General features: G+C 40.2%; 2 protein-coding genes and 1 long non-coding RNA gene across 7 annotated transcripts; 1 reads left to right on the plus strand and 2 right to left on the minus strand.

Moving 5' to 3' along the window:
• The first annotated feature begins 4,376 nt into the window (after positions 1–4,376).
• Positions 4,377–33,905, plus strand: LOC150041264 (uncharacterized). Of its 3 annotated transcripts, none has more exons than XR_016533784.1 (7): positions 4,377–4,393; positions 5,578–5,704; positions 18,009–18,135; positions 23,601–23,811; positions 28,488–28,545; positions 30,638–30,760; positions 32,979–33,905. It is a non-coding gene; the product is annotated as an uncharacterized LOC150041264 (long non-coding RNA). The 3 variants fall into 3 exon arrangements; XR_016533783.1 differs by lacking the exon at positions 4,377–4,393 and adding an exon at positions 4,594–4,730; XR_016533785.1 differs by lacking the exons at positions 4,377–4,393; positions 18,009–18,135 and adding an exon at positions 4,594–4,730.
• Positions 33,906–42,288: 8,383 nt separating this feature from the next.
• On the minus strand, positions 42,289–43,880 carry LOC150041265 (protein BEX1-like). 3 transcript variants are annotated; one of them, XM_090326969.1, is made up of 3 exons: positions 43,738–43,880; positions 43,295–43,362; positions 42,289–42,931 (listed from the first exon to the last, which is right to left on the minus strand). In XM_090326969.1, the coding sequence occupies exon 3, from the start codon at positions 42,924–42,926 to the stop codon at positions 42,549–42,551; it is 378 nt and encodes a 125-aa protein (XP_090183095.1). In that variant the 5' UTR covers positions 42,927–42,931; positions 43,295–43,362; positions 43,738–43,880; the 3' UTR covers positions 42,289–42,548. The 3 variants fall into 3 exon arrangements, with proteins under 3 accessions (XP_090183095.1, XP_090183097.1, XP_090183096.1); XM_090326971.1 differs by having other exon boundaries at positions 43,295–43,372; positions 43,738–43,846; XM_090326970.1 differs by lacking the exon at positions 43,738–43,880 and adding an exon at positions 43,581–43,667 and having other exon boundaries at positions 43,295–43,372.
• A 4,683-nt stretch (positions 43,881–48,563) lies between these two features.
• Positions 48,564–61,494, minus strand: Nxf3 (nuclear RNA export factor 3). Its single transcript, XM_090326262.1, has 20 exons — positions 61,328–61,494; positions 57,034–57,208; positions 56,653–56,806; positions 55,781–55,864; positions 55,579–55,683; positions 55,375–55,455; positions 55,194–55,263; positions 54,952–55,043; positions 54,543–54,652; positions 52,865–52,901; positions 52,449–52,517; positions 52,315–52,370; positions 52,072–52,179; positions 51,891–51,949; positions 51,664–51,779; positions 51,539–51,581; positions 50,972–51,044; positions 50,024–50,200; positions 49,623–49,683; positions 48,564–49,514 (listed from the first exon to the last, which is right to left on the minus strand). The coding sequence occupies exons 1-20, from the start codon at positions 61,329–61,331 to the stop codon at positions 49,497–49,499; spliced, it is 1,692 nt and encodes a 563-aa protein (XP_090182388.1). The 5' UTR covers positions 61,332–61,494; the 3' UTR covers positions 48,564–49,496.
• Between the last annotated feature and the right edge of the window lie 10,595 nt (positions 61,495–72,089).

The raw sequence follows: 72,089 nt of genomic DNA on the forward strand, positions 1-72,089 counted from the left end.
AGAGAGAGAGAGACAGACAAAGAGACAGAGAGGGAGAAAGAGAGAGCACATACACACACACTCACACAAGTAGACACACCACTCCTTGGGCTGTTGGGGGTATATATGTGGTAAAGGCAGAAAGTCTGGCATTCTCTAACCACACCTGGTGTTATTCTCTGAGTTTCCATGTAAGAATGCATCATGCCATAAAACAGACCCTTGAGACAAGGAGGCACCCGGCTATCAGCATTTGGAGGCATCCTGTCAGACAATTGTTAATCTAGGGTGAGAAATGAAGTTGTTAGTCCTTGGGTGAGAAATGCATCTGTAGGAAGAGATACATCCTGTTGTCCCTCTTTGAAGCAAAGATGGCAATTCTGTGTTTCTAAATACTCTATTTCTTAGTTGTCTGTAGTAGCTCTTAGTTTCTAAGTTATCCTGCTTCACTGAGATTACAGACCTGTACCACTATACCAGGCCCAATGATATTTTTATGCCTTCTGTATATTTTTTTTGTTAGTATGCATTAACTAGTATGCAAGAACAATGGGGTTTTATTGTGACGTTTATATATACACATGTACAACATTTTGGTAATCAATCCCATTATCTGTTTGTCTGTCTCCTACTTTCTTCATCTTTCCTAAGAGGACAACTTGTACTTTCAGATCTTTAGCTTCCACATATGAGAGAAAATATGTGATACTTGTCACTGTCACTTTCAAAGTAAAAACACAATTGCTGACAATAAAATAAAAGCCTTGTTTCATCAATCTGGGGCAGATCCATTGCCTGAGTTCCAGTCCAAACCCCCTTCCCCCAATAAGTATGCTACTTAAGAGGATAGCTCAAGTGGCTTTTAGGGAAAAGCAAGGACACAGAGAGCTGTGTGGTATGATTTCCGGCCTCTGCTTGTTCAAGGTTTCACGGTTGCCATAGAAACGTGACGTCAATATGGCGACTGTGGCTACCTTGACGAGTTTCTAATGGAAACCGGCTTGACCAGGTTGCAAAAAACGAGGGTCTTGCTTCCAGGTGTTTGGAAGCTTTAAGTATCTGCAGCGGTTTCGGGGGAGGTGAAACTCCCAAGGGGCCAAGGAGACAAGGGATTACAAACCCTACTCTGCTATTTTCTCAGCTTTAAGTACTCGTTCAGAGATGGGGGTAGCACTTTTTGCACATTGGAGTGTGATTTCCTTTTCTGTAGTGTTCTGGGAATGAGCAGGAATAGAAAATGCTGTGCGGAAGTGAGTCTAGGGGCCCCATCTGTGAGATGGGAGGAAGAATTCCTACCTACACGATTGCTGGTACTTGAGAAATGACCCACAAGTTCGCAAAGGCATTGCTCTAGGGTCATTGTTTAATCACAGGGGTCTGTGTATACAGAAATACATAATCGGAGAAAAAGAAGGCTGAGGCAAAATGGGAGGATTTGAGTTCAAGTCGGTACAGGAGTGGAAAAATCAGACACAATACATTTAAACAAACACACAGACACACGAAGTACTCTTGTAACATTGCTTTTAAAAAATGTATTTTACATTTCCTGGACTGTTGTGTGTAGTGTGGTTCTTGGACTCGGTCATGTCTATCTGAACCGCAAACCCACCGGAGCTGATGCACCTGGACTCAGAAGGGAAAATTTGTTGTTTAAAATTAAATTTTTTACAAGTTTCTCGTTAGGTGAAAAGACAACAGTAGTAATTTATACAGCAGCCCAAAGAACTGAGCTGAGGGACACGAGAATATATCATGATTCCTGGCAGCTGCTCAGCAGGCTGAGCTATGAAGACCACAGTGTATAGTCAACCCGGAGAGACGACCCTGAGAGCCTGACTGCCAATAAACCATGAAAGGACGATAGGAAAGCTGAATTTATTTGTATTTGGCTATTTGAAATTTGATAGGGAAGGGGGGAAAACCAAGACGGGTGGGGGGTGTGGGGGGGGAGGGAAACGGGTACCAAGACATGTGAAAGGGTATCAATGTATGTGAATTAATGCACCTTCTATCTGGCAAATATCATGTAACCCTTTTACTAATTACAATTTAAAAAAAAGAAAAAAAAAGCAATGTTACAAAGGGAGGAAAGTTAGAAAGTTTTACATAGACCCCATGCCAAAAAAAAAAAACAAAAAAACAAAAAAAAAAACTCTGAGCCTGGTGTTACCATGGAAACCTGACGTCACTAGAGCGACTGAGGAAACGACTTTTAATGGAGACGGAAGCGATATGCTAAGAAGGGCGGTGTTCCTTCTATCTCCTAGCGTTTGCATTCTTGTGAATGTTTCGGTCCCCAAAAGAGGCTGAACCTTCCTGGGAGGCAAAGAGAGGCGCCAGGATCCCAAATTCAAATCGACCTTTTCGGCTTGGGGACTCGCTGCTGGAAAGTCTTGTGACTGATGAGTGGGGAAGGGGGGAGGAGAGGGAGAGGGAAAGGGAGAAGGAGAGGGAGGAGAAGAGACAGGTGAGACCCTCCCCCGGTCCCTTGAGCGTATGGTGCCCTGCCCTGAAGTGTCCTGAAGCTACTTTTTTTGTGATTAGTTGCAGATAGAGGGAGGAGAATACTGAGAAGGATTACTGACTTCTGTGTAACCATCTAAAGTGGGAATGATTACCATGTATCTCTCTGATGTGTATGGAGATATGCAGTTGATTAGACAAAGTTGCGAGGCATGTGTGTCATATTCAGTGACAACAAAATGTGTTTGAAGACTACTGTTCCCCGAAGTAGAGGCTGTAGTTCTAGGCCGGCTAATTAAATTAATAGCCTAATTGAAAAAAAAAAGATCAATATTGTCTTACCACCATTTTTTTTGCCAGTCCTGGACTTGAGCTCAGGGCCTGAGCACTGTCCTTGGACTTTCTCAAGGCTAGAGCTCTACCACTTGAGCCTCTGCACCACTTCTGGCTTTTTTCTATGTATGTGGTACTGAGGAATCGAACCTGGGTCTTCATGCATGCTAGGCAAGCACCCTACCACTAGGTCCAACCCACGGTCTTCCCACCATTTTTTTAAGCAGCTATCTGCTTATATGTGTGAAGGGGTCGTTTTTGATTTTGTTTTAAATCTGTTCCTTCTTTCTTCTTTCCTTCTTTGTCTTTCTTTTTCCTTCCTTCCTCTTTCTTTTTTCTTTCTTCCTTTCTTTTCTTTCCCTCCCTCTCTTCCTCCCTCCCTCCCTCCCTCTCTCCCTCCCTCCCTCCCTCCCTCCCTCCCTCCCTCCCTCCCTCCCTTCCTTCCTTCCTTCCTTCCTTCCTTCCTTCCTTCCTTCCTTCCTTCCTTCCTTCCTTCCTTCCTTCCTTCCTTCCATGCTTTCTGCATACATGCATGCATACTGGTACTGAGCCTTGAACTCAAGGCCTGTGGTGCTGTACATTAACTTTTTCTCCCCCAAAGTCTAAGTCTCTACCACTTCACCCTCCGCTCCACATTCTACTTTTTTATGATTAATTGGCGATAAGACTCTTCTGTACTTTACTGCCCTGAGAGGCTTTGAACCACAATCCTCTGATCTCAGTCTTCTGAGTAGCTAGGATTACAGGGTAGCTCCAGGCTTTGGGCTATTCTGCTCCTTTTATATGCATTTCTACGTTGTTGCCATTTTCACACTCTCTTAATGTTTATCCTCTGACTTTGTTATTTTTCAAAGTTGTGTTTATAGTATTAACTTCTTTCTGGAAAATCTGTTATAAAGTTTGTTGACATTGCACTAAATCTTTCAATAAATTTGAAGAAAATAGACGTTACAATAATACTGAGACATCCATTTCACAGTGTTATATTTAGATGTTTAATTTCTTTTTAAACAATAAAACAAATTTATTAATCAGCAAATAATATAGACACTCAAATATTAAAAATTAGAGCATGTAGGTTTTTAATTTCTATCACCAGTGTTTCCTAGTGTTCAATGTACCAGTATTGCATGTTGATAGACAGACTATCCATAATTATTTTATAGTTTCTATTCTATTATAAATGACAGAATTTTAAATTACATTGCACGTATTCAACTATTCAACTGTTAGCAGGCAAATGTTTAAATTAGCCATTGAAACATTTCTACATTGAAATCTCAGATTACTCTATGATGAAAAGTACTTGCTGCTTAACATATATTTGCCCATGCTTCAATGCCAACTTTTAAAATTATTGGTCATATACTGAAAATGTCCTAGAATCAATTTGGAGAATCATTAGGCTTGCCTAGGAAAAGATCCCCTTTTCTCCTGCCACTCAGCATGTGAGCTCCCAACTTTGTTTTCCATGCAGGAAGTCTCCACCCAGCACCTTCATTACCTAGGCAACCGACACTCCTGTGGGGTAGTTACCTCCCCCTTCTCTGAGTTCACATCCTGGTCCGCCCCAGTCACGCCTCCTTGCGACCGTGAGAGGTTCCCAGACTCTGAGGTCAGTGGCCACACCTCCCCACCCTCTCCCTCTTAACCCTTACCCTGCCCCGTGTTGACTTTTTGCTGTGCACATTGCACATTCTAACCATATGCAGGGCCAGCCAGAAGTTCAGGAATAAGCTTTCTTCTTCCTCCTAAAAACTGAGTGGTGGCTTCCCTACCTAATTAAAACCTAACAGCAATGAACCCTCAAGTACCTCAGTACTAAAATATGGGGTCAACATTGAATCTGTAACATTATGAATGTTTTTCTTCTTTATCTTTCAATACAGCAACAAATTTTTGGGATTTTTCACATCATTGCTGAAGAGAATGTGAGGGAGAATGGAGAGAAGGTACAGAAAGTGAGAGAGAAAGATAAGATAGTTCGTTTCTCTTTTCCCAGTGTTCCTAAGCCAGCATGGTTACCATGGTGGTTTAGTGACTACTGTGGGATCTGGTATAGACTGTGTCCATTTACGATTCATGACTGAATCACTTATTACCATCATAGCTGTCAAGGGTTGATTTTTCAATGCTATTATTCCTCCTAAAACTATTTCTTGACTTTGACAATAGAGCTTTCACTTCTCCCTTACTTTTTTGTTAATGTATTTATTCTTGTATTTATATTAATCACTATGAGTGAGATTTAAATTTTTTCTTAAAACTTACTCTTGTTACTATCATTATACATTTTACTGTTCAAAATTTCTCACAATTCGCTAGTGAAAAATAATTTGAAACTGCCTCCCTAGAATTCCTTGAGAATGTACTTTGATTTTGAAGCAAATTAGAAAGGAAGTAATGATGCCCACTTCACAGTATCCCTCTGAGAATTTGAAGAGAAAATGTCTGAAAGTAAAATCCTCCAGAAAGTCCTCAGCTCTCCAATACAATTTCTTCTTTCTTCTGTCAGTGGCATGCGTCTTGTATTAATATAACATGGAGAAAATACTTAGAAATGTAACTGAAAGTAGGGATAAGCCCCACATTTCTATCATGTAAGTCTCAATGTCCTTGGTATATGGGGAAAGTTTGTGGGATGGAAAAGGTTAAGAAGAAATGGGATCACTGCACAGTTTTCCCCTTACAGAGTGATGATAAGCAACAATATCAACCCATTCTTTTCATTTAATGTGCTTTTCCATCATTTCCTCTGTAGTCCATGTTTTTTTTTTATTCCCCTTCTCTGCCTTCTAGTGGAACATCAGTGAAAGTTGTGGAATCCATGCCATTGAACCAGAAGCTGTTAAAGGAAAAATGCAGTGCGCTATCAATTCTTCTCGACTGGTTACAAGAGCAAGCATGAAGAGATCACAGGGACATTGTAAGTAACTCACTTCCCTTCCACCATCTTTGTCTATACAGCATGCCAATCCCTCTGATGACTGTGAATAGCATGTGGTTAACTGCGATACCTTGAAGGAAATCATGTGTCGTCTCAGTACAGGGAAGGAACATGTCATTTTGCATAAATTTCCATGATCAGAGATCTTACAAATATCCCAGAACTCTGCATGGGTGTCATTAAATTAGTCATTCTTAAATGTGTGCTGCTGAAGTCAGGATATTTTCAAGTGTGTTACATTTATTGCTTCATCAAATCACTCAGTAGTGCTTTATTAAAATAACAGGTATTTGGGTCTACATTAGGTCAACTGAATTAAACCTTGATAACAGCGCTAGCAGGTATCTACATTTTGAGAACTGTTTCTAGTTAGTTTAGATGTATGAAAAATATTGCTGTGGATTTGTGACAAGGTTTTTTTTATAATTTTGAATTACTTTAATTCCACTAGAGATTACTCTTGGTACTCAGATTTACATATCTTCTGTGGTATATTAAAGACATAATAATTCCTTCAATTAAGTAATATTTGTACAGCGATTGGTTACAAGGCACTAACAGAATAAAGAAAACAAGAAAGGGAGATGTCCTAGAGCTATCATTTGAATTTTTGAAAGCTGGAACTAAGCAGAGGAAGAAATTACTTATCTGGGAAATTTCATATTTTATATGTGTTTTGAAGAAAATGGGCAGATTAAACAAAAGGAAATAGGCACCTAAATAGAATAGAGAATAGTAAATAAATTGTTATGAATGAGTTGTTAGTGAAGATATTCATCAGTAAGTGGTATTTGAGCTATGTCCTGAATGAGAGAAGTCAGGCATGGATAGGCCGTTTTGTCAATGTCCCTGTATTGTGTGGATACCAGGTGGTTCAGGATCAAAGGAAAAAGCCAGTGGAGGGACAAGGGTGGATGGGAGCATTCTGAAGAAGAATACAAAGGTTAAGAGTGGGCCTGATAGGGCTGTCTGGAGATAGGGCAGGTAGGACTGTTAAGTCCTCTGCTTGGAGGTACAGATGAAACAGCTCAAGAACCAGTGGGAGGGGCCAGGAGCATGGACTGGTGCTAGAGTGCTTGCCTAGCATCCATGAAGCCCTGGGTTTGATTCATCCGTATCACATATAGAGAAGAAGTCAGAAGTGGTTCTGTGACTCAAGTTGCAGAGCACTTTCCTTGAGCAAAGTGTTCACGGTCAGTGCCCGGGCCCTGAGTTCAAGCCCCAGGACTGGCAAAAAAACAAAAAACAAAAAAAAAACAGCAACAAAAAACAGTGGGCTTGTTTGGCCTCAAAGAGATCTGACATCAGTTTTTCCAGATATTTCTGACATTTCTCAAGATAGCTGGTTGCACATTCAACTGTAGTTGTTGTAATGAGATTTAGTGATTCAATAAAAATATGTTATTGATGAAAACTCAGTAAAAAAAACATTAAGCTAGTTCTCTACCACTGGAGCCATAACTCTATTCTGGCTTTTTGGTGGCTAATTAGAGATAAATGTATCATGGATTTTCCTTCTCTGGGTCGCTTCAAACTGTGATCCTCAGATTTCAGCCTCCAGAGTAGTTAGGATTACAGGTCTGAGCCACCAGTGCCAAGTTTATTTTCCAGTGTTTGACTCATGAATAGTGGTCTTATATAGGTCCTGTATATAACTTTGTATGGCAATTTTCATTTTTCTTGAGCATATATATACTTAAACCTAAGAAAAGTAGAATATGTATATTCAGCTCAGTAAACATTGACAGTTTTGCAAAGTATAAGAATTTCCCTGTATCATATCTTTGCCAGCACTTGGGATTTTGGTACCTTTTGTTCTAGTAAGGATGTGATAACATAAAATTATCATTTTCATTGCATTGTTAGTGTTTTCAAATCTGTTCAAATTATGTAACAATGTGTGTGTGTGTGTGTGTGTGTGTGTGTGTGTGTGTGTGTGTGTGTGTGTGTGATGTGTTTTAGGGCTTGAACTTTGGGGGCCTGGACGTTGTCCCTAAACTCTTCAGCTCAAGCCTACTGCTCTACCACATTGAGCCACAATGTTACTCCCAGTTTTTTCTGGTGGTTAACTGGAAATAAGAGTCTCATGGACTTACCTGCCCAGGCTGGCTCGATCCTCAGATCTCAGCCTCTTGAGTAGCTAGGACTACAGGTGTGAGGCTCCAGCAAACTGAAGTTTTGTCTCTTAATCTAAGCTATATGCTTTCCTTTTTGCATTCTAATTTATTTACTTAAGGTATTAAAGTTTAATTCTTGAGTTTGCTTATTTGTATCCATTGTGTTTCTCTTTATTCCAGCCCCTCTTATTTCCTGCAATTGAGACTTGGAGTTAGAAGCTTGCCCCTGTTCAGATGCTTTGGCACAAGTAGCTCTACGTGGAATTATATACTTTCTATACCATGTTTTAGTCAGTTTGAACTAACTATTGTAAAAAAAAGATTACTGTAGAATGAGTGGCTTTAACAACAAGTATTTATCTTTTCTTAGTCTGAAGGCTAGAACTGTGAGATCAAGATGCATCGTATTTGGGTTCTTGGTGAGAATCCTTTGCCTGATTGTGTCCTCAATCCCCTTACCTTGATATGTGCATGCAGCAAGGTCTCTCATGGATCTTCTTATAAGAGCACTAATTCCATCATAAGCGTACCATCTTTACCATCACATTCTTTCCAAAAGCCCAATCTCTAAATATTAGCATCACATTGGATTAAGCTTTTAACATATTAATTTAGAAACAGAATAAATATGCAAATAACATACCAGGAGCTTTGTTATGTCTGATTATCTTTCTTATTGTGTTATTAAGATTTAGGTTGGGGTTCAGAGGTTATCAGCTTGACCATCCATGATGCAAATTCTCAAATGCTTTAAACCTCAAGTGTTTTCAAGCCTCTGAAGGTTGTTGCTGAGCTTATGAAATATTTTAAATGATATTTTATTTCTATAATGCATTATACATTTTATTAGTTGGATGTTCACTTTAACAGAAATTACTCCCTTAAATATTAGGATTCAATTAATTATGTTACTCACTAGAAATGAAGGGTGAAGTAAGGATGTTTAACTCCTTTTGTAGTGTTACCATTTTTCAGGACAGGTATTTTCATAAAAGTTTCCAGATGTGGACAATGAGTTGATTTTTTTTGCTTTTTTATAGCATATAATGATGACTCAGAGATCTTTATGTATTTAATTGCTTACATTTTTATTGGGGGAAGCAGTACTAAGATCTGAACACTGGACCTTGTACTTCTTTTTTTTGCCAATCCTGGGGCTTGAACTCAGGACCTGGATACTAAACTTCTTTTATTCAAAACTAGCACTCTACAACTTGTGCCATAGCACTACTTCCAGCTTTTTCTGTTTATGTTGTACTAAGGAATCGAATCCAGAGTTTCATGCATGCTAAGCAAGAACTCTACAACTAAGACACATTCCCAGTCCCCCAGACCTTGTACTTTCTCAGCAGACCCTCTGCACTTGAACCATACTCCAAGCCCTGTGTTGTTTCTACTCTGAGGTAATCTGGACTGTGATTCTTCTATTTAAGCCTCCTGTGTAGTTGTGATGAGAGGGATGTAACACAACATGCTTTTTGCTGGTCTAGCCTTGAACTGTGAACCTCCTGACCTCCTGCCTCCCAAGTAGCTGGGATTACCTGTGTGAGCCACTATACCTGGTTTATTATTTGATGTATTTTAAATCATTACTCATAAGTCTCTTTGATGTGTAATCTGTTTTTGCCTTTGTCTGGTGAGAGCCCCTTCAGCTTGGCTTCTGAATCTCTTCATATTGTAGTTGATTAACTGTACCAAAACGTGAGTTTCATTATTGTATTTTCATTCATAAATATATGTTAATTTGATCAGTAGATATGATATTGTCTACTCTTATTCCTTGTCTCACCATTCCTTTTTATATTCCCTCGTAGTTCCCCTTCCTACTTTTATGAGTGTTTTTCAGAATTCACATTTGAGAGAATACATGTTATTTGTCTTTCTGAGTATGGTTTATTTTGCTTAACATGACAATTTCCAGTTCTATCAATTTCCTGCAAATGACATTAAATGATATTCCTTTTTTCCTTTTGGTGCTGGTCCCGAGACTTGAACTCAGGGCCTGAGATCTGTCCTTGGGATTTCTCAAGGCTAGAGCTCTACCACTTGAGCCACAGCACCAGTTCTGGCTTTTTTCTATGTATATGGTACAGAGAAATCAAACCCAGGTCTTGGTGCATGCTAGGCAAGCACTCCAAGCGTGCTAGGCCAAACTCCTAGCCCCCTCCCTGAGCTTTTGTGCTCAAGGCTTGCACTATAGTACTTGAGCTACAGCTCCAATTTCACCATTTTGGTGGTCAACTAGAAATCATACTTTTCATGGGCTTTCCTGCCTAGGTTTCTTTAAACTAAGATCCTCAGAACTCAGTTTTCTGAGCAGCTAAGATTATAGGCAAGAGCCACTAGCATCTGTCTTCCTTCCTTTTGATACAGGGTTTAATATAGTACAGAGTAACCTATACCCCAGGCTAGCCAATATCTCAAAATCTTCCTGTATCCAGAGTGCTAAATACTTACCTTATTTGCATTAATTTTTATCTTAATGTTTCAGTTTATAAAAAGTAGACAAATATACCTATTATATTAGTTTTATGCTATTTTACTGGTAAAAATTGGCATATTCTCTGTAATGGAATCCAGTATAATGTATGTACAGATGAAAGTATTCTATATCTGTATTGTTCAACACCATGGGCACTATCTTTAGAAATTAACTCAATTGTTAATTTTGTGTGAATTTAATCAGCTTAAATTTAAATAGCCATTTGTAGCCAGTATCTACCATATTGGAGAGGAGCTGTTCTATCTTGGTTTCTTAACAATTTATTCTGTGGATCACTATAGCATAGTAAAAAAAAGGCCAGGTGTGTTGCCTAGTGGTAGAGTGCTTGCCTAGCAGGCACAAAACCCTGGATTCAATTTCTCGCTACCACATATACAGAAAAACACAGAAGTGGTGCTGTTGCTCAAGTGGTATAGTACTAGCCTTGATAAAGCCCAAGCACAGTACCCAGGCTCTGAGTTCAAGCTGCAAGACATGTAAAACCAAAACAAAACCACACAAAAAGAACATACCTATATCCCATAAAAGAGATGATTTTGAAATGTAATATCTGGAATATATCAACAACTCTTATTCCTTTGATTCCTTCCATGTTCTTTCTTTTATTTTCTAGTGTAGCATGGCTGAGAATAAAATTCTTATTGATCCCTGGAAACAATACAGAGGTGCAAAAATAGTATTGAGTTATCTAGACTGACATGGGATGAGGGTACCGGGCAAGGTATCATGCCTGTCTACAGAGACATGACCTTGTATGACTCCTTTCCTTTTCTTGGCCTCTGTTCTAATATAGAATATCACTGGTACAGAATGTATTAGAAAAAGGAATTAGCTTTTGAAGTGAGAAGACCTAGAGTGAGAGGAATCATTAATGGCTGGTTGTATGATCTATGGCAACTTATGTGTCATGTCCTGATGATTAAAAGTGTCATTTTCTTCTTCTTCCTCCTCCTCTTCCTCCTTTTTCCTATTATTCTAACACACATCTTTTTTTTTTGCCAGTCCTGGGCTTGAGCTCAGGGCCTGAGCACTGTCCTTGGACTTTCTCAAGGCTAGAGCTCTACCACTTGAGCCTCAGCACCACTTCTGGCTTTTTTCTATGTATATGGTACAGAGAAATCAAACCCGGGTCTTTGTGCATGCTAGGCAAGCACTTTAACCACTAGGCCAAACTCCTGGCCTCTAACACACATCTTAAATTTGAAAAATAGAAAAGTGGGCATTATATTGCCCACTTTTATTTTTACTGGATGTTTCACAAACCGTTGCTTTGAGAACTTTGACATTGAGTGACAAACATGAAAAGTGTCAGACATATAGCATTACTTTTTATATCACAGATACAACATCTCTAATCAGATATATTATTCAAATACTGGGTTTCATTAGGTATAAAATGTTCATTAAAAGGTAAAATTAAGCTGGGCACAGTGGCTCATGTCTGTAATCCTACTACTCAGGAGGCTGAGCTATGAGAATGGAGATTCAAAGCCAGCCACCCCAAGGACAAAAGGACCTGAAATTTTTATCTCCAATTAACCTCTAGAAAAAGAGAAGTGGGTCTTGGCTGGAGGGTAGGGAGGTAGCGTTGAGCTGAAAAGCTCAGGAACAACACCCAGGCCCAGGGATAGGGCAGTAGCCTTGAGATAAAGAGCTCAGGAACAGCGTCCAGGCCAAGTTGAAGCCCCATGACCCAAACACACACAAAAAAGGTAAAATTAAATCATTTTATACTTTGTGATTAATCAGACTGTTTGATCTACATATTAATAATCAGAAGAAATTCAAAACACAAATAACAAAATTAAAATCTAACCTAAATGTAATGGTTATATGAAATATAATATGTATTATATTTGCATCTATGTATGCAAAGGAAAAATCAGTGGGATGAAATACCATAATGTGAATTTCAGTGATGACAGAAATGCTGAGCATTAATATTTGAAATTACTGTACATTACTGAGTATTAAACATTTTCAGTGAGATATTCCAATATACATGTAGTTTCTTTTTGTCAGTCTTAAGGCTTGAACTCAGGACCTGGGCATTGTTGCTGATCTTTTTTGCTCAAGGCTAATACTCTATACCACTTTACCCACAGTGCCACTTCTGGTTTTCTGGTGCTTAGTTGGAGATGTGTCTTATGGAGACTTTTCTGCCAAGGTTGGTTTCAAACTGTGATCTTCATATCTCAGCCTTCTGAGTAGCTAGGATTGCAGGCATGAGCCACCGGTGCCCAGCTTACCATGTTTCTAGAATAACTACTTATTAAATTGCATCTCAGAAATAATAATACAAAATTATTCCATGTGGAGAAATACATTATTCCTTCAGGATTTTATCCTTTTATTCTCTCTTACAGTTAATCACTATCTGTTATAAGATGATTTTTCATTCTTATGCATAGTATTATCCTTTTATTCCACATGTGAGCTGTTTAAACAAAAAAATCATATGCTTAATTTCACTGTACTCTTCTTATTTTTTTAACTTGCTAGTATATATAATGGACTTATATATTTTATATTAATAAAATAGTGGTATACAAGAGAGTTCTATTTTTAGTCTTTAGAGTAACCTCCATACAGATTTTCTCTTTTTTTCTAGTCCTGGGCTTCAGCTCAGGACCTGAGCACTATCCTTGGATTTCCTCAAGGCTAGAACCCTACCACTTGAGCTACAGCATCACTTCCAGCTTTTTCTATGTATGTGGTACCGAGGAATTGAATCCAGGACTTCATGAATGCTAGGCAAGCACTCTACCACCAGGCTAAACTCCCAGCCCCTCCATACTGATTTTCATAGTGAATGCATTAATTATATTCCCGTAGAAGCATTTCTTTTTCCCATATCCTCTTCAGCATTTGTTGTTTGTTCAAGAAAACCTTCTGAATGATGTAAGAAAGAATCTTACTGTTGTTGATTTTCATTTTCTTTATTGTAAGGATGTTGTATCTGTGCATTTATCCTTTGTATTTCTTTTGAGAACTGTGTTCATTTGTGCATTTATTGATTGTGTTATTTGTTTTTGGTGTTTAATTTTTGAACTCCTTATATACTCTATTAGTTCTTTGTCCATTGACTGACTAGCTTTAAAGATTTTCTTCACTTAGTGACTTGTCTCTCCATTCTGGTAATTGTTTCCTTTTCTATGCCGAATTTTTTAAAATTTGATGCAATCCCATTTGTTCTGTCTTGCTATTATTTCCTGAGTCCTTGGAGTGCTATTCAGAAAGTAGTTACCTATGCCTAATCTTCAAGTATTACTTTTTTTTTTGCCAGTTCTGGGCCTTGAACTCAGGGCTTGGGCATTGTCCTTGGGCTTTCTCAAGGCTAGAGCCCTACCATTTGAGCTATAGCACCATTTCTGGCTTTTTTTTCCCTATGTATATGGTATCGAGAAATCAAACCTGAGTCTTCGTGCAAGCAGGGCAAACGCTCTACCAATAGGCTAAACTCCTGGACCCTCGAGTATTCTTTTTCTATGTTTTCCTGTAGCATTTCCAAGTTTCTAGTCTTACATACAGACATTCGATCCACTTTTATCTTTTGCTTTGTACTGGAGGTTAAACTCAGGGCTTTATATGTTCACTTGTCTCTTCCACAATTAGTATACTACAATTTGAGCCACATCTCTAATTTTGGATTTTTGCTGGTTAGTCAGAGATAAAAGTCTCTTGGGGGCTAGGAGTTTGGCCTAGTGGTTGAGTGCTTGCCTAGCATGCACGAAGACCCAGGTTCAATTCCGGAAGTGGTGCTGAGGCTCAAGTGGTAGAGCTCTAGCCTTGAGAAAGTCCAAGGACAATGCTCAGGCCCTGAGCTCAAGCCCAGGACTGGCAAACCTCAGGTATTAGCCTCCTGAGTAAGCTAGGATTAAAAGTATGAGCCACCTGTACTGGTGTGAATTTATTTTTGTACAAATTGAGACATAGGGGTCTCATTTTCATCTTTTACGCATGAGTATCTGGCTTTCCCAATACCCGTGGTGGAAAAGACTCTAATTTATGCTTTTAGCTCCTTAAAAAATTCAGATGGCTCTAACTGGTTTTATTTCTGGATTCTTCTGTTCTATTCCATTTCTCTGTTTCTATGGCTCTATATTATGGCTTAAAGACACGTATTGCTGGGTACCCATGTCTCACAAATATAATCCTAGCTACTCAAGATACTGAGATCTGAGGATTGCAGTTCAAACCAGCTCCGTCACTAAAGTCCATGAGACTCATCTCCAATTAACCCCAAGAAAATCGGAAGTGGTGCTGTGGTAGAGCACTAGCCTTGAGCTGTAGAGCTCAGAGACTGCACCCAGGCCCAGAGTTCAAGCCCCATGACCATGAACAACAATAACAAAAGACTGGTATTATGAGACTTCCAACACTGCCCATTTTGCATAGGGTTGCTTTTTCTATTTAAGATCTTTTATGGTTGCATATGAATTTTTGAATTGATTTTTTTGTGTGTATGTGCTGATCCTGGGGCTTAAATTCAGGGCCTGGGCACTGTCTCTAAGTTTCTTTTGCTCAAGGTTCATGCCATACCACTTCAGCCATACCTCCACCTCTGTTTTTTGGGGGGGTAGTTTATTGGAGATCAGACTTTCATGGACTTTCCTGCCTGGACTGGTTTGAACCATGTTACTTAGATCTCAGTCTCCTGGGTAGGTGGAATTACAGATGTGAGCAACTGGCACCGGGCTTTAAATTAATTATTATATTTCTTTGAAGAATGACATTAGTATTTGATAGACATTATATATTTTTATTTGAAAAATTGCTTTATTATTAGTGAGATAATGCATAGAGGGGTTACATTTACATGAGTCAGAGACAATGAGTACATTTCCTTTCGTACAATGTCATCTGTTCCCTCATTCTCTCCCAGTCTCTGTCTCTCATCTCTTTATCTTTACTTTTATTGTTTTTCTTTTCTGTTAGTAGACAGTGATGTCTCTTAGCACTTAAACTGCAATAATTTGGATATTTATTATAACAACAAACCTAAACATTCAAAAGTTATTAAGATTGTGTTTATAGTATTTAGTGAATTAGTAGTATTTTTGCCTATCAATTTGTAGGACATTTTCTACCATTTAATCTAGACAATATTTTATACTTTACCTCCATCTCACTAGGACATTCTTACCTGATTCCCTCCATTTCTTACAATGTCAATTTTCTGAATGTCAGCTGCTTCTTTGTGACTCTCAGCTTTGTGAAGGCTTGAAGTAGACCTCACCTGGTCTATCAAAACTGTGCATTGCCTCATTCCTTTTTCTTTGTACTTTTCACCTTTAGTCAGTTAAAGTGGTGTTTTCTGAACTATAGGATGTGATCCATAATTGGGTCATGAAATCAATTTAGCAGGTCATGACTAGCATTTTTTAATATATTACAACTGCCTTGAAAAGACATGAGAAAACTGAAAATATAAGGGTGTGCATAGCAGTGAGGGTAGCAACTGCATTGCAAAACTTCTTTTTCCAGGTTTTTTTTTGGGGGGGAAGGGTCTTAGTATAGAGTCCTAAGGTGTTTAGCTAATGGTCATAATTTTCAGGAAGACAATTGAGTTGAAAATATTTGAACAAAGCTTTGATGGACATTATATTAAAACTCTATATTGCTTTCAGCAATATAGCCATTTTTACAATATCAGTTTAGCCAAGTCATAATCGTGGAAGATCTTCCTTCCATTTTCTAGTGTCTTCTTCAATTTCTATTGTCAGTGCTTTATAGTTTTCATTGTAGAGGTCTTTTGAGTCTTAAGTGTATTCCTAGAAGGTGTGTGTGTGTGTGTGTGTGTGTGTGTGTGTGATACTGGGATTTGAACTCAGGGACTGGGTCTTGTCCCTCACTTTTTTGCTCAAGGTTGGTACCCTATCTCTCGAGTAACAGCTCCATTTCTAGCTTTATTGAAAATAAGAATATCACAGACTTTACTGCCCAGAATGGTTTTGAACTTCAAACCTCAGATATTCTGAGTAGCTAGGATTACAGACATGAGCCACCAGTATCCCACTCATTCCTGGATATTTTTTTGTATTTACTATTGTAAATATGATTTTTACTTTTGACTATGAAGTTTGAGTTTGGCCTATTTTTGTTTTTCTTAGAGATTGAGGTATGCTATTATACCCTTCTCTTCTTCCTGTACTCTAAACTGCTGCTGGCTTCATGGAGCTTTATAAATCCATGGACAGGAAGGCTCCTTCTTGCTGTTAAAGACCCTACAGGGAACATACATGCAACCCCCTAATGCATCTAATGGGGGATAGGGGCAAGGATACATTCTGCACTTGTGTTAGCAAACTCAAAGACTCAGATCCTCTGCTTGCCTTTGACATACAGTGTTTTTAATTCACATGCTGTGATTGAAATAGGAAAAAAATACAACACTTAAGACATGCACAAAGACTTTGGGGATCATTCTAGCAGAATAGATGAAGATTTATGTAGAATACTTATGGTTTTGACATACAATATTTTGAAAGAGGTGTGGATACAATTTGAACAGATTTAAAATAAAACCATTTAATAGCAATAAATGTTATATGCTGATAATAATCATATGCCACAGTAAATTAAGTGATGCAAATGTATTATTTATTTAGAAATCCTGAGCATATGAACTGGAAAAGCTAAGGTACAAATATGGATGCTTGTGTTTTTGAAAACATCTGTGTATAAAGTACATGGTCACATAGAGCTCTCTTCAGCATCACATCTATAGAATGTGCATCTATCTTCGTGACAACGCCCTATGGGTCAGACTAAGGCCAGTGAGAAATACAAACGCATTTCAAATCATAAATTCCCTTCTTGGAATTATTTGAGTTTTTGTTTTATTATTTTATATTTTAAAATTAATTTTATTGTCAAGGTGATGTACGGAGGGGTTAAAGTTATATATGTAAGATAGTAAGTATATTTCTCGTTGAACATTGACTTTTTGTGTCTAGCAAAGAAAGTATATTTTTAAAATATATAACAAAATACTTGTGTACAAACTGATTTTTAAAAAGGTACACATATGTTCCATTGTTTGTAGTCATTGCACTCAGTTTAATGAGGAAATGAAATAAGTGGACAAGTAGAATTTAATGTGTTTGTGTGTGTGTGTGTTTCTAGTTTCTCTAGCTGTACCACTTATAATATGACTTATGACAGTTGCCCTATCATTGTTCCAACTTCTTCCCAGTCTCAGGTTTAAATGTATTTTGTACATTCCAAGAAAATGGCAGATACAGAAATGAGAAAAACTCCTAAATACTAAAGGTATGTTCCTACTGGGTCAGGTTCACAACCTAAATTCCTTTTATCCTCACAACTGACTCTCACTTCTATAGTTCTCAATTTGGTCATATCCATATATGGTTTTTAATTGAAAAGGATTACATTTTACACTGAACAAATAACCTAAAGTGGGTTAATGTGGTAAAAGTTACATTTAGAAGTTTCATATATACGTTTAAGCCATTCCATTTGCCTGTTGATGTCAATTCTCCCTAGCAGTCAATGATTAATCTTGTCCGTCTGCAGTATAGGTTGAGATGGGCACACAGTAAAAGGTTCTCTCACATTCATTATTTGTCATATCAGTTACCCTGTACATGTATAGGTTCCCCAGATTTTCTCAAACCTCTCTCCATAACTCCCTTCCCAGGTCTTTGAAGACAACTGCCCAGAGTCTGTCCTTGTTCCCACATCCTCTGTTAACCTTCTGCAGTACAGTGATTCCTTATGTCTGCTACTGACTGCCAAGGTGCATTAGAGATACCTCATGTTCTATGGTATGTTTTTACAATATTATTTTGTCAGTATTATACACTTAGAGAGAATTAGCATCATTCTATCTAAGCTTCTTTTAAGAGAAATAGATTTTTCTAATTGTACAAGCTTCTTTGTGGAAATATTTGAAAATGATGGTACTATACTGCCACCTGCTGACAAAAGTCAAGAATTGCAGCTTATACATAAGAGGCTTCAAGCCCACACTTCAGAGCTCTCCCGAAGTCTGGGTAGAAAGGGGGGGCAATTCCAGTGTTCATGGATTCTGAAGATCACCAGACATAAAGTGCAGATTATCATTTTCATATAGAGAAGTCTCATGTGAGATGATAAGAAAACACTTTTTTTTTCCCCCGGGGCAAAGTGTGAACCCGGGGCAAAGTGTGAACCCGGGGCAAAGTGTGAACGCAGTCCCCCACTACCACAAATTATGCAGTGGAGTTTCCTGCATTTGGGGAGTTCACAGGGCTCAGCACATCTGGAGTGTAATGGATAAACCTCGCCCTAGGAAAACCACCTTCTTCATGGTCGTGATATTACAGTTAATTATTTAAAAAACCATTTTTTTTAAGATCTAATTTTTGTAGTTTGAAATCTCTGGATAGAGCAAAAACTAGATCCATGCTGGGCACCAGTGGCTCATGCCTGTAAGTCTAGCTGTACAGGAAGCTGAGATCTAATGATTGTGGTTCAAGGCCAGCCCAGCCACCATAGTCTGTGAGACTCTTATCTTCAATTAACCACCAGAAAACCGCAAGTGGCACTGTGGCTCAAGTGGTAGAGTGCTAGCTTTGAACTTTAGAGCTTAGGGACAGTGCCCAGGCACAGAGTTCAAGCCTTAGAACAGACAAAAAAAACCCCATAGATCCATAATAGTTAATTTCTGTATTGCTATCTTGTCAACAATCAGTCCACCTATAAGTTTATTAAGTATGTAATAAATAAGTTTATAAATAAGCTTGTACTACATTAAAATCTGTGATTGATTGCAAGGTTTCACTGTAGCTCACTTTAACAGTCTTTCTGTGGCAATCATATTCCCAACACTCTGGCTTTATAGATGAACGTATCTGGACACATAATTACATACATATATTCAAATATGTGTACAAGTGTCTGTTAATATGTTGAATTCAAAATACTCATACTATTTTATTTCCCTAACATCACAGTATGAAAGCACTTGTTTCTCACACATTGGAAATAATGTAAATCAGATAGTTGAAGAAATATAGGCATTTTTTATGACTCATTTGTTGCCTGTAGAATTCATTCCTATAAGAAAATTTTCTTGGGTGTGCTCTGATATTCCCTATTAACAGGACTTGCATGGATGACTATTTTAGAGGGTGTACATGGCTAAAGAGCACAGTTTGGAACAGAGCTTATGTGACTGTTTGCAAGGTGAGGCTTTTATGTCTTTAGTTTAGAAAATTGTCTTGGAGACTGATTGTATTACAATAGCCTGCTATTGTAGGAGCATAGATGTACATGGGGGGGTAGGTGTGGATCAGAGTGTGCATGTGCTAACAACCATACATCCCTGTGGTAGGCTCCTCCTGCTACTGGGCATTTGAATCACTCCTTTTGGGTTCCTCAGCATTGATGTCTTCCCCAGCAGATAGAATAGAGTTCTCAGAAGTCAGCTCAGCCATCTTGTGGTCAGATGTTATATATGTAGAGGGTAGAAAATAGCTGCTAGTATTGAGGGTGTATTCTCAGGCTCATGGGCCCCAAGGTCTTCATAAACAGCTCAGAATCTGTCTCAGAACTCACCTCCAAACTTTACTCAGTCGTGGTAGTCAATGTACATCTCAGAAGTTGGTTCTACCATCTAGTTACTAATAACTATAATGGATAGAAATGGCTGCTGTTCAGGATGATGCTATGGTTAGTAATGAGATTTATATTACCCCACATCATGGGGCAACTCATCATCTCATTAATTTCATGCTCTGCATGATGCCCATTTCTCAACCTGATGTAGGTGTTCAGTGTGATTGGATGGTTACTCGATGTGATTGGACAGTACTCCTGGGTGACATCTCATCCACAAATTACAGAGGATGCTTAATGTGATGGGAGAGTTCAGCTTGGCATCACAGTCATCAGTCACCTTTGGCATCTAGCCCACCAGAAGCTTTCTGTTGCCTCTTCCATAGGAAGGTAAGACGATTCTCCAGAGAGCAAAAGGTCACTGTACTACATCAGCTGACTGATGTTACACTGTGCATTTTAAAAAGATGTCACTGGAATATCTTAAATTATAAAGTTTCAGCTCTAGGTCCTTGGTCACGCAAGTGCATGATCCTAGAAATATGATTTTAGGCATGAGTTGGCCCTTTCTTGGTCAAGCCAAATTTCTTTGTTTTCTTCAGAAGGGCCATCTTGGCCTGAGTAAAAGTCTCTGACCTTTCCAGCAAGTGCTTCTTGGACACTTCAGACCAGAATGTATTTCTGTTTCTACCTCCCTTCAAACCTTCTGTTTATTAGAGAAAAAGTGAAATCCCAAACTCTTAGTCTCTAATCAGAGAACACAAACACAAAGGGCCTATTTCAATATGAGAACACTCAATACTTTAGGTTAAAACTACTTTCTAGGGCCAGAGATGGAAATACATTTCTATAATCATAGCATTTTAATGCTGATGCATCATTATACATTATTATACAACTTGGCCTGCATAAATATCCTGTCTCAAAAAACTCCCTGTATTCTTTACAATATGCTAAAAATGCCATAAATTTAGAATTTTTGACTAGACTATTGAATAGTTTCATTAAAACATTCTGAAATTATTACAAAATAGTTTCAAATCAAAAGTAATTAAGAGGGGCTGGATGTTTGGCCTAGTGGTAGAGTGCTTGCCTAGCATGCACGAAGACCCAGTTCAATTTCTGGGTACCACATACATAGAAAAAGCCAGAAATGGTGCTGTGGCTCAAATGATAGCGCTCTAGCCCTGAGAAAGCCCGAGGACAGTGCTCTGGCCCTGAGTTCAAGCCCCAGGACTGGCAAAAAATGTAATTAAAGAGAAAAGAAATCAACATTACAGAAAATTTCAACTTTAAAGAATTTATTATAGCAGTGTGTTACACAAGTAAATTACAGAAGTACAATAGCAGGGCTTCCAAAATTTGACATTAGGTATAGTTCAAGTAATGAATGACCTATTGGAAATGTTCAGGATTCTAACTAACATGCTTTCATAAAACAGTAAGTAAAACTTTATTCTGCTAATAATAAAATAAAAATTATGAATGCTGCCTGAATGTAATTGGGAACTGAATCTATTAGTTTATGAAACTATAATATGATGAGAAAGGAAATTAAGAAAGAATGAAACATGGGCCGGGAGTTTTGCCTAGTGATTAAAGTGCTTGCCTAGCATGTATGAAGACCCAGGTTCAGTTCTTCGGTATCATATACATAGAAAAAGCCGGAAGTGGTGCTGAGGCTCAAGTGGTAGAGCTCTAGCCTTGAGAAAGTCCAAGGACAGTGCTCAGGCCCTGAGCTCAGGCCCAGGACTGGCAAAAAAAGAAAGAATGAAACATAGAATTGTGGAAAGTCCTATTTACAGTCAAAGATACCCAAATCCTACTTGAAATATTAGCAAGCAAATCCCTCTCTTACCTTTAATGCATGAAGTAAGGAGCTTGCCCCTACATCATATCACTAAATAACCATACCATGCTCAAACAAGCAAGCAAGAAAACAGCACATAACGAACACACCAATTTTCTTTACCATATCACAAATTGAACACCCTGAAAGACCTCTGAATCATCCTTAGTAACCAATTCATTCTTTTGGCAAGTTATCTTGACTTGAATCTAACTCATAAAGACCTCGGCCTTAATTAATCGTGATGTTACCAAAAGTAAAATAGAGAGCAAACCTATTGAATTTGTGTGTGTGTGTGTGTGTGTGCACACGTGCAGTCCTGGGCTTAAACTCAGGGCCTGTCCCTCAGGGTTTTTTGCTCAAGGCTAGTGCTCTACCAATTGAGCCTGAGCCTCATCTCACTTCTGGCATTTTTTTTGAGTAAATTGTTGTAGATAGCAGTCGTATAGTCTTTTCTGCCTTGGCTGGCTTTGAACCACAATCCTCACATCTCAGTCTCCTGAATAGCTAGGATTACAGGTGTGAGTCATTGACACCTGGCTTGAAACATACTGAATTCTTACTTGAAGTTAATATAAGCCAAAACATCCCAGCCTACCTTGAATAAATACTGAGAACCAATTATCAGGGTTGATCCGGCTTATGGAGCCATAATCTCTAAAATGAAGGAGAGGACATGTGCCCTGGAGGAAGGATCCTGGTATACTCTCAGAATGTGTTACTGTTACTCTTATCCCAAACTTACCCAAAGAATGCTATGATATTTTACCAGGCAGGATAGCAATACACTAGGGAAAAGTAGGTAACCAAAATTTTCAGTTCCTACTGGACAGTATCTCTGAAGTAATGCTAATTGCAATAGACTCAAAACAGTATTGTGTGCCTTTAGTTAAAGTAGGGTCTTATGGAGCTTGAATGATTGAATCAGTTTTAGACAAGGTCCACCTTACCATGGGGCTAGGGGAAACCTGAACAGAGCCTGTGATTTTTCTGGTCTTAGAATGCATAATTGTTATAGATTTTTTTGTGCTAGTACCGGGGCTTGAACTCAGGACCTGAGCACTGTCCTTGGGCTTAATCAAGGCTAGTGCTCTACCACTTGAGCCACAGCACCACTTCAAGCTTTTTTCTATGTATGTGGTACTGAGGAATCGAACCCAGGGCTTCTCTGCCAGGCACGGAGCCTCTGTTTCAGGGAACCAACGTAAATGTAGCTTGCTTGTTGTCCGAGCATAATCCGTGCCATTTTACTTCATCCCTGGGTGTTTCTCAGAAATTCAGAGGAAAGGCGTGTCTGGTGCTCATGGTGGACCGATTGTAGAGCTTCACTCTGCAACACAAGTGGAGGACCAACCTGGCATGGGTTTTGAACACAACCTGTCTGTGGCCCTCCCCTGGACACTTATCCTCCCCCCTCATCACTCCCCACCACTGGAGCTCTCCACGATCAGCTCTGAAACTTGACGTGGGTGAGCTGGGCCTTTCTCCTCAATACACACACCTGAGGTCTGGGTTCACACCTCACCCGCAACCCTCCTCCAGGTCCCACCTGCGTCTCTGACTCCCTCCCACTTCCCTGGTGCATCTCCCTGGTGATCCAGAACCCCCAAATGCCCCTACTTGGAAGGAGTTTAGGAATCACAGCAAAGAACTGGGCCTAGGTGGCCGGGAAAGGGAAGTGTGAGTTACTTTGAAAATCATACGTTAGTGGGCAGAGGAGACAATGTGGAAGTTGGGGAGGATGTTAAACTCTTACTTCTGCTCTGTATTACATCTTAGGTAATATTGCTGAAGGGAGGTCCACAAACATCTGAAGCAGCTCCTATGTTTTATTTTTTCCAGAGATTTTATCAGATTTAGAGACACCTGGTGTTGTTCAGTGGATGTCAGCCACAGCATATTTGGAAACTTGTTTCTCAAGTAATGGGAAGTTGAGAGCAATAGGATGGAGGTTCCAGGCCAGCCTGGGGAAGAAAATTGCAAGACACTTCATGCTGACTGAAGAAGCTTTGATATGGTGGACTGTACCGTCAGCTACTATGTGATGCCCAAGGTAGGAGGATCACAGCCCTGTTACAGCCTGGGCCAAAAGTGAGACCTATCTCCAAAATAACCAGCACACGAAAGAGCTGCAGGCTTGGCCCAGAGCTTCATCACCGGCTGGCAAGTGAGTCCCCAGTTTAAAAAGCCAGTACTGCCAAAGAAAAATGTTAACATCATAGCCCTTTCAGTGTGCAAATCCATTAGAAATGTGTAAGGCACTTAGGGAAGTTAGACTCCTGTCTTCTCACAGAGGATTGGAGGTGGAGATCTGTCTTGTTGGGGGGTTACATTTCAAAGGAATGGCTTTCAGTCTTTGAGGAAGACACTCCTAAGGTAGTGTAGATTCATACAGTTGAGAGAAACTGGGGCATGGCTAGAGTATAGAAGACCTGCCCAGCAACCTTAACACCCTGAGTTCAAATCCGAATAGGTAAAGAATGGAATAAAGAAATGGAAAAAGACAGTTGCAAGCTACTTTTAGTGCACTAAGACAGAGAGTCAGGTGTCCATGTGAAATACTGGACATAACAAACCGAATGTACCACGAGGCACTGAACTTATTCAGGTAGGCTTTTTGATAGGAAACCTTGGTCATCCCAGGATGTGCAGGTAGGAGCTTCACTGGAGGTTTGTCTTAGTGGAGAGATTTGGTAGAGTACAGGTTTCTGTATTTCTCATGGGCACGAGAAAAACTTTGTATTTTTGAAAGCAGTCTTAGTCTTCTCTGGAGTCTCACCCCAGCAGTGTAGAATACATGTTGGTTAATCTGCATGTGACAGAGAGCCATTTTCCAGAATCACAATTACAACATTGTTGTCTTTTTAAATTTTAAAAATACTCATTCAGGGGCTGAGGCCATATCCTAGTGGTAGAGTACTCACCTAGCATGTGCAAAGCCCTGGGTTTGATTCCTCCATACCACATACTCAGAAAAAGCTGGAGGTCTTCCTGTGGCTCAAGTGGCAGGATGCTAGTCTTGAGCAACAAAGTGTCCAAGCCCTGAGTTCAATCCCCAGGACTGGCAAAAAAAAAATACTCATTCAGAAGGGTAGAAAAAAATTTTAAAAAGACATTGCTTTTAGGATCTTTCCTTAGATACAGCTAGGAAATAGTTGAAAACTCAATGAATTTTTTTAAGGATATACTGGAAATTTGAACTTGGACTAACACTTGTTGTGCAAGGGCTCTACTATTTAGCCCTTTGCACTTTTTCTTTGCTTGATTGTTTTTGTGCATCTACTGGGGCGTGAACTCAGGGCCTGGGCACTGTGCCTAAGTTCTTTTGCTCAAGGCTCACACTTTAACATTTGAGCCATATCTCCATTTCCGGCTTTCCATTAGTTTATTGGAGATAAGTCTTTCCTGCCCAGGCTGACTTAGAAATGCAATTCTCATATCTCAGCCTCCTAAGTACCTAGGATTATAGGCCCGACATTTTAATTTTGTTAATATTGAGATAGGATCTCAAGTTTATCTAGACTGGCCTATGCCATTATCTGCCTATTTAGACTTTTTTGTAGGTGTGGTTGAAAAACGTGCATCACCATACCCAGCTTTTTAGGCTAGCCACAAACCCTAATTGTCCCAATCTCAATTTTCAAAGTAGCTAAGATTATAAACATGAACCACTGACTGCCAATCAATGATGCTTTTACATAAATTTCAATTTAAATTTAACTTCTTATGTTTCCAACTTATCTGTTAAAAAAAAGCAGATCTTGGTTTGTAATAACAACATATAGCAAGATATATTCAGTGAGCACTGACTTTTGTTTTGCTCTTCCTAGATAATTATTTTCTATAAGCAATAGTTTGTATGTTTTGCTTTGTCATTTATTTTTTAATATGAGTAGGGTATACACATTCTTATTTCTCTTAGAAGCATTGTTGTAAATATTATTATGTACATTTTCAGATTACAGGGGATCAGGGACATGTGTTTTTTGAGTCATTCCTTGTCAATACCTATATGCCTTGGAATTTTGATTTAGCTCTGGCAGTTTAAGACAAAGGTTACTTCAAGGTTTATTATTTTGTCTCCCACTTTTGAGTTTTATTATTTTAATAATAAAACTTCCTACTTTTTTTCCTACTTTTCAATCACATCTCATTTTGTGTGTCTTCAAATATTTATATATTGAAAATCCAGGTTTCTTCTGGGTTATTATAAAAGAAGTCATCACTTTTTATCTCATAAAGTCAACAATCAAGAATTAAATAGTTCCATGAATGACTTCTTTAACAGCATTTTGTAAAGACAAAAAGAAATAAAATCATTTATCTTCAAATGATACAGGTATGTATCTGAATATTTATTAATAACGGTGTCATGAGAGATTGTAATGGGTTTCCCTTCAGCTGTCCAACAGACAGATGTGAAGCCTTTAGGTGTGCATATCATTGATTTATTCACTTTTGTGCTAGTACCAGGACCTGAGATCAAGGTCTATTATTCTAACTCACATTTTTGTTCACAGCTGGTTCTCTAGTAATTGAACCACAATTTCAGTCTGTCATTTAGATTGTCAGTTAGAGACAGAATATTTTAGACCTCTTCTTCCCAGGCTGACTTCATTCCTGATTCTCAGGTCTCGGCCTCCTGAGTAGCTAGGTTTACAGTTGTGAGCCACTGATGCCCACTCAACTCCTTTAAAATAGCAGACACAATGGGCACTGCTGCCAAGGCGGAAGCGAATCAATGGTAAATATTAAACATTCTGAGGATATAATTTATTTTCAGTTTCAAACATTGTACAATTTGGCCAGGTACTAATGGCTCAAAACTACTACTGTCATTAGGCACTCAAGAGAGCCTCTCTGTTGACTTAGGGCTGGGGCAAGGGCTTGGTACCAGTTATGTGGATTGATTGAAAAGACCATCTTCCCTGTACTGTACAAGGTCACCCTGAATCCCTTACCTGGGAAAGCTGTCTTCTGGAAGACAGAGAACCACTGAGTTCTCTTGGCTGCCAGAAGATGTTTTGGCAGGAAACATATATCTGTCCCCAAATTGACATCAGTTTGTTTTTCTGCATACCCTAAAGCAAGAGTGCTATTTGCATTTGTGTGTGTGTGTGTGTGTGTGTGTGTGTGTGTGTGTGTGTGTGTGTGTGTGATCTTGGGTATTTCTAATGGCATAACAGTATCTTACCCAATAAAGCAATCATATGAAGGAAGGACACACTAGCTTGTGCCTATAATTCCAGCTATTTGGGAAGCATAGATTGGGTAGATAACCTGGGGGAAAGTTAGCAAGAGTCCATCTTAACTAATGAACCAGCCATGGTGGTGTGGGCCTGTAATCCCATGTACACAAGAGATAAGTGGAACAATTGTGGACTAAGCTAAGTCCTATCCAAACTTGTAAGACTAGGCCAGCTGATGCATATTGAAAGACTCTAAAACATACCGAGTTCAAGCAAGCTACCTGTGGCTTGTGATTATAGACCTACATACTTAGGATTGTAGTTGATGATAGTAGAAGCAGACAAATCTGTGCCATTCATATCTTCATTAACTACCAAAAAGCCAGAGCAGGAGGTGTAGTTCAAATGGAAGAATATCAACACTATGCCAAAAAGCCTAGTGAAGTGGTTGCGGTCCAGAGTGCAAACTCTGGTACTGCCACAAACAAGACAAATATCCAATATAAAAGGTGGCTAGAGGCCTGGATCAAGTGGTATAGCCCTGGCCAAACAAGTGTCAGTCTTGGAGTTCAAATTACATTATAAAAATAGAAATGAGGGCTTGGAATGTGGCCTAGTGGTAGAATGCTTTCCTAATATGAACAAAGCTCTGGGTTTGATTCCTCAGGACCACATACATAGAAAAAGCCAGAAGTGGTGCTGTGGCTCAAGTGGCAGAGTATTGGCCTTGAGCAAAAGTTCTCACGGACAGTGCCCAGGCCCTGAGTTTAAACCCCAGGACTAGCAAAACAAATAGAAACAAGCTGAGTACTGGTGGCTTGTGTCTGCAATCCTGGCTACTCAGGAGGCTGAGACCTGAGGATCTCAGTTATAAGGCCGCCAAAGCAGGAAAGTCTGTAAGACTCATCTCCATTTAACCACTAGAAATCATGAAGTGGTACTGTTGTTCAAAGTGCTGGAACTCTAACCTGAGCTTAGAGACAGAGCTCAGGCCCCAATGACTGGGAATATATATATATATATATATATATATATGTATGTATGTATGTATAATATATATAAATATGTATGTATACAATTTTATGCATATAAGTGTATTTTATGTATACATGTATGGCATAAGTATGTATATATATATATGCAAATAGATATAGATATAGATATATGCAAGGAGAGATCCTTTGAGTGTGGTCAGTCCAGAAAGAGATGTTCTTTCATAAAAAAAAACACAAAAATTGAATATGGTTTGGATATGGGGTACCCCCAAAGGCTCTTGTATGGAAGTTTTGGTTGTCAGTGTAGGAATGTTCATTATGCTTTGAATCCTGAGTCCTCTGGCCTAATCACCTGATGAATTCAGGATTTGGTGGTTTTATTGACAGGAGACAAAAATTAAGAGGTAAGGCATGGTTAGAAAAAGCAGGTTTGTGGGAGAACATGCTGAAGGGCCCATCTTTTCCAGACGTCTTCTATTTTTCTGCTTTCTGTCCACCATGATACGATCAGCCACCTCATTCACCTTTCTGATTTTCTGCCTCAGCATAGGCTAACGCAATGGAGCCAATGAACCAAACTGGAAAATCAAACCATGGCCCAAAGTAAGTCTGTCTTTCTTCTGAATTGTTTCTCTGAGAAATTTGTCCCAGCTGTGACAAACTGGCGTATAAATTCATTTTCTATATTGATTTTTTGTTGAAATGGTAATTTTTAAGGTTAAAGTATTAAAATATTAAAATGAAATTCCCCTTTCTATGTACTTTTATTTATGCAATTGTATACTGGTCCTAGGGCTTGAACTGAGGGTCTGGACACTATTCCTGAGATTTTTGCTTAAGGCTAGTACTATACCTCTTGAACCAAAGCTCTACTTCCATCTTTTTGGAGATTAATTGGAGATTAGAATCTCATGGATTTTCCTGTCTTGGCTAGTTTCAAACTATACTCCTCAGATCTTAGCCCCCTGAGTAGGTAGGATTAGAAGTGTGAGCCACCAGTATTCAACCTCTAAGTACTTTTTAAAATAGGCCTACAGGAAAATTGGAGGTGATTGGGTTTTGTGTTGTATTACTTTGAATATTAGCAATTCTGCCTTCAACTGAGCTACAAGGCCTGTTTGCCTCAAACAGAGTGGACAGACAAAGCCTGTGCTGAGCATTCCTGACACCTCTCCCCCCAGCCTTCTCCTGTCTTCTCTGTCTTTTTGATGAGATTTGGCATGTGGTGAGAAGCTTCAGGCAAGGGCTTGCCTAGGTCTGGCAGAGGCCTTTCATCTGTTCTCTCTCTTCAGCCAAGAAGACCCTACAGTTATTCAGGATGCAAAGAGCTCATATAAAAGACACTCACATCTAGATGCTGCTGACTCAACAAGTTATAACTTGAAGCTTTTTGTAGAAATTTCCTTAAACAGGGCCAGAGGTTTGGCCTAGTGGTAGAGTGCTTGCCTAGCATGCCCTGGGTTCAATTCCTGGGTGCCACATACACAGAAAAAGCCAGAAGTGGTGCTGTGGCTCAAAGAGCAGAGCCCTGGGCCTCGAGTAAAAGAACAAAATAACAATGCTCAGTCCCTGAGTTTAGGCTTCAGGACTGTCAAATAATAATAATAATAATAATAATAATAATAATAATAATAATAATATAATTTCCTTAAAATTACTACATGCTGTCCTCTCCCTTTTTAACCTTCCTGATGCTGGAATATAGGCATGAGGCTGGAGTTTTGGTAGCCTTTCTGACAGTTTCCCTGTGTCATATGGGCAATTTGGTCTTCACTCAATAAAAATTACAAAATGTTTAAAGAAATTAACATGGGAAGGAAGGTATATCATATTCATGGATTAGAAGACAATATTGCTAAATTATCTCTGCTCTTTATTTATCTGATTCAAGGCAATTCCTTCCAGAATTCCAACGACTTTTTTTACATAAAGGAAAATCTATTTTCTATATACATCGATATTTTATTCCTGCTATATGTAAAAGATAATTTCTTTAGCTTTAGTGAAGCTTGACCATAAAAGTAATACTAACATGATGCAAATTTTCTAATTAGTTATATCCTTGATGAGGTGGTTGTAACTTCACTATCACCCATGTAAAACTATATTAAAATGTCCTTTAGTAAGTTTCTTTTAAAATCATAACTATGATTATACATTGTAGCATTTTGTTGAATTTGCTAAACATGCATGTGATAAAAACTTGAAAGCTCTTATATTTTGAACTCTTTTCTTATATTTGGGTAACACCTTGTTTTTTTTGTTGGTTGTGGGGCTTGAACTCTGGACCTGGGCACTGTACCTGAGCTCTTCGGCTTAAGGCTAGTGGTCTACCACTTGAGCAATAGCACCACTTTGGTTTTCTGGTGGTTAACTGGAGATAAGAGTCTCATGGACTTTTGTGTTCTGGCTGGTTTTGAGCCACGATCTTCTGATCTCAGCCTCCTGAGTGGCTAGATTACAGGCATGAGTCACCAGCACTGGGCTACACCTTAAAATTTTAACCAAAATCAAATTACACACCTTCAGGCTGAAAAAAATGTAATTGTTTTGCAAGGTGAATGAAATAGTAAAAGTAGCTAGAATAATAAACCTAACCTTTATTTACATTGAGGAACAATGATAACAATATAGAAGTATTTCATGTGCTTGTCTTTTATTTTATCTTAGGAGTTCTTTCTTTTTTTTTTGACAGTCCTGGGGCTTGAACTCAAGTTCTGGGCACTGTCCTTGAGCAGCCAGGCTAGCACTTTGCCAATTGAACCATGGCTTTTCCTGTGGTACTGAGGAATCAAATCCAAGAGTTTATGCATGCTAGGTAAGTACTCTACAACTAAGTCATATTCCCAGCCATAGCTTTGAAATTCTTGCCCGTATTGTTAGATCATCTGGCATCAGCCACCAGGTACTAGAATAGTCATATTATCCATAGACTTGGTCACACAGTTATGGGCAACTCAACTATGATGTCAATTTATATATATATATATATATATATATATATATATATAATTTATTTTTCTCAGGGCCTGAGCACTATCCTTGGACTTTCTCAAGGCTAGAGGTCTACCACTTGAGCCTTAGCAGCATTTCTGGCTTTTTTCTATGTATGTAGTACCAAGGAATTGAACCTGGGTCTTTGTGCATGCTAGGTAAACACTCTACCACTAGGCCAAACTCCTGGCCCTGATATTAGTTTATTAGCCACACAGACCATAACATTCTCCTAACTTCTACTTTGAGCCTCACAGATGAGAAGCCAGCTACAGCAATCCAGAGCCATCTCATGTGTGCCAAATATATCAATATCTAGATTTTTTTCACTTATACCATCCAACAGAGAAACACCAACATACCTTGGTTGTTAGTGTTTCTCTATCACACTTTAGAAAGAAGACTGTTCTTTTATGGGCACACAAGCTCAGCAGCCTACTCTTACCTAGGAGGCACTTGGACAGGCCTTGCTGTTCTTACATTTTCTGCCTTGCCTCAGAAGCCTAATGCCAGATTTCAACTCCTGCAAAGTGTCCAGTTAGGATCATTCAGGAGCCTTCATGGCCACCTAGGTTTAAGAAACAAGAGCTAGGCATCCTTGCCCCCTCTCTCCACTACACACAGTGGCTGAAGGCCTAGAAGAAAATTGTTCAGCAGCTGACTGGCTCTTGGCCACAAGGTTGCCCAGGTAGGTAGGACAACCTTGTTCACAGAGGACCACCCTCAAAAACTTGAAGTACTACACACACACACAAACACACACACACACACACACACACACACACACACACACACATACACATACACACTGCCCTCGTGGAGACCAAGACTTTGTTTGAGAAAGTAAGTACCAAGTACTGAGTCAGAGTAGTACTAAGACTTGAACTCTACACATTTGCTTGTTAGGCAGGTTCTCTACCACTTGGGCAACACACCATAGCTCTGTATTGATTTACTTATTTTTCAAGAAGGGTCGACATTTTGCCCATGCAGTCCTCAGACCCTGATCTTACCACTTGTGACCTCCCTCCCATGTACCTGGAATCACAAGTATTGACTCAATTCCTGGCTAAAACACTATATAAAGCAGAAGTTAAAGCAGGGGTGATCACACTTTATTTGTAAGGAATCCATTGTTAAAAAAATGGGAAGCATTGGGGCCGAGAGCATGGCCTAGTGGTAGAGTGCTTGCCTAGCACACTCGAAAACCTGGCTTTGATTCCTTGGTACCACAGAAAAAGCCAGAAGTGGTGCTGTGGCTCAAGTGGTGACTACTAGCGTTGAGGAATGCCCAAGGACAATGCTCAGGCCCTGAGTCCAAGCCCCAGGACACAAAAATATGGAAAGCACACCCCAGATGATTATTCACTGCCAGTGCCTCAGGACTTTTAGTACAAACGTAGTAGCTCTGAAAAGACCCTTTTGGTTTTGATACTGAGAGCATGTCAGATGGTTAACTTATTCTCAGTGAACTTGAGCAGGTCTCTGGTAGCCTAGTTCACAGCAAGCTTGCTGAGGTTCCCAGATAGCAGAAGGCACATGGCTGTCTGGATATCTGTAGCGGATATGGTTGAATGGTTGTTGCAAGGCAGATGGCCAGTCTCACTAGCGATGTGTTCAAACATGCCATTTACAAAGGAATCCATGGTGCGCATCATATCCTTGGAAAGTTTGAGTCCATGGTAAACCTTGTTCATTAACAGTGGGAAATACTTGGCAAAGCTTTCATGGCAGTAGTACTGGTAGTTGTAGTGGAGGAGGTGGTGATGATACTTTGATTTCTTCCACTGGGCAGTCATGTCAATAGTCTCCTCAAAAGACATCTGAAAGTTTCCAGTTGCTCTGAATTGGCATGCTGTGAGAACTTCTGAGCATCCCTGATGCTTAAGTTAGGCCACCTCAAGGCCTGACTGGACGACATGCATAGCAAGGAGCCTATAAAAAAAAGCCCCACAAGGTGTGTGGTATTAGTGTGATAAGACAGTCATTTTACTTGTTATCTAGAACAACAGCTTAACCAGTCCATTCGTTGTTGCCATCAGATGCACCAGAATCCAGTTGCCTCCACTAGTGAAACTTGGGAAGAAATTCCAGAGAGTCAGAGGTCTGCTTACTACATTAACTGATATCACACAGAAAATATTTTTAAAATATGTCAAGTATTTGTAAGTGTACAGAGTTCTACATGGCTCCTACACATACAAGGTTTTGAGTAATATAAGTGCCTGATTCTTCAGGCATGGGTTGTCTGTTGTTAATTCAAATGACAATATATTGTTGTAGAATGGGCACCCTAGTCTGAGGTGGAAAGTCTCTGATATAGCCAGCACAGTGCTCCTGGGAATCAGAAGAGCTGGTGGTCTAGATTCTCTTTTAGGTTCCCATCAAACCCTCTTTTATCAGGAAAAGGAGAAATTCTAAAAGTAGAATCTCCAAACAGAAACAATAATGAAATGTCAACACTGATATCAATTAAAGATGTATTTTAGGGGTAGTGCCTTGCCTGATGCATTACTATATAATAATATGGGAAGACCTGACAATTTAAAGAATTCACTGTGATACATGTGAAAGTTTTTTTTAAAAGTATAATCATGCAAGTAAGTCAGAAATGTATCCAAAGCAGAACACTGGAAATAGGATATTAATTAAAACATTGTCATTCCTGTTTTAGCCAGTTTTCTTCCCAGGGGTGGGGTTACTGTCTGTGACTCCAGGAACACAGGAGACACTAGATGGTAGCATCAGGCCCTAACACCAGCCTGAGAAAAGTCTTGAGACACTTGCTAAAAAATAATAAAGCAAAACAAGGCTGGCAGAATGGCTGAAGTGATAGAGAACCTTCGTAGCAATTAAGGACAACATGGAGCTACTTTTGCAAACTGTCATGGGTTGTCTTGTTTTACCTGTTAGTTGAAGAAAAGTTTATCCTACCTGTAAAATTTAAAAAGAAAATAAAGTGATAAATAGTTGAGATCATTATGAGGTTTGTTTTTTCCTTTGTATTTATGAAACTGTAATGAGGATGGCTGTGAATTGAGAATGTTGAATGGATTTATGGAAAGTTCCTTTATGAATAAGGATTTAAAATCCTACTTGAAATGTTAGCAATAATTCCTTCTACACAGAGAAGATAATCAAACTCCCATGAGAAAATAGTGTCCTCCACGTTTCTCCAAGAGCCGCCTTGTGGACACAGAATGCAAATACAGGAGCGAAAAGGGGTGGAGGGGGAGTGGAATCAATCAGGGCAAGTTTTGGTGCCAGAGGCCAAAACTGGTTTGCTAACTGGGGTGGAACCTCCTCCCCCAGCGGTCCATTTCTCAGCAGACCAACAGTTTCTACCCAGGTGCTGGTGGCCATGACAGTTATTAGTCAGGAGGGTAGATCCGATGAACGTGGTTTGAAGCCAGCCCAAGTAGTAAAGGCCACGAGTCCCCCCCTAACCCTTCGCTAGTTTGGGGGCTTGAATTCAGGGTCTGGTCATTGAGGTTTTTCCCCTCCAGATTAGTTCTCTATCACTTTGAACTATAGCACCATTTCTGGTTTTCTAGTGGCTCATAGGAGATAAGTCCCACAAACTTTTCTGCCCGGATTGACTTTGAACTGTGAACCTTAGATCTCAGCCACCTAAATAGTTTAGGATTACAGGCGTGAGCCACCTGTGTCCGGCTACATGAGACTCATCAGCAATTAATTACCTAATTAATTAGCCTCATGTGGCTCAAGTGGCAGAGTGCTAGTGTTGAGCACAAAGAGACTCAAGGAATAGCTACAGTGTTGGCAGAGAAAAATTCTGTCTGGGTCTCCAGGTGATGACGTCTTGTTTCCATGGTAACCCGATTTGTTTTCTTACTCTTAGTCCCCATTTCCCAGGCACAATATTCCTGCTTTTCCAGGGTCCTTGCACGCAGGGCTCATCTGTGTGTGGAGTGCTGATGAGCACGCGGCTGCACTGCCGAACCCCGTGTGGGAGGCGCAGACATGTTGACACGTGTAGCTTCTCTTTGGGGTCTGTGACCCCGCGTGGCACTCAGGAAAGCCCAAGAACCTCGCCCTGTCTGTGCTCGGGAGGAGGGGATGCCATGTCTCTCTGTGTCAGGAACTCGCGCACACGCGCTCAGACACCCGTGTGTCTCCGTCCATGGCCATTTTGCCCTTGCCGCTGTGGGCGCCCTGCACCTCACTAGAGTGCGAACACCAGGGGTGGGAATTTGCTGCCCCACTTTGTTCTCCATTACACATAAGCCCTCCAGAGCATTGCTGCTCGCTCCTGAGCGCACAGCGTCCTGGGAAGCGCGGTCGCCAAGTGGTGACGTCACGTTCCCATAGTAACCGGTTCCAGCCCCGCCCCGACTCTGCTCTCTCTTTCGTCACTTCCTGTGCGCCTCCGTTCCTTCTGCGTTCACCAGGCCATGTCAGCCACACAGAACGTTCATGAGCACACGACTGCCCTGTGCGGCAACCACAGGGGATCCAGTGTCTTCCTGGAGGGCGCCATTCCCGAAGGGCCACCGCCTCCCGTGGACAGCTTTGTCCGCCTGACCTGACGTGAGCGGAGGGGGCGTTTAGAGATTTCTTCCGGGTCTTGTTCTGCAGACACCGCCCGTGCACACGACGTGGCTTCAGGAGCCACAGCATGTCCTCCACTCTAGGTGTCATCACACATTCCTGCACTGAGCCCCCCCACCCCTCTCCAGGTTGTCCCCAGCCTCCGCTGAGGACACCCTCTGTGCTCCTCTGTCTGGTCACGTTAGGCCCCACGCACAGTGCCCGCTGGCCACTCTGATGTCAAGTTTCTACGGCAACTTCTGCAGACTGCAAATGCTCTCTGCGTAGCGGTCTTCTGTGCTTAGCCTGTCCTGAAAGCAAAATGGCTTCACTGTTCAAGCTACCCGAGAAAGCGGATATACTGGAGAAACTCGGCAATGGTGAAACTCGGCAATGGTGCCAGCAATTGGCTGAAGTCTGCCTAGGCTGTCAATCCAAAGCATGCATCTGTAGTCAGGAATAGGGATGTCTATAAAAATAACCTCTATCATGTTATATCAATATAGAGACTCAGGGATATTTCTTAAAGCTCTTGAAGGTGATTTAATAAACTGGCAGGTAACACCAGAGACATATACCACTCTATGCATTCATCCACATGTGGTAGATAAGAGACTATCCATAATCAATTGACTTAGTGATCTAGAGTAATAAAAAATGTCATTTCTACATGCTCACTTCAAGAAGTGAAGTCTAAAACAGAATGCTCATTTACTAGGTAAAAATCTGCTTAATGCATTCACTTGCTTGTTTTATTTATTTTTTGTGAGTTGTGGGGCTTGAACTCTGGGCCTAAGTGCTGTCCCTGTGCTCTTTAGCTCACAGCCACCACATTACAACTTGAGCCACAGCATCACTTCCAGTCTTCTGGGGGGTTAATTAGATCGAAGAGTCTCAGACTTTCATGGCCAGGCTGGCTTTGAACTGTGATTACAGGAGTGAGCCACCAGTGCCCCCTTGCTCATCTTGAGGAATTCTTGTCCTCTGTTTCAGATATATTTTTTCCACATATAAACATATCTTGACAAAAGTACATATACCTTTCTCCACAAGCACACCTTCTCTATGTCAAAAATGATGTAATCATCTATACATTACCCCAACAATAAAATAAAATTAAAAAAAAAAGATGTAACTGGTTTAGGTGGAGAAAGAGAAACTGCACATTCCAGTCCTTCACCATTCAAAGATTTTATACCTAAGCTCCTTTGTAGGTATATGTACAGTATGCTTCATTTTGGGAATGAAACATGTATCTCAGTAGTGTGTCCAGAGTGTATCAATGCTGTTTGAATGCATTTTTGAACACAGAAAACTGTATTCTGTTGTATGTGAAAAGTACTTGCCTAGTGATTTTGATGAATACCTGTGAAACATAGGACAGCATTGAAACCCAGAAAATAAATATTTCTAAGTTATATAGGCTCATATACCCTTGCTTGAGTGCTGTATTAATTGCTTATGCTTTGTTATTTTAAAATACCTCCCCTAATAAAATCATGTCCTGATTTTAGTAAAGTGTTCTACCTATAACCTCAAATTTATTATCCTGTGAAATCAATAATGAATATACTAACATAAAAGGTATGAAAGGAATTAAATAAAGACATAAATTACCTGACATTTAAGTAGAACCCCTCTGTACATCACCTACACAATAACAATTTAAATATAAAAAAAAAAACTACTGGAGTCAAGACATCAGCGTATACTCAGTGAGGAGTCTTCTGGAGACTTTACATAAAAATCTAATTATGACACCATATTCCCATAGAAATCATTTCCCAGTGACTCATAAGACTGATGTCTCCATGCCTTTGATGGCTATCACCAAGGGGTGCTCTCAGCACTCTGCCCTGTGGCCCCCTCCCATCCAGCAATGCTGCATTACATTTTTCATGTAATTTAAATCTCAGGCTTCCTCCTCTCCTGAATAGCCAGTGAAAATTCACTTCTCTCAAAGTGTTACACTAATTTGTTCAGATCCACCCAATGAGTCTCCCTTTTGCTGGGCAAGAAAACATATAGAAATGATATCTCATCCCATTCCCAGATTATGCCCACACTCAATGAGAAGGAAATTATTCAAGGGTGAGTATCACTGGACATCATCTGATATTGTATCTACATAAACATTCACACATTTAACATCAGTGATTCTTACCTATAATCCTAGCTGCTCATGAGGCTGACATCTGGATCCTGGCCAGGAAAATACATGAAACTCTTTATCCGAAATAATCATCAAAAACTAGTGCAGGATTCTAGACACTCTAACATAGGGAAATCATAAGGGGATATTCTTAGGAGAGAAATGTAAAGATGCAATGTCTCCATGCCTATTAATATTTACATAAAACTATATATATGAGCTTCAAGATATAAAAAGCAAGAGATCTCCCTCATTGTTTCTCATTATTTTGTTGATGATTCTGTCTTATTTATGTATGGTTTATTTGTGAGTATATCTTTGGGATGGTTGGGGAGCGTACAGTACTCAAGGGGAAAAGGATGAAAAAGTGGAGCTCACTTGATACTGTCATGAAAGTGAGTTGTACAGCTCATAGGTGGCCACAGAAGAGAGGGATGGGGAGAGAGTGAGGGATGGGAAGACACTGTATGAATGGATATGTACTCATTAACTAACTTATGTCATTGTTATCCACAATAAAAGTAAATAAACCAAAATTTAAAAAATCAAGAGATACAAGAGAGGGGAGAGGAGAGAGAGAGAGAGAGAGAGAGAGAGAGAGAGAGAGAGAGAGAGAGAGCAGCATTGGAGACATGGATCTAATGGTAGGTATCAGCCCTGAACAAAAATCTAAGCAAGCACAAGGCTCACTTCTTCACTCAGTTCCCACAATTCCATTCAGATTTAACTGGGTTTTCTGAGTTAAAGCATATTAATTTGAAAAGAATATGAATCAGAAAGATACTTTTCATCCTAGTATATACTGATTTCTTTCATATTAGTGATATTGTTAATTTTTATGTGTGGAAGCCCTCAATGTCTTGGTACATCTGTACTGCCCCCTTTTCCATCCAGACTTGCAGAAAGCTTTGTGGGATGGAGGCTTGGCCATAGCCCCTCCTCCCTCCACCTTCCTGCTGGTGTTCAAGCTGCAGTTCTGTATTTGGGCACAAGAGGGCGCACAAGAAGGCTTCTACAATGAACAGAAAAATATGACACCACCCTTAAAACAAACCATACATTGTCATTCTAAGTCTTTTGTGGAAAAAAAAATCATGTTAGATACAATAGAATACTGCAAGAGCAGTTATAGTTGGTAATCTACTCTTCCTTGGTAGTCATCAGTACGTACAGGGCAGTGCGGGGCTGTAAGAGATGACTGAGAGAATGGGGGCATCTGAATTAGGTCTGGGCAGTAATAACAGCATACTGGAGTGGAGGGAGACTGATGAAAGTCTAGGAAATGTGTACAAGTATGGGGTAATGCACATTGAACACTCTTCTGTCTGAGAGGGACCCTTCTATAGTATGGATATCTCAACCTACATTGAAGAGGGAAGAGTTAAGATGAATACTACGTAAATTTGTGGTCAACAGAGAATGGAACTGCTTTACTATACACATAAACCTTATAGACTCTAAACAGATTTTTCCTTTTTGTGTCAATCCTGGAGCTTGAATTCGGGGCCTGCACACTGTCTGTGAGCTTTTGTGCTGATACATAGTACTCGACCACATGAGACTACAGCTTCACTTCTGGATTTTTGGTGGTTAATTGATGAAAAGAGTCTCATGTACTTTCCTGTCTGTGCTAACTTCGAACCATAATCTTCGCATCTAAGCCCTCTGAGTAGCTAAGTTTACAATTATGAACCACTGGTACTGGGCTCAGAACATTTTATATTTTTGTCAAACATAGTCTTTTTAATCCATTAAAAATGACACAAGACACATTGTGGCTTTCAGAATACCTCTGGGGGCTCAGAATTGAGAGTGGAATAGTGGATGTTGGAAACTCTAATTATAGGAGCAGCAGAATTTTGTGGAATGTCTCCTTTACATGAAGTAATACTTACACGCCCATCATTTTTCCAGGCTATTTAAAAAGATGTTTTTCTCCAAAGTATTGGAAGCCATAGTGAAGATAATAGAGGTGGAGGAGCTGGAAAGACAAATACACAATGAGACAATTTGTTTTTAAAACAGAATTTTGTCTGAAAATGAAATACCAACTGTATTCCTAAAATCAGTAACACGAATCTCTTAATTTATCAGTAACCTATTTTGTAAGCACAAGCCAAAAATTTTCAAATTATGCATCATTTTACTTATGGGAGTAGCCAATGCAGCAGCTCAGTTTCTAAGCATACACTTGGTCAGTCAGTAAGAGCTGCATCACTGGGCATCAGTCTTTGGGCCAATGCATGGGGCAGTAATTGGAACTGAACCAAAAATCATACAATTCAGCCCATACAAGGGACAATGCATGTGTAATATTTATATCTTGCCTTGGTTAATTATTTTATATGGCAGTGACTTAAACATATTAAGCCAGTGCTGGGAATGAGATATGTATTTTGTCACTTGCAATAAATTATGCAGTGTATAGCAGCCATTAGGCAAATTAAGATGATTCCTTTTTTCTCAAATAATTTAATGTTTATATATGTTTATTCTAATATTTATTGTGGATTTTTTCTCGAAGATTCAGTTGTTCTCTAAATGCCTTAGGAATTTCACAGCAACTATGTTCTAATGTTTTCCTTTGTGAGAAATTGAACCCAGGGCCTTGTGCCTGTTATGCATGTGCTCTATTGTCCAACTCCACATGCAGTCCAAAAGTGACATTCTTTAAAAACTCATTTCCAGCTTTCTACAACTAAAGACAGAAGTCTCTGAAAAGTCAGTCCTTTAATTTGTATACCCTAAAGGTCAATATTTGCCCATTCTTGTTTACTTTTCTATGTGAACACTTGAAGCAAGTTGTAAATAACGTTCTGATTGTCAATTCGAGATCAGTATAGGCTACAAATAGAGTTCCAGCCTAACTTGGATTGAACTGAGATCCTCTCAAATCTCACCACCTAACAATACCTAAGACTTAGTGATTTTCCTCTAAACATAGGATGAGAAATTACACTGGGACCTGAATACCACATCCAAGGGTGATTTGAAATTTAATATTTGAGTTTAGTCAGTGGTAGCTTTTAAGAATCTTTATGAACTCACTGAAAATATCTTGAACTGTATCTGTTTTTTTTTATTTCTTCTTTTTGTACAATTATTGGTCGAGGAAAATATGCAGTTTTCTAGAAATAAGAAAAAGTATCCAGTGGGCCAGGAGTTTGAACTAGTGGTAGAGTGCTTGCCTTGCATGCATGAAGACCCAGGTTCGATTCCTTGGTACCACATATATAGAAGAAAAACAAGAAGTGGTGCTGAGGCTCAAGTGGTAGAGCTCTAGCCTTGAGAAAGCTCAAGGACAGTGCTCAGGCCCCGAGCTCAAGCCCAGGACTGGAAAAAAAGCATCCGATGCCTCCCAAAAGTAGTTAATTTTTTTTTTTGTCAAGCATGGGGCTTGAACTGAAGCCATGGATGCTGTACCTGAGAACTTTTACTAAAGGCTAGCACTCTACCACTGTGAGCCAAAGCACTACTTCCTGTTTTCTGGTGGTTAATTGGAGATACATCTCATGGACTTTCCTGCTCTCGTTGGCTTTGAACCACAATACTCAGATTTCAGCCTCCTGAGTAGCTAAGGTTACAAGTGTGAGCCACCAGCACCTGGCTCATTTTTATGTAGCAAACCTAAAGGTTTAATGTTCTCATTAAAATGTAATCATTTTAATGCTTCTCTCAACTGAAATAAAATACTCATTGTTGTGTTGTAGTTATTATAATTCATATTTGGAAACTTAGGTAATATATACGTGTCAGTATACATTAGCATTTAGACATTAATATGCACCCAAATCATTAGGGAAACTTGCTAAAAATTAAATTTCTGGAACTCTATTTTGTAGATGTAGGATAGGATCTTAGATGTATGTATAAATCCAGTTTTAATAAAGTCCCCAAGTGATTCTTTCACAAGTATTAGGTTAGTGTGCATTTAGAAACATAAGTACATTACTAACAGAACTGAATGTTTTAGGAACTGCAAGCAATCTCCTTTACAGAGTAAAGTTTCAGGGCCAAGGTCATTTATTAAGTGTGGAACTGAACTAAGACAGTAATTGTGAATTCCTGTCTTAGTTATTATTAGTTTTACTTTTTTGGTAGTGTGTAGATTTTTTGTTTGTTTGTTGTGGGTAATGGGGCTTGAATTCTGCTTGGTTGCTGTCCCTGAACTCAGCTTAGGGCTCCCACACTACCCTTGAGCCAAGCCCCACTTCCCATTTTTTCTAGAGGTTAATTGGAGATAAGAGTCTCAGGTCCTTTTGTGTGCAGGCTGACATTGAACCTTGATCCTCAGATCTCAGCCTCCCAAGTAGGTAGGATTAGAGGAGTGAGCCACTGCTCCAGGCCCAGGTGGTATCTAGTTTTTATCAGGCAGAAATCACAGCATGATCAACACATGCTTTGGGGAATAATCCTGAAAAGAACAGGAGATGTACTGGACTAATGCCACCCATCTTTGTCACTGAAACCACTAAAATCATAAGCTAAACTATATCCTTTCCCTTTTAAGTTTTTTGTGTATTTTATGTAGACTACAAAATGTCTAACGTATTGACAGAGGCATGAGATCCTTGTATATTTTGTATATTTAATTTCACTAGTATTGTATATGGAGTAGGTATATAAAATCTTAGATTAAAAAATCAACATTGCTTTTTGAAATTGCTTTATTAACTTCACAATATATAATGAGCATCTTTCCATGCAATAGATAAATTCTCCAGCTAACAAAAATCTTACAGATGGGGTCCAAACCACAACATTCAGTTAGCAGCTGGTAAGAGGAGACCCACAAGGAACATCAAAAGATTTACAAGAATACGTCACAAACATGTAGGTGTGGGAAGCAGGGGTCTCTCGCTATTCACTTGAGGGAGCACATCAGGATTCGGGATTCGGGACTGGGGACTTAGGGCATAAGGCAAAACTCATCGTGGTGCTCATGGTGGGGGGGGTCGGTGCTAACTGCCCGCAGACTATGGCTCAACTGCCTTTCCCTCAGCTTCTCCATGAGCTGTCTCACCTCCTCCCCAAACCTTTCCATGTTCTCTTCCCTCATCCGTGCCTGGGGCTCTCCCAGCCTATGCATCAGATCCCATCTATAGTGCAGGACAGGCTGCCTAACCCGGAATCGCCTGCGATTCCCTCTAGGCACCGCAGCTTCCGTCGGCTGAGCCACGGGCTCCTTTTTAGTAGCAAGTTGCTCCTTCTCTTCCTTGTTTTCATTTGCCTGAAGAGCATCTTCCACATCGAGGTTTTTCACTGCTTGTTCCTCTTTGGACGCCATTATTCCTAGGAGACCAAAACAAAACAAGAGTCGGCGTCGTTGTTTCAGCACCAAGGACAGAGGTATCCACACAAGTCACTGTTCAAATGCATTTGTCGTTTCTTTTTTTTTTTTCTTTTTATTCCAAATTTCATATTCCTACCTGAGAGGTCCTGTGTGCCCTGTAGGGGGCCCCCCATTCTAGTCCCTCCCCCAAACCACCATTTTCCCTGCGGATCCATTTCCAGACCTCCCCAGACACCAAAATGGAGGACAAGGAAGGAATGGAGTTGGGGGCGGGGGGGCTGGTATTAAGGGGTCTATCGGGCTTTTACACGGTCTTAACCCCCTCTCCTGCTGCCGCCCCCAGAAGTGCCCCTTGCACCAACCTGGGTTTATCCTTGCTGGCTCCTCCTCCACCCGATTCTTGCAAGGTGCGTAGCTGCTGCAATGGCACCTGCAGACAGCTTGATGCAGTAAGGAAGCCTGAGTTAGTGCCTCCCAGAACCCGGCGCCGCCCCCTCGCCCCTGCTCCCCCTTCAGTCCCTTCTCCCCCCCCCCACTTCATCATCCCCACCCCTCCCGGCGATGCTCCCCTTGCAGGCACTACAGGATGATTTTCCTTGGCTCTCATTGCCCCGCTGCCCGTCCCCCGAGACCCCAACCGCCACGCACCCCCACTCCACGGGCCCCCATCTGTGTTCCCGGGAGCCCGGGTGTGGATTAGACGGGCGCCCGCCGCGCTGCCCTGCACCCGCCTCCCAACCCGCAGGCTGCTGGGATGGGCAAGCTGCTGCGGGCTGGGCCTGGCGCGCGGGCCCCGGGGCCTTACCTGCTCCGCTTTCCCCGGGCCCGATGCCAGCCCGCCGTGCGCTGGGCGGCGGGGAGCTGCTAGCCAGACGCGAGTGACGACTGCACCCAGGGCTGCGTCGCTCTGCAGCTCCGGGTCACGTGAGGGCCGCGCGTCACCGCCGAGCTCGCCCCCTACCTCGGACGGCCAGTGCGGCAAGAGCCCCCCCCTCCTCCACCTCCTCCCTCCTCCCACCCCCGCCGCCCTAGGCTGACGCACTGCACATCCCCTCCCCCCACACCTCGCCGTGCGCGCACCGGGGCGCGCACGGGCCGTCACTCATCAGGGGCCTCTCCAATCTCAGGGCACACAAGTGGCATCACCGTCTTGTGGTTGGACCTGGTGTCTCTGTTACCGGGGAGGATTTGCTCCATCCTCCATCCTCCCTCAACATCTCCCACCCTTGTCCATGGCGTCTTCTGCTTTCTCTCTTCTCCATGATTATATATATGCTTTCATAATAGTTCTATTGCCTTTTTGAAAATCAACATACCTTAAAATTTCAAAATAAAATTTATTTCTGAAGGTACTGATTTAACCAGAGGAAGTGAAACAAGAAGTATTTTCTTGCACCGCAGTGTGTGTGTGTGTGTGTGTGTGCGCGCGCGCGCGTGCGCGCACGCGCCAGTCATGGAGGCTTTGATCTGGGCCAGTGTGCTGTCCCTGAGCTGTTTTGTTCATGCCTACTGCTCCACCAATTGAGCCACAGCTGGATTTCCAGCTGTGGCTAATTGTCTCAGGGACTTTCCTGCCTAGGTTGGCTTCAAACCTTGATCCTCAGACCTCAACTTTAGCATAGGTAGGCTTAGGAAAGTGAACCATGTACAGCTGAGACACAACATTTTTAGAACGTACTAGCTTGTTTCAAATATTTCTTGAAAAGAATACAAAATTAAGAAATCTTATTGAACAGACTATTTTTCTAAAATGTAAGTTAAATATTCAGGGAGAACTGGAATTGTTAGATCTTGGCCATTTCATACAAATAATCTTACTAGTTGCTTTTCCCCTCTGAGGCAAAATGCAAGTGTTAATAAATGTCTTCTATTCTTTTGTAGCAAACATTTCTCAAATGGAGAGAAAAAAACATTTCCTGTCAATTGACATCATTACCTTTTTTTTCTGAGAATTACTGCTTATTATTATTGATGTTTTTGAAGAAAAGCAATGAGAAAAGCTGTTCAGCTAGACACGGTAAAGAATGCAAAAATGCACAGATCATCCTGGCCCTGACAAGGTTTAGGGCGCTGGTTTTTCCATATTCTAGACACACTCATTTCTTTTCTTTTCTTTTCTTCCTTCCTTCCTTCTTTCTTCCTTTCTTTCTTTTTTTGCCAGTCCTGTGTGCTGAATTCAGGGTCTGGGCACTGTTCTTCAGCTTTCTCAATGCTACTGCTCTACCACTTGAGCCACAGCCTCACTTCCAGCCTTTTCTGTGTATGTACCCAGGAATTAAACCTAGGACTTTGTGCATGTTAGGCAAGCACTGTAATACTAGGCCACACTCCTAGCCCCAGCCACTCATTTTCTATGTTCATGCTCCTGGCTGTTGTTTACTTTAAAAATATTAATGGAGAAATAATCTTAAGTAAATACTTTCGGTTCCTTGCATATACTTCTTCCCTCCAGTTCCTAGAATACATGAGAGGTTTGTTCCTTTGTTGCAAATCAGACCATCTCCTTCTATACTTCTTGGGTGAGATTCCAAAAAGAAAGCATCAGTGTCTGTTAGGCCAGGGAAAGGTACTTCATGCCTGCTCAATTTCTTCTGTTTTTCATCCAGCCCAAGTGGAATTATATATTTCTCCCACTTTTTAAGTGGCTTTGGAGGTGTATTCTGTTTGTCCCCACACACTTTCTCTCCAGGTCTCTAAGAAAGAGATTAATCTTGCTGCAGTGCCATTGTATACTAGTGCTGATATGCTTTTGTTTATTCACATACCCAAGGCATATTTCCCAATGATCAATCTGAGGAAACGTGGTGTTCTCAACTCAAAGATCTATAGAAATAATTAAATGTTACTCAAAAAGATGTGATTGAGGACAGAGATGGTATATTTGCAATTTTGGGTAGGGGAGAGGGATTGTAATCTCAGCAGATTTTTCAAAAGATGCTGTGATTATTTTTCCTCCTCAAAAAGTTTAAATGTTTTTAGTCCGGAGTTTAGCCTAGTAGTAGAGTGCTCGCCTAGCATGCATGGAGACCCGGGTTCAATTCCTCAGTATCACATACACAGAAAAAAAGTCAGAAGTGGTGCTGTGCCTCAAGTGATAGAGCTTTAACCTTGAGAAAGCCCAAGGACAATGCCCAAGCCCCTAGTTCAAAGGCTAGGACTGACAAAAAATGTTGAAACATTTTTGCCCCGCTTGACCCCACCTTCCAACTTGTACTCATTTTCCTTTCTTTTCCATTTTTCAACCTTCGAATCTGCCCAATGATCAGCATAGAAACAGAATCATTCTTCTTTAAATCCTCCGTTCAGCCTCTCATCTTCCATTCATAAACAATTATTGCTAAGTTGTTCCTATAATTTTAATTTAGAATGCTTCCCAAAAGTCTGTTTATTAAAGTATTGGTCCCCTGTATGGCCATATTGGGAGGTTATAGGACCTCTTAAAGATGGGTCTTGATAGGGAAGCTTTATGTATGGGAGGCATTCCCTTGAAAGAAATGATAGAACCCAGTGTGGTGGTTCATGCCTTTAATCCTAGCTACTCAGGAGGCTGAGCTCTGAGGATCACAGTTCAAAGCCAGCCCGGGCACTAAAGACCATGACTCTTATCCCCAATTAACCACTATAAAACTGGAAGTGGTGCTGTGGCTCCATGGGTAGCGTGGTAGCCTTGAGCTGATGAGCTCAGGGACAGCACCCAGGTCCAGAGTTCATGTTCCACGACCCACAAAAAACGAATTATAGTACTTTGGTCCTTCCTCTTTGCTTTTGCTTCCTGTACATGAAGTAAGCACATCTGCCCTGTCATACTCTCTTGAAATGTTATGTTGTGCCCCTCCCAAAAGGCCTAAGAAGAATAGATCCACTCAGATATTAACTAGAATTTCCCAAATCGGGAGACCAAATAAAGTATATCTTTATAACTTCGTTATCTTATGTATTTGTTATAGGGACAGAAAGATGACTGAAAGTTTCAAATTATTTCTTTTCATTTCAAATTAATTCTTAAGACTTTGTAAAGATATAATTGAGATTTATCAAAATCCATCCATTAAAATGTAAAATTGATTTTTGGAATGTTCAGAAATATGTGTAGTCTTCACTATAGTCAATGTAAAAAGTTTCTTCATCTTCCAAACTAGCTTTCATATAATAATTTTTGTATAATCGCTGTCATATAAACCATGAAATGAACAAGTGGAATTTAAAATAAAATACTGAAAGACAGTACTGGAAAAAAAGTCTAGATTGTTTTGATCATGATGATACAACACCAAAGGCATAATCCATGAGAAAAGGAATTAATAAATAGAACTTCACTAAAATTAATTTTTTCTTCTTGAAAGACACTGTCAAGAGAATGAAAGCACAAGTCACAGAATGGGAAGATATTTGAGAAAAAAAGCATATGTGATAAAGAACAACCAGCCAAAATATTTGAAGAACTCTTAAGCCACATAAAATCAACAAAAGGAAAACAACCACATTAAAATAAGAAACAGATCTAAACAAATACTTAACTAAAGAGAATGTACAATGTGCAAAAAAACATGAATGATGTTCCTCACAAAATGTAATCAGGAAAATGCAAAATAAAACTGAGATAGATACCCCTGCACACTTCTTAGAAAGGCAAAATCTAGAACACTGACAGCAGTGAATGCTGGCAAGGATGTGTGAATCCTAGACCGCACTCCCCATTAGAACTGAGAAATAGAAATGAGATTATCCAGGAAGACCCTATGGAATAGCCTCTTTTGGAATGCCATGAAACCCCTGGACAGGCATTAGAGTTCAGAAGAATTTCAAAAATAATATTATACAATCAAAAAACACTGCTAGTTTGGCCTATAGGAGACAAAGGAGGGACAAAATGAAGGGCAGTTGTCAGACTTCTGTGATTGCACAGGCAACAAAAAGGATAATGTTGCTACTTGTCTACTAACATATGCCATATTCAAGAAATGTGAAGAACAGCCTGCAGATAGTAGCTCATATCTGTCATCCTACCTACTGAAAAAAAAGAAAAAGATTAGGAAAATTGTGGTTTGATGCAAACTTGGGCAAAATGTTCATGGAATATGGTAGCACATATGTGATAAGCATGAATGCATATGCTTAAAAAGGAGGATCATATGCTAGGTCCCTCTAAACAGAGTTTGACCTTATCTCAAAAATAATCAGAGCAACAAGGGCTGGAGATATGACTCAAGCAATAAAATGCCTGTCTCACAAGTTATAACCCCTGGGTTCAAAACCCCATATAAACAACAAGAAGAATGACTCCTACTGCAGGACCACAGACACAGGTAGAGCTGGAGAAGGGCACCTACATGAACCCAGAAATTATTGGCAAGATATCGAGACAAAAGTAATGTGGAGACTAAAACTAATAATTGATGAGTTTGAAAGGGGCCGGAGGAAAAGAAGACACAGGTCATGTGAGAATGGAGACAAAAATGAGTTACCCTGCTAAAAGATACAAAAAACAACCAGAGGCTAGAAGACGCAAGGATTCTCCTCTAGAGTCTTTGAAAAAAAATGTGTCCCTGATAGTACTTTGAGTTTGGATTTTTGACCTCCAGAATCATGAGAAAAAATTCCCATAATCTTAAACCAGCTACTTTATGGTACTTTATTATAGCATATTATAGTAACTTGAGGAAACCAAAACATCAATATAGAGATACATGCTTTCACATATACAGAAACCCAGGGCATACTTCTAAAAATAATTATCATTAGCTTTCTATTCTGAATTAGATCAACATTTGCAGTTATGATTTGGAGCTTTAAAGAGTTTGACAGAGCTTTATAGATTTCTTAGACATTAACATTGTCCCAAATAATACTTTGAAGGTTGTATATTTCCTCTTTCTATACAAATGTCTTTATATTTCAAGTACATTAACAGTATGTCCATCATATATGGGAGCCATTTTTCTTCCCCAGGTTTTCACACATTCTTTGGTACATTTTCTTCCAAAAGGAATCTTTTTAACTTGTAATAATTTGGTTATCTTAGAATCTAACATTGTTACATTGTTCTAACTGCATAAAAATATTTGGCTAATGCACTGAGGACAGAGAATACCGATGCTCATGTTTAAACAATGGTGGAAAACAGCCTCAACCTAGGAAGTGATACAGCCCTTTGGCACAGCTCTGGCCTAAATATTGGTGTAAGACATGTATCTGTACTCCACACTTTCCCAAAGGTTACTCATTGAGTATCCTTTTCCTCTTCTCAAGGACAGGGATCATAACACCTGCCCCAAATAGACTTTGCAGAGATTTACTGTAATAGGCACAATCACACTCTGTCAAACAAGGCAGAGTGTGGGGTTATCCTGGGAACAAATCCACAGAACAACTAGCCCTTTGGATGGATGAGAGTAAACACTACAAAGCTGCACCCACACTTCCAAGTTCAACAACAGGAAAATACTCTTATCAGAACAAAAATAAAAATACAACAACAATTATGAGGATAAAGATGGTAATACCCAAAGTTTCTTTTTTGAGCATCAAATTCAGGATTTCTGTACCATTCTATGCGAAGGTCTCTTAGATCTTTCCATTTTCCTGGAGGAAGTAAAGGAGATAATGGGGAGATCAGGAGAGCGAAGAATCCTGGCCACATGCCCAGGTCACCTGGCTTTGTCTCACTTTATCTGGATTCCAAACCCTTACCTTAGGCAGCGAAAGACCTTGTGCGGCTCTACTGTAGTCCAAGTAATTGTCCTGAAAGTCACTGTGGTAGAGAAAGGACAGGAGACATTCATTATTATCCAAGAGGTGATATGCTGAGAGCACAATGACATTTCTTACTCTTTGTGACAGAAACATACCTCTATGTATGCTCCAAGATATACATCAGAATGACCCCAGCATCACAGTATATCATGAGAAAAATGTCCCCAAAATGCTAAAAGTCTTCCAATAAAGAAACAGGGCCCATGGAATTTGGAGAAATGTCATATACTGTATAAAATAATGTGTTATCTATACATGAAGAAGGAAACGTTCCAATTACCTAGGACCTCCTGTAATTCACTTGCCCATACCTAATCAACTTGTACACCAACACTTACTTCTGAGACCACTGAAACTTCATCCCAGACTTGGTGGAGAATGTCTGCATCACTGTCTCCTGCTCCTGGGGGATCGCCGTGTCAGAGGCTGAGGGTGATTGCATGGGGCTAGCCCAAGCATTTTCCATCTCTTGAGGACTGGCACTCAAAAACAGCTTGTCATTGACAATGCATAGGCTGAAGGAAAAAAAATGAGATCTAGGATAAATGGACCAAAAGATAACCCTCCTTCGCCCCAACAATGGATCTGCTGTTACTGCTCAGCAATTAAATCACTTATCTTTACTGTATTCAGCGTCCTGGTTGGTATACTCTGACACTTCCCACAAAACTCATTTTGAAGACTATCTATATAACTCCCTATATTTATAGGTTTATCTCTAACCCAGGAATGTGTGTGCACATGTGTGTGCATGTGTGCACTTATACTAGGACTTGACTGGGCCTTGTGTTCTCAGTTTTCACTCACTGTGGCACTCTACCACTTGAACCTCCCCTCTACTTTTGACATTTTCCTGGTAAATTAGAGATAAAATGTCTCAAGGATTTGTCTGCTCAGGTTGGCTTCAAACGGTGACTCTCAGATCTCAAGTCTCCTGAGTAAGTTACGATTATAGGTGTGAATCATCAGCACCGAATCAGAGCCCACATTTGTTTTTTGTGTGTGTCATGGGGCTTGAACTCTGGGCCACTTCCAGTTTTGTAGTGGTTAATTGGAGATGAGTCTCCCAGACTTTAGTGCCTGGCAGGCTTTGAACTGTGATCCTCGAATCTCAGCCTCCGGAGTAGCAAGGATTACAGGCATGAGCCACTGTGCCTGGCAGAGCCAACGCTGTTAACCACTTGAGTAGACTGTGGGTTTAAACAATACCTCAAGGACTTCACCACTGCCTATCAGCACTGTCTCCAAGTCTGGATGGAGATTCCCACCCACAACACAGTACTTACCTTGAACTGCTGTTATGGGTAGTGATGAAGGTCCGGGTGAAGACATGAACACATCTCCGAGCATTTCCTTCCACTTCAATGACAACAAACAACAATACCCCTTAGAGTTTCTTATGCTTTACATGGTCATACAGCGTTTCCCAGTAAAGGGTCTTATGTTAAATGGAGCCACATGTAGCAGTTATCCCTGGTAACTTGGATTCAGAATGGCAGGGTGAAATTGTTTGAAAAGACTAGTAATAATCCACTCACACTGATGGGTTCCTTATCACAAATTGAGACCTGTGAAAATCACTCCAAATGTTTACTTCCTTCCTGTTTTACAGTAGCCCTAGTTTTTTTTCCAAAGGGGAAATGTCCCCAAGTCACCTAGCTAACATCGAACCTCACAATCTGTGTCCCCAAAACGTGAGCTGTGGGGGTAGACGGGCATTGCTCTAAATTAGATCAAGATGATTGTGAGCAGGGTATAAGGAAAGATGCAAGGGCAGAATGGGAAGAGCTTTATAATTAGTTCCCCAGCAAGGTGGACAGGAGGGAATCTGGAAAGGAGATTTATACACTCACCTTCCCTGAACAGCCCACTGACAGAGAAGCAGAGCATCTTTTCCTGAGAGGGAAGAACACAGGAGCTCAGGATGCTACTTCCTACCCAACTCCAGCTCTCTGTGGGAGTTGAAGCAGGTGCTCACCGTCTGGAACCAGGTGTCCACTACAAATGAACTGAGGTCATGCTGGGTTTGTGGCAGCACTTTGAGAGAGTTCACAATATCACGTTTCCTGTGCTTCAGCAACTGCCTCTGCACACCTGTTGGAAGTGAAGGAACAAAAATGGACACTTCAACACCTGAGCCCTTGCCTCCTTTGTGTATTTCATACTTCCTCTCTTTCTGCCCAGTGTTCCCCATCACACACTTACATGGATCCTTGAGATTCTTCATATTCCTGCTGTACTTCAAATAGTCACACAGGTTGCTTCTAGGAGAGAAAGCAAATGGTAATGGTCCAGCCAGTGCAGGTGTTGGCTCACCTGAGTCTTCTTGGGGGGGGGGTCGGTGAAAGGGTGTCACCCTGCCCCGAATCTGAGAAGTGATACTCACGGGGCTTGTTCCTTGAAGTTGTGGGTAATGGTGAGGGAAAAACAGGCCTCTTCATGGTAAGCATCAAGAAGATCCCGTCTATCTCCATAGTCATAGATCAAGTAGTACCTGTGCGGGTGTAATGTACTATATCTATGGTCTGAGTCTCAAAATGAGACAGTTTTCTTAGGCAGACCTATGATAGTGAGGACTCACCTGTCTTGTCCCATCCCCCCCATTCCTCAAAGTCCCAGGGATACATACTGTTGCAGAAATTGTAGAATCAGATCCTTTAGCATTTCAGATCCAAAGTAACTTCCCTGAAATAAAAGAAGTGCTCAAGATACTGTTATCCTCTCCTATTCATAACTCAAAATCTTATGTAATCCTCTCCTCACCTTGCAAGTTGGTAACTTCTTATGAATATCAGTGTCAGAGACAGATGGTCTAGATGATGCCTGGCCATCCTGGAGAATGTAAGAGGAAGTCATCAGTGCAAACCAGGTAGGTAATGATGGAAGATCAGGGAAAGGGATGGGCTCAGAAATGGGTAAGGTCAGAGATCAGGTCTGAAAATGCTTTGGAAATCACATCAGTGAACAACAACTGAGATCATAACCAGAGATCCTGGTGTGGAGAAAGGCTATATACTGCTTGTCAAGTTCCCATATGGGTCTGTATCATCTCCCCACCACTTGGAAATGGAAGGGTTAGATCCAAAAGTTAACTTGAGCAACACCTAAGGGGGTTGAGGGTAGCTTGTGGGCAGCTTTATTTTTGATCAGAGATGTCAGTGATGGATGACTATACTTACCAGGCATAATAACCTAGGAAACAATTCCAGGATGGAGCTGCCAAAACATAAAGACCATTTATTTTAAACAGTCATGAAATGTATACATGTACATAAATATTACTTGGTACCCCATTAATATGTAGGTAAGTTATCATAACTAGCTAATCATAATTTCTTAATATTTTTATGTATTAGTTGAAAAATATAGAAACATAAGAGGAGAAAAAAATTGAAGCTGTAGAACTGACCCAGAGGGATAACTGTCTCCCTCCTGGTCTCTTCTCTCATTTTCTCCCTGAGTATGTCTCATCTACACTGCTCTCCTCCAGGACCACAAGAAACCACAGTAGGAGGGCCAGGAGCATAGCGTAGTGGAAGAGTGCTTGTCTAGCATGCACGAAGCCCCGGGGTTCGATTCCTCATTAACACATACACAGACAAAATCCAGAAGTGGTGTTGTGGCTCAAGTGGTAGAGCAGTAGCCTTGAGGAATGCCCAAGGACAGTGCTCAGGCCCTGAGTCCAAGCCCCAGGACTAGCAAAAAAAATTAAAACACCACAGTAGGAAGCCAAACTTTGGGCTTTATTCTCCACTTTCTTCACTTTTCCTCCTCTGAGTTCCCATAAAAGGCTCAGCAGGGAACAGTATATGGAGTGGGAGCCCAGAGGTGTGTTGCCTCATTGGACACTCAATATCATGCACAACAAGGTCTGGCAGACCAGATGAATGAGGGCTTAGGATGTAGGGAGGGCAGGGCATGGGGATGGGAACAGAAAGAGAGGAAACCTGGCTGGAGAAATGAGACAGAGCACAACAGACTAACTACAATGGAAAAAGACAAAGAAAAGGAAAAGAAAAAGGAAGAAGGCACTCAATCTGCTCCAGGTCTTTGGGAGAGGGAAGATGAAAGAAACGAATGATTCCTCAGCTACAGCCCTCTCCTTTACCTGCCCTTGGTAGACCCTGGAGCCCCAGGCAGATCTGACAACATGAACCCGCTACATGCAGGCTGAGTCTGGCTTGGGAAATGGAACCTCCCTTGGGGCAGCCATAATTCTCCTGAGCCAGTTCATCATGAGATTGACAATCTTTGGACTGTCTCATGGTCCTGAATTCTCTCCTGCATACCCATGCCTGTGAGTCTATGCCTTGCCCATGAAGCACATTTATCTGTCATGCAGGAGCAGGTAGAATGATGTCATATGGAGTGAGAGGGAAGGTGGGCAGTGCTCCTGAGGGCAGAAGAGTTTGAAAACCAAAGGGCAGGACTCTCAGGAGCACTGCCCTTTGGTTTTCAAACTCTTCTGCCCTCAGTCCTCCACTCCTGCTTCAGGAAACCACTAGCCTGACCATTTCTGGTTCCTTGATCAAAACCCAGGTTTCTCCCCAAGAAGGACATAGGACTGGAGGAACAGATTTCACAATGGCAGCCACCTTTATGGCTGAGGGCCTCCATGCCCGCCTAGAACAAACAAGGAGTCTTTTGGGAGAAAAAAATGTGGGGCCCTTCAGGATGCGGGAGGAAGGCCAGCTACATCTGGGTGAGGCATGTGAGTTTGGAGAAACCAGAACTGAGGATCCAGACAGGGAAGAAGGCTGGGCCTGTCATCCCAAAGGACTAAGGAAACCTCCTCTTGCAGACAGCCATGTCAGAGGCAGCTCAGGCTTCAAAGGAATAATAGAGAATACAACTGACTTCATGCTGGGGGAATTATCCTGGAAGGTGGAGCAGGGAGAGTTCGATTCTGCATGCATCTCTTCTGGTGTTAAACCTTTCCCCTTCTCAATCTCCACCGAAGTCTCCATCTGAAATGTTGTAGGGAATACATCAACTGAAGAAAGCCTTGCCCCCAAATCCATTTCTCTACCTCTTGTCATCATTGTACTTTCCTTTCAAGCAACAATCTGAAAATTAATTTTTATACTGGAGATCATTAGCATAACATCAAGAAGTCCAACCAGCTAGTTTTGGTGGCACAAGTTCAAGGACAAAATCTCTAATGAGGGAAGAATCAGATTTAGGGCTCCAAAATGAGATATATGAGACCAAGCTGACCTCTTGGCAACCCTCATCATTCATACCAGTATCTGGATGAAAGTCTCACCTTGGATATGTTCTCTTCATGAGTTGGCAAGGTGGTAGTCACGTACTTTCCAGGATTTAGCGGTATCATTTTTGTATTATAAGTCACAAAGTCTTCAGGAAGCAGAAGAGAATCATAAGGCTAAGAGGTTCAGCTGATACACTGCTAACACGAACCCCTCCCCAAGTTACAGTCTTTAAGTGTCTCTCCCAGACAGATCTTTCTGCCTCCATTTCCCCTAGAATTATTACTGTCAATCATACCTCGGTCAACGGAATTACTCTGGATGTTAAGATCTTGCTGGGAGGCATCATATCCTTTGTTCATTCTTGGCTGCAGAATTAATTCAGTGATTATTTGAGGTGGAAGTGGTAAAGGGGGTAATAGCCAGGGATATAGATTGGTCTGCTTGTTAGTACATAGCTTCTCTGGAGTTTAAATTACCTTTACACGTTCCACATTTTCTGACTTTAGCTCCTTCTGCAGAGAGTGAGGTACATCAGAGGTGCTGATAAAGATTGAGATCTGCAGACAGCAAAAGGGACGGATTCAGCAGCAACATCCCTGCCCCTCAAGATTATAAAATACCTCGCTCCTGATCTGCTCCACTCTCTCTTAACTACACCTGGTTTTGACAATGACACACACCCTTTCATTATTGTTGTCCAGAAGCTTGTTACTGATGTTCTTCAGTTCAAAAGCAGTGCTGGCATTATTGACAAAGAACTGGGCTTGCATCTTCTCATAGCGAAACTAGAACATAAGGGTGAGAGAAAAACAATGTGAGGCTAGAACCTTTGCTCGTACATCCCTTCTTGATTCTTCTCATCCTCCTTACTGTCCATCTTACCTCAAATGGAGTGAAAGGGACACTGCACTGGCTCTGAATCAAATTTAGCAGCCACTCCTCATCATATTTTATGCCAAATGGAATCTAGAAACAAATGAAAGGTTGAGATAAGAGACTGACATAATGGAATTTAAAGATAAGCTTTCAGATCTTCTCCCCGCCCCCATGCTTTAAAACTTAGTTCTAAAGATGGGACCTGGAGCACTAGCCTTGAGAAAGCTCAAGGACAGTACCCAGGCCCTGACTGGCACTGACCCAGGACTGGCCAAAAAAATAAAAGGAACACATTCCAACACAGTATTTCTAGTTTTTACACCAGACATAGATTTCCTAAGTAGCCTTTCTCTTCACTGAAATTATTTTCTTCAAATAATCAACTTGGTATTTAACACTAGCTAATAAACTTTTTAAATAAACTTCCATTCATTATTTTCCAAAACTTCTGTTACAACAGACCTGCACTGTTCTCTTTCCTGGTACTTGTATATATATCCCAAGTTGGCCTTGAATTTATGATTCTCCTGCTTCTGCCTCCAATATTCTGGGATTATGGATTTGCAACCATTATACCAAGCTGACTTGCTCCAACAATCGACACTTAAAAGAAACTGAGGTATTCAATGTGGGGTTACACCATTCCTTGATATTCATTTCTCATTTCAATTACAAAATCTCTTCAATTCCTCATGCAATCAGCCTACTGCCTATTTCAAATTTGCCCTTACACAATCTAAGACATTTACTACTGATAATAAAAATAACACATTACCAACTTTCCATACCCAGAAAATCTCTGGTGTTTCTACATCAGCCCGAATAATCGTCTGTTTTTCTTCTACCAAATGCCAGATTCATTTTGTTAGGACACTCACCGTGACCTTGAACCAGCTCCCAAAGGATACATCCTGCCCTGTCTTCTGAATTCTTCTCTCCAGAGGGTTTTGGCCACCCATCATGTTAACTTGGTTTTGGTTTTGTTTGTTTGAATGGGTTCTCTGACGATGAGTTGGGATGGCATAAGGAATGCTGTGAGAAAATGGAGAAAAGTCATCTCTATATACCCAGAAATTCTATTTACATTTTGTTTGCCCCACTGATACCAGGGCTACAAAAGGCTTATTCAATCATTCATCTCTTCCTATCAGTTTTCACTCTAGCAGGTTAAGGAGAAGAATAACATATGTAACTAGCAGGTTAAATTCCTAAGTATTTCACTAACTGGTACATTCTAGCTATGCTGACTGGTCACTTACTATCTTCTTCCTCGGGCTTCCATGTGGGCAGTACTTGTTGTTGGATCTGTGTCTTGATGCTGCAGATATAAAGTATGCAGGCCAGGAGACACTTTTTCAGAACAAGTGGGAAATCTCCTTTGAAAACTCTGGCATTTTTCTCGTTTTTGAATGTATTTAGTTTTGGAACTGTGCCCTTAAAATGAGAAAAAAAACATTAATGTAGAATACAGAAAAAGTCCTAAGAGCATATAAGCATGAATGAAGTGATAACACTGCTTGGCAACTGAGAAAGAAATCTATCATGGTGTCAGAAAGGTTAAGAGGACTTTTCTGCATGTCCACTTCCTGGATGGTGGGAGATAGGAAGCAATCACACACAAGAAAAAAAGAAGCACAGTGCGCAACAGGTTAGCACCTGATTTGCCATTTTAATGCTAGATGACCTGAGACATGTGATGTATTATTTCTAAACTTTACCTCCCTCTCCTCAAGGGTAATAAAAATCCACTGTGAAAGTCTGCTGTTATGGTTCAAGAATCAAAGACAATGCCTTCTTTCCCTTCCTGAAAGAACTAGACAAATGAAAAGCAAAGCCGAAAAGTACACATTATGTATGTTAAATACATAAAATTATGGAGAATGACAAAAGAAAGGGGAAAGAATTAAAGAAATATAGTGAACATATCTAATATACACTTAGTTTGACTCACAGAAATAAGGAAAGAACATGGTAAGGAAACATTCCTTGAAGAGCTTAGTTGAGAAGTTTCCAAAATTAACAAGACACCAAGTCAGTGTAAAAATGCCAATGGGAGAAAAAGTGTACATCAAGGCAAAAACATTTCTAAACACACATACACACACACACACACACACACACACACAAACAGACATTTCATAATAATATTCACGCTACAAAACCTGGGAGGAAATCTAGCCAGAAAACTTAAACCAAAATAATACTAAAGGTCTTTCCTCAAATAGCAAACTAACACTATGGTTCCAAAAAAGATTAATGATATTTGTAAATATATAGGCAAATCTAAGTGAATATGAGCTACATAACACAATTATAATTTCTTCTAGGGTGTTACTCTGTAATTAAATGCATGATTATAAATTGGGAGAGGACAACCAGTTTCACAGTGTTCCAAAACTCCTACAAAATATGAGATTCAAATGAACATTAAATGCATGCTAGGTGAGCATTCTATCTCTAGGCTACGCTCCCGGCTACAGATATAGTAATCTTAAGAGTAAATACTAGAAGAACTGTGAAAGTTTAGTGTAGTTAAGCAAATATTTAATAGTTAAAATATTATTTTTTAAATCATTTTAAAGGAAAGGAGAATACAAGAAATTGAGAGCAGGAAGTATAAATATACAAAGCCAAGCATTGATAGCTCACACCTGTAACCCAATCTACTCAGGAAGCTGAGATCTAAGGATTGTAGTTTGAAGACAGCCTAGGAAGGAAAGTCCATGAGACTCTTATCTCCAGTAAATTACTCAAAAAAAAAGCTAAAGTAGTAGAACATTAATCTTGAGCAAAAGAAACTCAAGACAAGAGTTCATGCCCCAGAACTGGCACATACACACACACACACACACACACACACACACACACACACACACACACACTAACATAAATAAATATATGAACATCAATAGTATGGTCTATTTGAACCACAAAATTATCTATAATTTAAAAGGAAGAGGGGAAAACAAGATGATTAGGAGAGAGTAGGGGAGGGAAATGGGGACAAAAACATGAGAATGAATATCAATGTGTGAGAAGTAATACATCTATTACCTGGCAATGTAACTGTAATCCCTCTATACATTACCCCAATGATAAAAAATAAAATAAAATAAAATTTATAAAAATGAACAAGAACATAATAAAGAATAGACTAAATTACATATTGAATGACAGAATCAGATTGCATTAAAAGTCTCCATCAAATTTTCTCTTAGGGGCCAGGAGTTTGGCCTAATGGTAGAGTGCTTGCCAGGATGCATGAAGACTTGAGCTCAATTCCTTAGTACCACATACACAGAAAAGCTGGAAGTGGTGCTGTGGCTCAAGTGGCAGTGCCCTTGTCTTGAGGAAAAGTCCCAAGGACAGTGTTCAAACCTCGAGTTCAAGCCCCAGGACTGGCCAAAAAAGTTGTTGGTTTTTTTTCATCAAAAATACATGTTAATTCCAGATGTCTCAAACCTATAAATCCTAGCTAATCAGAAGGCTGAAATATAAGGATTTCATTTCAAAGCCAGTCTGGGGAAGAAGCCTGATCTGGAGCTATGGCTCCACTAGCCTTCAGCATAAAAGTTCAGGGAGGGGGCCATGAATTTGGCCCAGTTTTAGAGTGTTTGCCTTGCATGTGTGAAGACCTGGGTTCGATTCCTCGGTACCACATACATAGAAAAAAGCTGGACGTGGTGCTGAGGCTCAAGTGGTAGAGCTCTAGCCTTGAGAAAGTCCAAGGACAATGCTTGGGCCCTCAGCTCAAGCCCAGGACTGGCAAAAAATAAAATAATTTTTAAAAAGTTCAGGGAGGGTGCCCAGGCCCTGAGTTCAAGCCCCAGGTCAGGCAAAGAAAAAAGTAAATAAACAAAATTAAAACACATGCAAAATCTAAAGATATAGAAAAATTTAAATTAAACAATATAGCAAAACATCTGGATATTGTACTTATTGTGATCTGATCATTATATATTGTATTCATGTATTGAAGTATCACCCTGTACTCTATGAATATAATTAATATGAAACTTTTCCTAAAAATAGCAAATTATACAAAATGTGTGCCCTAAATATGAAGAATTGTATTAGTAGGAGAGAAACATATGTTAAAGAAATACTATGGCAAAGAAAGATATTTCACAATAACAATTTGAAAGAGCATATTTTTTATTTTATTTTTTTTTGCCAGTCCTGAGCCTGACGTTAAGGCCTGAGCACTGTCCTTGGACTTTCTCAAGGCTAGAGCTCTACCACTTGAGCCTCAGCACCACTTCTGGCTTTTTTCTATGTATGTGGTACCGAGGAATCAAACCCGGGTCTTTGCGCATACTAGGCAAGCACTCTACCACTAGGCCAAACTCCCGGCCCCTATTGTACTTTTTTTAACTCAGGCCTTGGGCATTGACTGTGAGCTCTTTTTCACAAAGCTAGTACTCTGCCATTTTAAGCCACAGCTCCACTTCCGGTTTTAGATTGTTTAATTGGAAAAAGTTTTGTGGAGTCACAGTGGTTCACAACTGTAATCCTAGCTACCCAGCAGGCTTAGATGTGAGGATTGAGGTTCAAAGCCAGCGTGGGCAGGAAAACTCCGTGAGACCCTTATGTCAAATGAACTACTCAAGAAAAGGTGGACGTGGCTCAAGTGGTAGAGCGCTAGCCTTGAACACAAACACAAAGAGGCTCAGGGACAGCGCCGAGGCCCCGGGTTCAAGCCCCAGGATGGAAAAAAAAAAAGTTTAGCGGACTTCCCTGACTAGACAGGCTTTGAACTGCAATCCTGAGATCTCAACATCCTGTGTTGCTAGAATTACAGGCACGAGCCACCGGTATGCACAAAATAAAACATATAGAAAAGGAAAAGCTGACTAAAGGAAGTAGAGAAATTTAAATAAATCTGACTGTATAACAGATGAATCTGAAAGAAAATTCAGTTATATGGGGTAGATTTCAACATGAGTAACAAGCTCTGTATGGAGCTGCATGTCTTTAGTCTCAGACATAGATTGTTGTGCCACTTGAAGTAGAAAGGTGACGTTAGCTCAGGATCTCACGTATGAGAGTCCTCCCTCTCAAAATGTATTCAATTAATATGGAAAACTGCACATAAAACAATATAGAATATTTCAGAAGAAGTTATACGATGACGATAAAGTAAGTTTCTAGAACCTTCTATACGGTAATCCAGTCTACCCTAAGCGGTAGGTACAGTGATCGTTCAGTTACTGGTAGCATCAAGACCCGCTTTTAAAACTAGTAACATGCAACGATTGTTAATTTCCAACACCCCCCTGATAAGATTTTGGAAATTAATCATTTCTCAAATACTTGATCGGAGAAGACCTCACACTGAGCTTCAAACAGGAAAGAAAATTCACTTTAGCTAAGCCACAAGAGACGTTTTTCCTCATGGAAACACAAATATCTTAAGATTTGCTTGGCTCTTGTCGGGAAAGTGCAAAACAAACTCTTCCCACCCCTACCTCCATCTAATGGGAGATTCAGGCTAAGTCCCATGGGAAGTGGGGGGGACACAAAATCTCTTCTGTCTCATATTCACCAACTCACCCATGTTACGTCCCCAAAGCAGTATCTTGTCACCAGTGTCCTCACAGCTTTCTCCAAGAGATCTGTGTGGTCTAGAGTTGAGTTTGGAAAAGATTAAGGAAGGCTGCTCAGGAAGATATCCGCAGGTTCCTCGCCACTGCTCTGCGAAAGCCAGACTAAGATGGAGTCCTTACAGGAAGTTTCAACGCCTGGAGCATAGAGAGGAGAGCCCTTGGCGATAGAGAAGACTTCACTTCTTTTTCTTACTGTCCTGTGAGTTTCTCACCAGTTAAATATCTACGAAAATGTTTCCAATTTATCCACTTATTCAGATTCAGCCAATAAGAAAGCTCAAGATGAAAGAAAATGTTGCTACCAATGCAGAAGGAACTCAACATTGCACACTGGATATTGGTTACACTACATTGTATTTTTTTTTACTCTGCAGCAGCACAGAGCTCTGAGTGTCTACTCCTGGCTTGGCCCTGTAATCCGTGTTTGTTATATCAGTATCTGCGTTTTCACTTATTCTTGACGAACGGACTGTAATCTGAAAATAATCAGCTTTCTGTACTTGCTGAAGCTCACTGAGATGAAGGTAATTGATTTGAAGTCATCCTGATGCTACCTGGACAAACAACTCTGTACTACAGAATGGGACGAGCTCTTCATGCACAGTTTTACTAAAACCATGCAACAACAGTCACAGAATACTCAAAAAATTAACTCTAGCGCATCAAAAAGACACTACAAAAGGAGAGAGAGCAGGAGAAGGGGGAGGAGGAGGAAAGAAAGGAAGGAAGGATACACAAAGGGAAAGAAAAAGGAAAGTAAGAAATTAAAACTATCAAGGAGATAGAAAATAAAATTTATTAAACCACTGTAATGAGACTAAAAAACAAGAAGATGATTTTGTGGCTACCCGTATAGGGTTTGGAGGCTTCACAAGAAGGGGAAAGAATAAAGGCCTGGACTTCAGTACACTGGCCAGAACTTTGTGGAATTTTCCACTCCTTCTTGGCAATTCCTTCCTTGGTCTCCCTAACCCGACAATTTAAATTCAGCTTCTGAGTGAGCTACAAAGCAATCCATGCATGTGAGTGTATACATGAAGGAGGAAGGAAGTATAATATACGAAAGTGCATACCTACAAACACATTGTCAGGACCCTTTTCATCACCTCCACCATACGAAGACTCAGCAAGAGGAGTCATCTATGAAGCAGTCTACCCACTCCTAGGTACAGAATCCGCTGGCATGTTGATTATAAACGACCAGCCTCCAAAATGAGAAATACATTTCTTTGGTGGATGTGTGTGCCAGTCCTGGGGCTTGAACTCTGGGCCAGGGCGCTGGTCCTGAGCTACTTTTGCTCAAGTTTAGTGCTCTACCAGTTGAGCCACAGAACTATTTCCAGCTTTTTCTGAGTAGTTTGTGGAAGATAAAATTCTCACAGACTTTCTTGCCTGGGCTGCCTTCAAACCACTATCCTCTGAGTTCAGCCATCTGAGTAGCTAGAATTATAAGCATGTATTTTTTTATTAAAGAATTTATTAACATTGATTTTTTTACATCATATTTTAAATGACAAGTTTGACAATCAAGTGTTCAAGGGGGGAATCTCTATTTACAATCACTGGGACTTAGTATTTAGAACTTAATCAAAATTAGGCTAAGGGTTTGTATGTCATAGAAACATATTAATTTATGAAATAAAACATTATGTCTATAGAGTCATAGGTTTTTATGTCTATATGTTATGTTTATATTTCCATTACCATGTCCATAGCTTTGGGTATGCAGTTATTGAGTCCTCACTCTATAAGCATGTATTTTATAAGCATGTAATTTTCTTTTTTGCCAGTCCTGGGGTTTGACTCAGGGGCTGAGCACTGTCCTTGAACACTTTTTGCTCAAGGCTAGAGCTGTGCCACTTGAGCCACAGTACGGCTCTTTCTATATATGTGGTACCGAGGAATCAAACCTGGGTCTTCGTGCATACAAGGGTAGCACTCTACCACTAGGCTATGCTCCCGGCCCCTAAGCATGTAATTTTCTAAGACATTTTGTTATAGCAAATGAAAGAAAGAAAAAAATACATACATACATATATATATATATATATACTTTCAATTAGATGCTTTCAAATATTGTCTAAATTACAGCATTGTTTAATCAAAATATTAAATATTAAAATGAATATATAATTAGGAAATGAAATAATTCCTAATCTTCCATCTACTCAAGAGTTCTTCAGTAGACCCACAAGTATCTTAGACATCCAAGGTATATAGATTATTATTCATTTTCCTTTGTGTGTGTTCATGGTGGAAGTCTGGGTGAATACCCTCCAAAGGCCCTTGCAGTAAAGGCTTAGTCATCCAAATAACACTATTGGGAGGTACTGGAAATGCTAGGAGACTCAACCTAGTGGGAGATTCATTGGGAGCTTGCTTTGAAGAGGATTCTGCCAGTCTGGTTCTCTTCATCTCTTTGCTTCGTGACTCATGAGATGATCCCTTTGCTTTCCCACATGCTCTCTGTGTGTCTATATGAATGCTAGCACTGATTTTGCTAGACCTATAAGAAATGATTTCAGGATGTTGATGGATATTGCATTGACGCTGTAAATTGATTTTGGTTTTTTTAACCCTTTTCACAGCATTGACTCTGCCAATCCATGACTACGGGAGTTTTTCTCATTTTCTGGCATCTTCAATTTCTTTCTCGATAGAAGTCCTTTACTTCCTTAATTATGTTTACTCCTAGGTATAAAGCTATTGTGAATAGAATTGTTTGATTGATTTTTTTCCCGGCCTGTTGGTTGTTGCCATAGAGAAGAGCTACTGGTTTTGCATGGTAATTTTATATTAGCCAGGTCAATAAAGCAAGGGAGAAAAAAAACAAAGGATTTAGAAGAAAAGGGAAGTCAAACTACTCTTATTTGCAAGATAATTTGATTCTATATTTCAATGACAATAATGATTCCAAAAACTTCAATCTATTTACAATATCATTCAATGTCTGTAATATTGCATTATTTGCAAGCACCATATACATGAGTGTGATTTTTAAAGTTATCATTATTAATTTTAGAAATATGAGAAAAATCAGACATATAAGAAATTTATAAAAATATATTTGGAATCTTTTTTTTCCAAGGAGGAAAGATATTATTTAGGTTCATGGTTTCAGAGATTTCAATCATTGTGAAAATCAGAGCATGACACAGCACAACAGCTTAAATCATGACAAACAGGAAGCAGAGATTCAAAGACAGGAAGGATCCTTGAACCACTCCTAAATTATACCCCCCTCCTAATATCTCCAGGGCTTCCTAAAATAGTAGCACTAGCTGAGTCCTAGGACCTAACAGATGTGCTAATGGATTGTATGTCACACTAAAACCAGAGAAATATTCCATTTACTATTCTACCTATAAGAACATTTTATTCTAAAACATGAGAAGGGGTATCAATGTGAAAGAAGCAATGCACTCACTATCTGGTGAATGTAACTGTAACCCCTCTTTACATTACTCCAACACTAAAAAGTAAAATAAAATATATTCTATATATTTTTCATATATTTTATTGTAATTAATAGAAGGGTTACATTATATTCACCAGATAGAAGGTGCATCACTTCAAAACATTGATAACCGTTCTCCTGTCTTGCTCCCCATTTTCCTCCTCCAACCCCCACACCTCATCTTGTTTTCCCCCCTTCCCTATCCTTTTTCAAATAACCAAATAAACACAGGCAATATATCAGATAATAAGGTAAAATACTGTAACAATATGAGATAACCAAGGGACAGCAAAAGAGATGAGAGATAACATAGTACATTAAGGACAACAATCACTGATTATATGGCTTTTGTTCCTATATTCTGGAGGTCCTTTCATTTAGCCTTATACTATATGGCCTTATGTATCTAGGTTTTGCTCTATTGTAAATCTCTGCTAGGAGAGCTCAAGGTTTCTACTGATTTATGACAAATGAGGGAAACCATTGAGCCTATGTTCCTTTGAGTCTGGCTTACTTCACTTAATATGATTTTTTCTAAGTCTTTCCTTTTCCTTACAAATGGGGCGATGTCGTTCTTTCTGACAGCAGCATAGAATTCCACTGTGTATAAATACCACATCTTGTTGATCCACTCATCAACTGAGGGGCATTTGAGTTGGTTCCATATCTTTGCTAGGGTAAATAGTGCTGCAATGAACATGGTTGTTATATTTGGAATCTTCACATGTGCTCTATTGGTTAGGAAGAGAAGAAAGCTTCTTGGCACCATATGGATTTGCTGGTCTCTGAGTAAGTGAGCAGGGCCTAGACAGTCTAGTTTTTCTCTCTTAAATATAACCTTTTGTAGTCAGGCACTGGTGATTCATATCTGCAATCCTAGCTACTCAAGAAGCTGAAATCTGAGCACAGTTCAAAGACAGCCCAAGCAGAATGGTCTGTGGGAATCTCATCTCTAATTAAACACTAAAAATCTAAAAGGGTGAGGTAGCTCAAGTAGTACAGTGCTAGCCTTGAGTAAAACACTCAGGGAAAACACCCATTCCCTGAGTTCAAGTATGAGGACCAGCACACACACACACACACACACACACACACACACACACACACACACACACACACACAAAATATGGTAAGTTTTCATAAAATTGTATTATAGAATTACTATAAATGGCATCTTGGTTACATTTTATCTCCTTTAACCCAGAAGCTTTAATGTCTACATGTTATTAACCTCAACAATCAGATTAAAAATCCAGACATAACTGACTAAACAGCTTTGTAAACCCTTCTGAATAATGAAGTCTAGAATTACTATAAAACTTTTCCATTTTGTCATAAAGCCTTCAAGACTCTGGTTCTGATCTCCTGGGTTCTGGCACTTGAATACCAGAATACTGCCCAATTTCCATGACAATGAAGTATACATTTTAAATGAATGTGTTATTGAAATTTAAAGTATTCTAAGCCAGATATGGCACATCTGGGCAACTTCAAGGCCCAAGAGGTTGAGGCAGAATATGGTGAGTTTCAGGTGTGCAACAAGAAATGATGTAGTATGAATTATACTTGAGATAAACAACATTAAGTAAGCAGGCTAGTGCTGGGATGTAGTTCAATAGCAAAATGGTTGCCAATTGCAAGTGCAATGTCATGAGTTCTATCCCCACTATGAAAAAACAAAAAAAAAATACCATTAAAAAAAGAGGGCCGGGAGTTTGTCCTAGTGGTAAAGTGCTTGCCTGGAGTGCATGAAGACCCGGGTTCAATTTCTTGCTATCACATACATAGAAAAAGCCAGAAGTGGTGCTGTGGTTCAAGTGGTAGAGTGCTAGCCTTGAGAGAAGCCCAAGGACAACACTAAGGCCCTGAGTTCAAGCCCTTGGGACTGGCAAAAAGAAAAAGAAAAAAAAAGAAAGTAAGCTAAATATAAGCACACAAAATGGGATTCCTGTTTTGTATATGTGAATATGAATGTATATTCCCAGATGTAAATTCAAGATAATGTTCAACCCATAGATATCCACATTTTAAAAATATGTACAAATCAATGGTCAAAGGCTCCATTTGTATCAGAGATGACAATCAAGAAGGTAGGAAGGAGATATAAGGTAGTATCATTTATAAATATGCATTTCCTTCCTTTTTAATATTGTTACTCTTTTTTGGTGCTGTCCGGCTTCCTGAAATCATGGTTGACATACCTAAAACATGCTGGACTTTCTGTGAAAAGTATGGAAAGCACTCTCATGAAGTAACTCAGTATAAGAAAGGCAAGGATTCTCTGCATGCCCAGGGAAAGTATCATTATGATATGAAGCAGAATGGCTATGGTGGTCAGAACCAATTTTCCAGAAAAAAAGCTAAGACTACAAAGAATATTGTGTTGAGATTTTGAATTTGTTGAGCCCAACCACATACTTAAAAGAATGCTGCAAGTATTTCAAACTGAGCAGATTGAAGAGAAAGTGGAAAACTGGGCAGATGGAAGGGAAGATGACAAGTGATCCAGTTCAAAGTGTCAACTCTTGTTAAGAAGACAGGGTAATCATGGAGTGTAAGTCCAAACTTTTGTTATGAAATAGTCACAAACCAGAGAAATCATTGAGATAAATAATTTGAAGACTATAATTGGATGGACAATAACTAAAAGCTGTAAAGCTTTCAGTATCACTGCAGTAGAAGTATAGAATTCAGTATAGAATTTCAATATACCATGTACAAGTGTGGGCAGTTAGCCAAGGGGTAGGGGATTCTTCCTAACCTGACTTGCCAAGATTCTTCCTAAACTTACTTGCCAAGATTCTTGGATCATATATTGAGAATGATCAGATGTCAAGAAAAGGTGATAGGGGCCGGGAGTTTGGCCTAGTGGTAGAGTTCGATTCCTCGGTACCACATACGTAGAAAAAAAGCTGGAAGTGGTGCTGAGGCTCAAGTGGTAGAGCTCTAGACTTGAGAAAGTCCAAGGACAGTGTTCAGGCCTTGAGCCGAAGCCCAAGACTGGAAAAAAAGAAGAGGTGATAAAATAAGCAATGTTGTATGCTAGGAATTGCTTCAGCCAGACAGAGACAAGCTCCAAGATAAAAAGGAGGTTTAGGAGAACCTAAGTTTGGTCAAGAGACTTTTTTGGTACTAGATATGTACCTACTACTTTTAAAACATAGTTTGTGCAAGAGAAGAAGCTTAAAAATAATTGGCTTGACATATGTGTACTTGTATGTGCATGCATGAATGCATGTATACATGTATGTATGTATGCATTATGTATGTATGCTGAAGAACACCAAATTTAAATATTCTGTGTTCCTAGGTCTCAAACTCCATCACTCCACATATGTACTGACAGGTAGCTTTCTTTGCATCCTATTCAGAGCTTTGACTTCTTATCTTGTGGCTTGGAGAGGCTGAATAGTGACAAACATAAAGGGATTAATGTTAGTAGATGGCAAATTCCTCAAGGTCATAGCTGATTTCATGGAGCCTAGCACCCTGTCTCTTTCCTGTCCCTCTTATTCTTTTGTTTTTTTTTTTTTTTGGTCAGTCCTAGGGCTTGAACTCAGGGCCTGAGCATTGCCCTGAGCTTTCTCAAGGCTAGCATTCTACCACTTGAGCCACAGCTCCACCTCTGCCTTTTACTGTGTATGTGGTACTGAGGAGTTGAACCCAAGGCTTTGTGCATGCTAGGCAAGCACTCAATCAGTAGGACACACTCTCAGCCCCTCCTGTCACTCTTACTAAGTACCCATATAAGAATTCTACAGCTTCAGTTCTGAATGGGCCCAGAAAAGGGATACCTGACTCCATTTTGTTTTGGTTCTCCTTTCTTAAATATTAAACCCCTAATTTTGAAATGAAAATATGTCATAATATTTCTTTGAATAATTACTGAAATAGCGTGAAGAGTATGTTGTTAATACTGAAAACACCTTTGTATATTAAAAGAGTAAACAAGTTTCATTTGATGTAGACTCTATAACTATATTTTGTTCACTGACCATCTTTTCTACCTGTTTTGTTCCCTGTTAATGTCAGATGACACATCCACAATGCAGAGATGGTCCCTACCAGGAAGCAAGGCTCTAAGACAAAAGACAAAAATGTTCCACCCACGTAAAGGCTGCCCATACTTTCTCCCCAACCCCCATTCTGGCATCTACTCTGCAGGATGCTATGGACACAGCAACCCAGACAAGCTGAATCACGGTATGTGCTCAGAGGCAGGCTGTTGCTATGCAACAGAAGCTCAGAGCCAAATATAACCCCTGGAAGAAACAGCCATCTCAGGTAACAGTGGTGCCATTAGAAAAGTGAATATAAATCATACCTCCAAAATGCCCAATGAAGCTGTGTGCCTCAACTTGTCAAGGACCCCAAATCAAGTACCCAGCTTTCTGTGGTCATTACTCTGTGTTCTAGGCAAACGTTGTCTGGGAACATGGTTTGATTCCTATTTCCAAGCATTCCGGGGTCTTGTTAAAAAGGAAAGTTTTTTTTAATTTCTCATATAGCTTTTTATTTTCTGCCCACACAGGACAGTATTGTACCTTCAGAGCTACCCTGTACAGGAGTTAAATGAGTACCCTTTTGGAGATATGGAAATTATGTGTCCAAGTCAGTGAGAAATAGAGCTGCCTTTTAACAAAAGGCAGTTTTCAGGATTGAGGAGAGCACGGAGCTGGGATTCAACAGGCCTGAGTTCTAAGTCCAGCTTAGAAAAAATTAGAAAAGCTTGTAAGAGTGCTTGAAAAACCCTCATGTTGGTGTCTCACACCTGTAATCCTAGCTACTCGGGAGGCTGAGATCTGAAGGTCTCAGTTTAAAGCTAGCCTGGGTAAGCAAAGTGCAGGAGACTCACATCCAATTAACTTGCAAAAAGCTGGAAGGTGACCTATTGCTAAAGTGATAGAACACTAGCCTTAAGAAAAACAGCTCAGGGCCGGGAGTTTGGCCTAGTGGTTAAAGTGCTTGCCTAGCATGCACGAAGACCCAGGTTTGATTCCTCGGTACCACATACATAGAAAAAAGCCAGAAGTGGTGCTGAGGCTCAAGTGGTAGAGCTCTAGCCTTGAGAAAGTCCAAGGACAGTGCTCAGGCCCTGAGCTCAAGACCAAGACTGGCAAAAAAAAAAAGAAAAACAGCTCAGAGACAGTGCCGATGGCCTGAGTTTCAGGCCATGACCAGCACACACAAAAAACGTGTTCTGAAATACCCAGGCCAGCCCTTGAGAGTATCCCTGACAATCTGCCGCTCCCTGACATCCTTCCCCCATGTCTCATTCTCCATCTGACCCACCTATTGGAGGGCACCTGTATCACCATCATTGCTCACAGTATCTGGAACCAGCTTCCAAGGCACACATGCCACAGGGGCGGACACCTACACAGGCTCACCTCTGAAGGTTTGGTCTAATAACTAGTTCACTTTACTAGTCAGCCTGCTTGCTCTTGGTTGTATCCAACCAAGTTCTAAATCCACATCCTTTCTTCTTTCCCCTTTTCTCTCTCCTATTCCCCCATGTGAAGGAATTCAAGAGCATCCATTCAGCTCCAGGCCAGGTCACCATGCGCTTCTCCTTATCTTACTTATCACAGGAGCAAAGGAACATTCAGGACATCAAGAGATACAACTCCTGACACTAATACCAGTACACTAGCCAATACGCCACCTCAAGGCCACCATCTGGCCCCCAAGTCATGCTTCAGCACGTACATCTAAAAGCATCAAGGCTGTCCTTAAGTCCTGTCCTCCCCACTTGAGAGATAGGGGCTGGTTTCAGTCCTTGTTGTTCTCTAAAACCGTGCTCTTATTATTTATCAGTGGGAATTGAACCCAGGGGACTGAATTTCTGGTATCACACAGACACGGCAGTGTAATGTTCAGACAGGGATTCCACGTAGTTCTTAGAAGGGGAGATGTGTCACCTTTATTATTGTCACCATAGTCACAACTGCTTGATCTGGTTTAGGGCCACAGTTTACACTCATTTCTTAAAACAATGTCGATATCAGTTGACATTTTTCTAGCATTCTGTGAATTCCCACACATTCTGAGAGCCACAGTTGGAGCACATCTTAATCCACAGAAAATGATCCAAAGAATAAAATAGTTTCTAAGCTGGGCCCTGGTGGCTCATGTCTATAATATTAGCTATTGAAAAGACCGAGATCTGAGGATTACAGTTCAAAGCCAACCAGACAGAATAGTTCATGAGACCTTTCACCAAACAAAAGTTAATGTATTATGTGCCCAAAGTTTGATTTCAAGCCCAGAGCCAACATATACACAGAATAAAAGACAGGTCCTTGAACTTACAATGGGGCTTCTGTTCCAGAAAATGGAATCGTGTTGCTTGTTTTTTTTTCTTCTTTTGTTTTGTTGTTTGTGGTGGTGATGGTGATGGTGTTTGGTTTTGATTTGAGCTTTTCTTTGGGCTTTTGGGAGGGAAAAGAGGGGGCACAGAAAGCTAGAGTATACAGTACTATGTGGCAAATAACCTATGTAATTTCTGGGCAGGAATGTAAGGGGAAAATTGGGGGAAAGGGAAGGAAGGGGTGATATTGTTCAAAACAGAAGGGTACTCATTACCTGGCTTATGAAATCGCAACTCCTCTGTACAGCACTTTAGAAATAACAACCAAGAAGCTGGGAGTTTGTACAGTGCTTGCCTAGCATGCACGAAGACTGGGGTTCGAGTCCTCACTACCACATATATAGAAAAAAAGCCAGAAGTGTTGCTGTGGCTCAAGTGGTAGAACCCTAGCCTTGAGAAAACCCAAAGACCGTGCTCAGGCCCTGAGTTCAGGCCCCAGGACTGGCAAAACAATTTTTAAAAAGTAAAGCATGATCGATCACTTGCTATTTCACAATTTGACACGTGAAATGTTATATCAGGGACAAAAATCAACAATTCAATTCCATTTAGTAAGCCATTTGTATACTTTCAATTTACTTTCAGGTAAATGCCAGAAATCCATTTTCCCCTTCTATTTTTAAAGGGAAGGCCCTAGGGAGGGAAAAACTCTGTGTCTGAGAGAGGGGGAAGCAGTGACGTTGTCCAAGAAGAAATGTACAGATTACCTGACTTATGCAAACCCTTTGTACACTACCTTTACAATAACAATAGAATAAAAAATAGAAGGCACTATAGAGGACCAAGAGCTATAAATGTGTAATTTGACGACCATTGGAGAGCACTCTTTCCAAGGAAAAAGGTGAGGAAATAAGCAATGACATTGTCAAAAAAAGGCAAAAA

Source organism: Megascapheus bottae, chromosome X (assembly GCF_031878675.1).
Source record: "Megascapheus bottae isolate mThoBot1 chromosome X, mThoBot2.hap1, whole genome shotgun sequence".
Classification (NCBI taxonomy): Eukaryota; Metazoa; Chordata; class Mammalia; order Rodentia; family Geomyidae; genus Megascapheus; species Megascapheus bottae.

Coding starts and splice junctions, on each gene's coding strand:
- LOC150041265 (XM_090326969.1), bottom strand. CDS start 42,926: ATGGCGTCCAAAGAGGAACAAGCAGTGAAAAACCTCGATGTGGAAGAT.
- Nxf3 (XM_090326262.1), bottom strand. Junction 51,950..52,071: donor AACTTCAAGGAACAAGCCCC/GTGAGTATCACT, acceptor TTTCTCTCCTAG/AAGCAACCTGTGTGACTATT. Junction 49,684..50,023: donor AAGTTTCAGTGGTCTCAGAA/GTAAGTGTTGGT, acceptor TCTCTACCACAG/TGACTTTCAGGACAATTACT.